The 72,089-nt window shown below is 42.1% G+C and overlaps 1 protein-coding gene and 2 long non-coding RNA genes across 3 annotated transcripts; all 3 read left to right on the top strand.

The window, feature by feature from the left end:
• On the top strand, positions 50,161–50,601 carry LOC8058184. The gene is made up of 3 exons (XR_002455591.1): positions 50,161–50,260; positions 50,351–50,461; positions 50,554–50,601. It is a non-coding gene; the product is annotated as an uncharacterized LOC8058184 (long non-coding RNA).
• On the top strand, positions 50,601–50,985 carry LOC110437675. Its single transcript, XR_002455589.1, has 3 exons — positions 50,601–50,638; positions 50,724–50,816; positions 50,927–50,985. It is a non-coding gene; the product is annotated as an uncharacterized LOC110437675 (long non-coding RNA).
• On the top strand, positions 56,442–58,036 carry LOC8086122 (protein TsetseEP). The gene has a single exon (XM_002443041.2). It carries the CDS (start codon positions 56,595–56,597, stop codon positions 57,210–57,212), a length of 618 nt encoding a protein of 205 aa, XP_002443086.1. The 5' UTR covers positions 56,442–56,594; the 3' UTR covers positions 57,213–58,036.

Raw genomic sequence — 72,089 nt, 5'->3', positions numbered from 1 at the left:
CAAAATGTGAACAGTGTGGACAGTGTGGCATGTTTATTTTTTCGTCTCGCGAATTACATATATACAAACTGTGTAATTAGTTATTTTTTTACCTATATTTAATACTTTATGCATGTGCCGCAAGATTCGATGTGATAGGGAATTTGAAATATTTTCCAAAATATTTGGGGAAGTAAACAAGGCCTTAGTCCCAATTTAAAGGCACAATCGTCGTACTTTCGTTTGTTTGATAAATATTGGTAAGCGAAGTTACAAATTGTTATGATAAAGGCACAAATCATATAATTGCTTGAGAAATAAATACTATTAACTTGGTTAAATTTGAATTAGTTTCATCGACACAAATCACATAATTGCATTCTTTTATGGACGAAGAGAGTATATTATATTATATTATATATTTATAATATATTCTCAAAATTGATATACATAAAGTCTTTTGCCAAAAATAATATATTCTCAAAATTGATATACATAAAGTCTTTTGCCAAAAATAATAAAATGGACGAAGAGATGTATAATTTCTATTTTATAATTTATCTTTTGTATTATATAATTTATATGATATAATTTATCCTGTGTTGTAATTAGTTAGTAGGGATAGATATTGAGATGAGATGTATAATTTCTATTTTATAATTTATCTTTTGTATTATATAATTTATATGATATAATTTATCCTGTGTTGTAATTAGTTAGTAGGGATAGATATTGAGATGAGATGTATAATTTTTATTTTATAATTTATCTTTTGTATTATATAATTTATATGATATAATTTATCCTATGTTGTAATTAGTTAGTAGAGATAGATATTGAGATGAGATGTATAATTTCTATTTTATAATTTATCTTTTGTATTATATAATTTATATGATATAATTTATCCTATGTTGTAATTAGTTAGTAGGGATATATATTGAGATGAGATGTATAATTTCTATTTTATAATTTATCTTTTGTATTATATAATTTATATGATATAATTTATCCTGTGTTGTAATTAGTTAGTAGGGATAGATATTGAGATGAGATGTATAATTTCTATTTTATAATTTATCTTTTGTATTATATAATTTATATGATATAATTTATCATATGTTGTAATTAGTTAGTAGGGATAGATATTGAGATGAGATGTATAATTTCTATTTTATAATTTATCTTTTGTATTATATAATTTATATGATATAATTTATAATTTATATGATATAATCGAATATTGTCTAAGTTTAGCCTATCCAAATAATTTTTGTTGATCGCGTCAAAAACTTTTAAATTTACAGAAATGGTCAATCCGAATGACAACATGGATGATGCATTGATGGACCTAATTAACAGCGGCGCCAATCCACATCCCCAAGGCGAAGATGATGGGAGTCAGTACTTTGTTGATTATGAAGAACTTGTGGGAGACAATCCTGATGAGGTCTATCTACAATCTAGTATATATGTATATATATAAAATTAAAATAAATGACATTTATACTAATATATTTATACCTGTTTGTGTAGCCCTCTAAATCGGCGACAACTTCTAAGAAGAGAAGAAAAGTACGCGGCCCGAAGAAGCCGTTGGAGGGTCGGTACATTCTGTCGGAATTCGATGAGGGTACAGGACAAGTATTTGGGGCTAATTCTAAAAACTTTGTTGCGCACTATGGCTACTTTGTAAGGGACAGGCTCCCGGTCAGTGCTCGTGAATGGAGGCAACGGAAAGATAACCCTAATATTAGTTTTGTCTCAGATCGTGACAAAGAATTGATTTGGCAAGATATCCTTCAACATTTCACGCTCGATACACAGGATGAAGCTTTGAAGGAGAAGGTTAAAATCTGGGCTATGCAAAAGATGGCCAAACAATTTCAGGCTTGGAAGAAGACATTATAGAAGTCTTTTGTTGCACAAGGCCGGACACCAGATTTCACCAACAAGGCCTACGTCAAGTTGAGGCCATTTTGGGATGAGTTCGTAGAGTTTAAGAACTCAGAAGAGGGTCAGGCACGGATGATCAAGAATCAAGAAAATGCAAACAAAAGCAATACCACCATCACTTGGGTTCAGGTGGCTACAGGACTGCTATTCCTAAGTAGCAAAAGCTGGAACAGGAGATTCTTGGGAGAGGGATCGAACCAGAATCAATGCACTGGCCCGAGCGCGCCAAGTATTGGTTCTTTGGTCACGGGGGAACCATAGACCTAGAGACCGGAAAGATAGTGTACGGCGAAAAGCTCGAGAGAGTAGGACAGAGAATGGCCTATGCTAGAGGATTAGTTAAAAGCGGCATCTAGAAGCCAAATAGAGAAAAGGATGAGCTGACATACGCCCTGGAGACTGCTGAATACGGTGGGCGAACCAGAGGCTATGGGGAGGTATCATGGGAGCGTGGCTTATAGAAGCCGCCAATGAAAGAAGGAAGAGGAAGCAGAGCGGTTGCATAGGTTGGAGGCAATGGTGATGGAGTCACGCGAAGCGGCTCGTGAAGCGATAGCGCGAGAGAAAGCGCTTGAAGAGAGAATGAACGAGAAGATCAAAAGACAAGTGCAGATTGCAGTAAGTTCTATACAAGGGCAAACTGCATCAGAGCCTAGAGTCAACATTAGCCCCCGGTCAGTTGAAAAGTTGTTGCGCTTCCACAGAGATGCCAACTATTCAAGACGACGTGGGGCTGCACTTTCCGGTGGATGACATCACTGAACCTCTGACAACATGTGAGCTACACATTCCACAGGGGACTGCCACAGTCATGGTTTCTGTCGCTGTTGTAACTCCTGTCGACCCTACGAGGACACCAAGAATCCATAGGGCGATAGTTCCATCTGGATATGGTAGTGTCTCGGTGGATAGAGTTGTCAAAGGCTTCAGTAATGTGCAGCTTGAGATAGAAGGAGGTGGTAGAGAGAAGACTCTAGGAGAAGCAGAGAAGACTTTTATTTGTTGGCGCAAGCGCTACATCATTATTCCTGGGGCATCACCTAGTAGTCTACCACCACCTCCTCGTCATGAATCTAATCCTAGGTGCAGATGAAAATTGACTATACATTTGTTCATTAAATTTATTTTGCATTCTCTTAGTTAGCGGTTTACTCATATACCTTTTGTTTTCATAGGTGGTCACCAACATGTCATAGTGCTGCGGGTGATGACGAGGGAGTGCAAGACACGGCTGCAACGCCTCGGTCTCCAACACCACCACCTAGGACTCCAACACTGCCACCTCGGGCTCCAACACCGCCACCTCAGGCTCCAACACCGCCACTTAGGGCTCCAACGCTGCCTCCTCGGGCTCCAACACCGCCACCGGCTGCCCCATCGCCTCCACATGTGGCTCCAGCACGAAAGAAGAGGCCGGCCACACAATCAAATGTGTCGGCCGCTCCGCCGCCAAAAAAGAAAGCCTCCGAAAACAAACAAGCTATCATTCCTAAGAAGCTGTCCTACGAGAAGACTGATGCAGAACTAAATGCTTCAGTAAAGTCAGACGTGGATAGTTTCTTCAAGAAACTTAAGACTGAAAGAGAAGCCAAGCAAAACCCTGAGAAGCCGTACCTCTTACTACGGCCAGAAGATCTACGACAAAGGGTTGAGGCTGAACAAAAAAAGAGGGGTGAAGCTCAGAAAGAATCATCATCTTTATTGGACTATGATCGCACTTTAAGGAAATCCATAGAAGAAGAGAAGAAGAAAGAGAAAGAGCACGCAATGGTGTAGCACAGCTTGGGGAACAATCAAAGCAATCAGTGCCCGCTAGTCATTGGAAATGAATATGGTTCAAACATTGACGTGCTAGACCAGTAGATACCGGCAGATTTAAAATTTGATGAGCTTGAAATTTTTTTTGCGGAAACTGGTCTTAGCTTAGCCCAAATGATAGCGGAGGCACCAATTGAAAGTGCTCCACAAATTGATCATTGGCAGAAGGAATATACATATGGCAAGAGTTTATACAACCCTGCGGCCCTCAGCAAGCTTGGAACGCAAATGTACATGCTAAACAAATGGTACATGGCTGCGTGTGTCAGAAAAGCAGATGACTATCTTTGTGTCCGAATTAGAAACTATCGTTACTTCCGTGGTGATGATATTATTTATGTTCAATTTAATGAGCTACACCAACTATGCCACATGGACGCTCTTGACAAATCTCTAATGAGTTGCTTCTGTCTGTAAGTGATTCTTCCTTTCAATAATGTCTCTGTAACTTATCACGTATATATATAACTAATTATAGAAACCCGCTATACATATGCAGAAACATGATGAGGGACCCCAGAGTTAGAAATGACAAGAAGATTGGATTTGTGGATCCAAATATTGTATTCAAAGACCACAAGACCTCGTATGTCTTATGGAGAACTCAAACGGAGAGAAATCTACGGAGGTTCTTGATCAACCAAAAAGATAAAAGATATATACTCTTTCCCTACAACTTTAAGTAAGTGTCGTTATCGTGTGTACATTCTATTTAACTAATTAATCAGATCAATATGAAGATATATACTAATTTTTCCTACATATGCACACAAATGCAGCTTTCATTGGATACTAATTGTCATTGATCTCTGGCAATGTCAATTGGTAATCTATGACTCATTGAGAAAATCATAGGACGATTACCAAGAAATGATAGATATTATCCAAGGGTAACTCCGATCTCTATATATTAAATTCTACTCTTTTAACTTGGTAATGGATAATTAATAATGATCGTTTTATTGCTAGGATTTGGACTGGGTTCGTGCAGAAACACCGTCCAGAGTTGAATGCAGCACTTTCGAAGCCCATCTTACTTCAGTGGGTTCTACGGCAGACACCGAGCAACAATTTGTGTGGCTACTATGTGTGCGAGTTTATGACGGTGTATGCCAAAAGAACTAATCTTGAGCACCTAAAAGTATGTAACATGTATATATAATAAGTTTATTTCATTTATTTGTTGCTATTTAATAAATCCTATTCATACCTCTAACTTTTTTCTTTAATGTCTATTAAAGGAGATGTGGCTGAAGGAGCAGGTGTTGGATGCGGTGCGTCTAAAAAGAATTTAGGAGACAATCGCAGGATTTCTTAACGACCAAGTCCTGAATCCCGGCGGCGAGTGCTACTTCAACCATCAGGAGCCAATAAAACCAAATAACGATGATCATTTGTACGATGCTTGAGTGGCGGAGATAAATTGTGTTGTAAATAATTTGTCCGTGAAGCATATGTGTAAATATTATATTATGGATCTAAAGATACATATTATTTATAAATATATATAGTGTTTTATAGTATATTTCTATGTAATGCTTTAAATTATATAAATTATAGGTGCGCGTTCCATAAACTACCAGCAAACAATACGCATTCGAAAATAACAATAACATAATTGTAAACCCTAAATGGAAAACCAAATGAAAAGAAAAAGAAAAAAAAAGTCTTTAGTCCCGGTTGGTAGCAACAACCGGGACTAAAAGTGGAGGCCAGGTGGCACACCCTGGCTCACCTTTTAGTCCCGGTTGCTGTAACCAACCGGGACTAAAGGTGGACCTTTAGTCCCGGTCCTCGAAACCGGAACTAAAGGTGTGGGACATTTAGTCCCAAAACCTTAGCCCCGGTTCCGTTGCCAGGACTAAAGGCCCTTACGGCCCGGAGCTAAAGCCCTTCCCTGTAACGCATGGGGCACATGATGATGGCTTTTCCACGCCAAGTCCTTTGTTGACGTCATCACCGTGCCTTGCATTTGGGAGTGCGTTGATGCATCTCACCCTGTGAAGCTCTGGATCAGACCGAGGGAAAGTGGGAAGTATATATCACAAAGATGGTTGCTTTCGCAGGGCTTTGTTTCTTCCGTTTTGTTTACGACCGAACGTACCCCCGTACGTTGCTAGTGGATCCACATTATTGCCGCCACATCAACTACATCTCCATGGAGCCAAGCTTTGGCTCAGATCGATGAAGGAATATAATCTGGGTAATGCTATTTGAGCAGCGCTAGATAGCAATCATGCATGCCGGACGCATTGTTGCATAGCATAGTAGCGTGGCACGGCACGACCGGGATCGGGCACCACAAGGCAATAATGGTCCTGATGACGATATATCATATCTGTGTGGGAGAAGACCAACGGAAGCAGGCAAAGAAATTGGCCACAACACTCCCAATACAAAATCATCATAGTTTCTATAATCATTAATTGTAGTGTCACCTAAACATTTTACTAATATGGCAAGTTAGTTATTGAAGAGAGAACAAAAAAAACATAGAAACCGGGTTTTAAGTTAGAAACCATGTCTACACGAGATCTAAAACATGAAGTGATATAACTGGTTGAGAATGGAGAGATAATATATGTGATGTACGTATAAACTATGCATTAGGACTATAATTTTTATATGTAGTATCTATAGAAATTAATAAGTATAGAAATTACATATAGTTTCTAGCATTGGTACTGCCCTGCCCTTGTATGCAGAGTTGCAGACGCCGCTTGTGTGGTGAAAGATTACCGCCGAGAATTAATGACGACTCTTCAGTTTCTATAGATCAGGAAATTAACAAGGTTGCTTGCTTGTTTGGCCACACATGCAGCTAGCTAGAGAGGTGTAGCAGTGAATCTCGACACAGTTTCTTGTTATCAAGGCACTGAAAGGAAGATCGAAGCAGACATATAATTAATTTTTTTAAGTGACATGCACTGAATGTTGCATTGATCCTTTGTAATCGTGTCAAATGAACACGTATCAGCATGTTGATGCATTGGCTCTTTTATTTAGAAACAAAATCATGTTTAGTTGGCATAGAATCGTGGGTCGGTTGGAGACTGCCCAGTGTCATGGCCGCCTTGTCAGGGCCTCCCGCCGCAGCGTGCATGTCGTGCATGTCGCATAGGTCATTCCGAAAATCAGGGCGCACCGTGCAGCTTTAGGTTGCGGCGGGGGGATGTGGATCAAGCCCGAAATATAAGAACAAAAAGTGCATCTAGAAAAGCTACGACCATTGCAGCGAACATCGCGTGCCAACTCTCATTCTCTCTCGTTCTAGTTTCCTGGTGACCGTGCTCCGGGCATCGCCGGAGCCGGCAAGCTTCTAGCGCCGGCATGCCGCCGGTCCTAACACATGGTATCAAAGCGAGGAGAGAGGTATCCGGTGGATCCAGAGGTCCATCGAGAGAGTTATCGCCGAAGAGAGAGATCGCCAGCCGCGCCGCCAACCACCGACGGCCGCCATGGGCGACACGTCCACCAAGTCTGCTGTGAAGGAGAGTTCCATCGTGTGACCAATGCTCACGAGCGACAACTACACCAAGTGGTCCATGTTGATGCAGTGCAACTATGAAGCCCAGGTGAAAGCCCGAAGCATGCACAAGATCGACAGGCCATGAGTGCGACGCTCGGTCCCGAAGGAGATGTGGCAGACATTGGGGAGGAAGAAGACAGTGAAGGAGGCGTGGGATGCAGTGAAGACGATGCGAGTGGGAGCAGATCATGTGAAGAAGTGAATGCCCAGAAACTCTTGAAGGATTTCGAGAACATCTAGTTCAAGGAGGGGGAGTCCATAGATGATTTTGGTATGAGAATAACCAATCTCGTTGGAAATCTCAAGACTCTGGGCGAGACGATCGAAGATGTACGAGTCGTCAAGAAGTTCCTGCACGTGCTTCCACCTCGGTTCACGTAGATTGTGGTCTCCATCGAGATGTTCGTCGACCTCAAGACGCTGACAGTTGAAGAACTGATCGGGCGACTGCGGGCGGTAGATGAGAGTCTTGATGACAAGACCGAGCAGATCATGGATAAAGTTGGGCGCCTCATGCTCGCTAAAGAAGATTGGATGGAGAAGCACAAGCATCGTTTCTACGCCGGTAACAAGGCTGGGGGAACGGTGGTGGTGGCGTCTCCTCAAAGGGCAAGGCGGCGGCGCAGCCAGGCGGTGCCATGGGGCTGGTCAAACTGATCTCCATGGGCACGCCAAGGAGAAAAGGCTAGTGCCGCAACTGCGGCATCTACGGTCATTGGGTGGAGGATTGCAAGCGCCCACCAAAGAAGGAGAAGGAGGTGGCGCAGCCGGAGGCCAACGTGGTCATCGGCGCTGCTAACCATTCTGGTGTGATGATGTTGGCAACGTGGGACATCGAGCGTGTATCATCGCAAATCCATCTGACTGTAAAGGTAACACCTATGCTAGTTCCCGATGGTGTTTGGGTTTTGGATACCGGGGCTAGTAATCACATGACAGGGAACAGATCGGTGTTGTCACGGCTAGATGAGGGTGTTAGAGGTTTAGTGAGGTTTGGAGATGGATCCCATGTCAGTAATCAGGGCAAGGGTTCAGTGGTGATTCAGGATCATGCAAAGGGTCACAAAGTCCTCACTAATGTGTATTTTATTCCTAAACTGAAAAGTAATATTGTTAGTTTGGGGCAACTTGAAGAAAAGGGGTTCAAATATGTTGGGGAGAATGGGAAACTGTGTGTGTATGATCAGGAGAGAACACTGTTAATCTCTACACCTAGAGTTGGAAACAGATTATATCTAGCTAAGTTTGGGTTAGACTCACCAGTTTGTCTGTGAAATCAAGCTAATGATGTTTCCTAGAGATGGCATGCTAGATTTGAGCATTTGCATTTCAAAGCCCTGAGTGGTCTAAAATCCAAGAATATGGTCACTGGTTGCCAACAGTAACAAGGGTAGAGAGAGTTTGTGATGGATGTGCTCTTGGAAAACTACATGTTGGGTATTCTTAACATCACTTCCAAAAGTAGACTTAGTTTTCTAATTCTGATAACGGTGCCAAAAATGCCAAACCTATCCCTCATACCACTTAAGCCAAGTTGTCATCCCCAGCATGATATGAGAGACGCGGTATTGAAATATGCAATTGCTCATCTAAATAAATAATCAAATGGGATCTGGAAGCACACAGATTAATACCGATGTAGCATTTTAACCGGGAAGTATTCCAGGTATCGTTATTTATATTTTTACCACTGGAAAGGGATTAGTAACCATCAATGTTGATTATAGAATGGAATATAAGATTGAGTATCTATCATTGTATGTATAATTGACAACATTTATCTAACTCTTTCATACAGTGTCACATAAAAGATATATAATGTAATGAATAGTGACAAAGATAATTAATCTGATCAGCATAACTTAGCCACATATAAATATGATAAGCACCTCAATTAGATATTCTAGCAAGTCATTAGCATGGAATTAGAACGAACTACAAGAATATTTCTTAAGTTATTCTTAACTATACAGTCTAGCATATCATAGTTAGTGCAATTGTACTTAGCAATCATTGTGAGACAAGATTATGCCCATCCATAGTGATATTATCAAGGTAAACGAGAAACATAGCCATCACTCTCCTGTAATAATGTTGCTCTGCCAGCCCAATACACGAGAGGGGGACTATATAAGAATCAATGAAGCTGTCACTATCACGAACTACCCCGCGATCTGGCATATTCGGTACAATCGCAGATAAATACGGTATAAGCACCACGTCTACACAATATCTATCATTTACCCATGGATCCGATGGATAAACGCTATACGATCCTAAACATGTATATAATTCCAATCTAACTAAGCCAAGTATATAACTATGATAAACTAAGAACAATATAATTGCGAATAAAAACAAGTAGAGCAAAGTCATAATCAATATATTGAAGTAGAGCAAAGTCATATTTATAATATTGAAGAACAAAGATGAACAATTAGAAGAACAATTAGAGAATTACTAAGAATCCTCTTGACAGATCCGGAAACCAATCGAAGATTGACTCCTTCTAGTTCTAATCCTATGTAGCTATGCTAATCTAGATGTCTAATTGATGTGGTGGCTCTAGGCTTGATCAGAGGCTTCTTCTCCCTTGATGAATAATGAATTAGGGTTGAGAGGCTCTCTCCTCCCGGGGCCAGGGGGTCTGGTTTTATAGTCGTCCCTACAAGTGAATATGGGCTGTCGGATCAAACCGACATTGATTGAACGGTTATCCTTGATCCTTTAGGTCGGTGGAGCGTAATCCTGAAAGAGTGTTCTGATTGGACTCCAGCAGGGGGCGGGCGCCCTGGTCTCCTGGGCGGGCGCCCTGGGCCAGGCTCCGATTCGCCTCCACTTCGTTCTCGTGGCTTCTGGAGTCTTCTAGATGTAAGATAATTGCACGACACGTTAATATCTCTATGTAGTCCCGACATGTGGGCCTTTCTTCCGTATTTCCTAATAACCCCCTGCAGAAATAGACAAACACCAAAACTCGTGGAATTCTGTCAGATAAAACCCTAAGTCTAGATGTTGATTTCATTTAGATCCTTTTCTTTGTTTATTTGACAATTAAATTTGATACTTAAGGACCGTCAAGAAACTCCCCCAAGCTTACCTCTTGCTCGTCCCTGAGCAAGGATAATCTCAGCGATGGATCACAAGTCGTTGTAATGCCTTTAAAAATTGACGGTACACATGCTTTTAAATAAGATCTCATCTCTGAATTAGAGTAAACTGTCAAGACTTAAAACTTATTCATTTTACCTTTCACCATGGGACTTGTAACCGTCACTTCTGTCTTGAGTAGTTAACAGATAGAACGGTCTAGTCAAGTGCCATGTCTCTTATTCTTGATCAGCTATAGCTCTGGAGTTTTTGCAGAATTTCAAATAGAACTCAGAGATTCCTTGTATGACTCTCTCAAATCTCTCTTTTGTGGTATTTCTGGATCCTTACCAAGGCAGTGATGGTATATGTTTTCTCTCAAAATATGTGGTATTTGTGGTATAAGGCATAGTGACATTGCCTTCTCTCTCACCCTACTCTAATAAGGCTTTAATATCTGGAGCTTCATAGGTGGGAGATAAAATATACATACTTACAAGACATTTATTGCATAGCCAAACCATGGATCCAAAGAAACAAGTCAATAAGTCAAATCAAGATGTGCATGTGTGGCGAATGAATGGTGTATGGTGATGATGGTGATAGCAATGGTGAAAGTCTAAATCTACTTTTGCTCTTTTGAGGGGATACATACCTTTCTTGCTCTTTTGAAACTTTTTGAGGAGAATGCGATGCTCTATATTTTCTTTTTCTTTCCTCTCAGGTGGGTATCTTGTACCCCTAATTTTACTGTCGAACACTTGTCCATTTTTACCTCTCGTCTTACTTTTTCTTTTCTTTCGAGGTTCCCGGGCACTTGCTCCTTTTTATTTCCTCGTATCTCTTTTTTTAGAGCACTCATCTCATGAGATAATGTAGCAAGTGGTAGTAACCAAGATAACTTGAGCATTTATTTCATAGGGGAAAACAGAAATGTTTTTGGCTATTCCTTCCCGGATTAGGAGTAGAATATTTTTGGGTGGTTCTAGAGATGGAAATGGGTGGATATATGTGGATGCGTACTTCCGGAGTAGAAAGCAGCATGTGTGAATGAATGTGTAAGTGAATCTTGATTTAACCACATGACAAGCTCCTAAGGGTCTACACAGCTTGACCACACTCAATGCTCATAAGCAGTAAAAAAATAAATGTGTGGCTCAAAGTCTAGCAAGCATGTATATATGGCTGTGGTGGGAATTTAAACTCTCATCATACAGGAACTCATCATGTGTTATTTTCAAAGATAAAATTCTCCAGAATTCTAGCATCTCTAGGAACAGATAAACAGCAGCTCAACCTTCTCATATCGTATCCGTTAACAACTTAGACTTTAGATCAAGTTTTCTTCCCACAAGTTTAGGTTTTAGAGTAAGCTTTAAATTATAACAGTTATGTCTAAACTAGAGAGAAAACTTAAATTTGAAAATTAGCCAGAGCAACTATTCATCACATCCATGCTAGAGCTTTATTACTAAGATTTAGCTTAGCATAGCCACTTTATTTATTTATTAAACACACTAAGCAAAAGACATATATTTATATATAAGCACAAAATCTTTATTTGGTTTCTCATAGTTATGTGTATTTATATTTTAATATAGTATAAGTATAAAGATAGATAGAAATACTTAGCGGGATAAATGAGGGTGCTCTCCCTCCATCTGAATTTTGACGTAATTTCTTCTGATGTAGCTAGCAGGTAGCAGAGGTGTATTTGAAAGTCGGCAGTATCCTGACAGCGATTAGAATGTCCTCCGTCTCCTAGTCTTTTTGATTATTAAATTCTGTGGAGCTCAAATAGACAACAAAGCTTTGTAGAACTGATTAAGTGTTAGCATAAATATCTAGCCTTTATCATGTTGAGCCTCCTCAATAGATGTTACTTTGTATTTTTATATTTTTCATTTTATAAAGCAGAAAAAATATTTATTTTATTTTTATGCCACCACAGTGAATGTACTTATGGGTTTTATGCCACTCGTATACTCACATGGGGCTTACTATTTTTTTAACATTTTTATTTTCTTTTTAGAATAGTATGAACATGATTAACTAAGAGGAAAAAGATAACTACCAAGTTTATCTCTTGGCAAGGCGTTCGGTGTTTTTAAGTCCTACGAACGGGACTCTCCGTCTTCTCAGTTGTCCTGGGATTCGTTGAGTGGCGCAGTCGGTGCTTCCAGTGGCGCCTCCTCTTCATGTATTGTTATCTTCTCTCTCCACACCTGACTCGGTGCTACGGTCTCCTCAGGATAATTCTGTTTAAACTGTATGTCTTCTGACCTTATTACTTCTCCTTCATAGTCTGCCTGTCCGTCTTTGATGATTTCCCTCCTCTGGTTGCGGTTGCGTCGTCTTCTTCTTGTCCTGACCTAGAGTCTTCAACGATATAGTTAGGGTCAGTAAAATAACGGCGTACCTTCTCTGAGGGTAAGTACATATGGACTTCTCTAGTTCCAATGTAGATGATTGCTTTAACGGTGCTAAGGAACGGTCTTCCAAGGATGATGGCTGGATCGTATTCGTCTTCTCGCATATCAATAACCTGAAAGTCTGTGTAGATAAAATGATCGTCTATTTTGATAGGGACATCAGTTACTGTACCTTTAACCTCTCGAAATGTCTGATCTGCCATCTGGAGCTGAATGTATATTGGTTTTAGGGGCATGGTTCCGAACAAGAGCCGATAGGTGACTGCGGCCATTATGTTGACGCCCGATCCGGTGTCGCAAAACGTCTTGTAGAAGTTGTATCCATTTATGGAGCAATAGATGCTTGGCATTCCTGGGTCGTCCTTCTTGGTCAGAAGAAACGGTGACTTAAGTCGATGATCTTGACCTTCATGAACTGCAATGACCATCTTAGCTGATTCGGTCCACACTTGCTTGTTCCTGTTCCTTCTATTGGTCCTCTTCCTTGGTTCATGTCGGGATTGCTCTGGGATTTGTGTAGTCTTGTTCTTGAAGGAAAACGTCTCCTTCCTCCCTTTGATATAGAAACTAATCTTGGCAGCACTAGCGTAGATGACAGCTCCCGAGGTGTTTAAGAATGGCCTCCCTAAGATGATGGGTGCCCTCTCATCATTACCGGTCTCTATCACCACGAAGTCTGCTGGGGCGTACAAGGTACCAACTCGGACGCAGAGGTTCCTCAATATTCCCTTTGGGAAACTTAACGCCTGATCTGCTAACTGCAAACACATGGTTGTTTCTAATAAAGGATATGTAAAGAATTTTTCATAGAGTACCCTGGGCATAATGTTGACGCTGGAGCCAAAGTCGCAGAGTGCTTCTGGGAAGTCTACCATGCCGATGGAGATCGGGATGACGGGGCGTCCTGTATCGCCTCTCTTGACCGGCAGAAGGTCAGTAGTAACTTCAGTGATGGGGTTACTCCAGTAGTTACCTGCATCAAACATGTCTGAGTAGTTAGGCCTCTGTTGATGCCAACCTTGATTTTCTTGAGGACGGTTGTAGTAGTAGTTGTTGTTGTTGTTGATGTAGTTCACACCCTTAAGCATCTCAGGGCAGTGATTGCCTGAGTGTCCAGTATCTCCACACTCCTCACAAGTCATGTGAGAGTCGTAGATGTGCATAACTTCTTTCTTATCTCTAGCTCTATCGTCGAGCTTCTTCATGAGCAGGTCTAGCTTTGCAGACCGCATGTCTACCTCCTTGAGCTGATGCATACCTCCACCTTTCTTGCGTGTCTGGGTCCTTTCTTCATTCCAGCCTTGGTTGGACGTCATCTTCTCCACAAGAGCTGTGGCTTGAGATATGGTAAGTGATAAGAATGCTCCTCCAGCTGCAGCATCCATGGTCTCTCGGGCACTGTTGCCGAGCCCATGATAAAACGTCTGCATCGGTAGCCAGCTCTCCATTCCATGATGGGGACATTCTAGGATGTAGTCTTGGAAGCGCTCCCATGCTTCTGGAACGGATTCGTCATGTTGTTGCTGAAAACTTGCAATCTTCCCACGAGAGCATTGGTCTTGCCCATGGGAAAGAACTTAGCTAGAAAGTTCGTGGAGCAGAGTGCCCACGTAGTATTCTTCTCCTTTGTAGCGTAGAACCACTGCTTCGCTCTCCCTAACAGTGAGAATGGGAAGAGGCGAAGTAGTATAGCATCTCTGGGGACTCCTGATATGGTGAATGTGCTGCAAATCTCCAGAAAGTGTTGGAGATGAGCACTAGCATCTTCATGTGCCTTCCCACAGAACTAGTTGGATTGCACCATGTTGATAAGTCCAGGCTTGAGCTCAAAGTTGTCGTCGATCTCTGCAGCAGGTCCAGTGCGGATGTTGTCCGTAGTGGGAGCTGAGAACTCACGGATCAATTTGTTCGCCATGACTTCGAACTCTGAAGACAAGTTCCGGTGATCTTCTTGATTGGATGAAGCTTCTTGCTCAAGTGTTGATGATCTCTTCTTGAGCTTGGCTCTTGTTTTCCTGAATAACGCTTTGGGATTGTCAACAAAATTTCCTGGAAGATATCTTCTATTCATACATTACCCTACATAAGATAAAATAGAAAAATATCAAGGTAAAACTGTATGAGAGAATTGATAAGCTCAATCATATTAGTGATGCGAATGATGACTCAAAATTCTATATCCATTCCTGATTAGTAATCAACCTTCCCCGGCAACGGCGCCAAAAATGCTTGTTGGGTATTCTTAACATCACTACCAAAAGTAGACTTAGTTTTCTAATTCTGATAACGGTGCTAAAAATGCCAAACCTATCCCTCATACCACTTGAGCCAAGTTGTCATCCCCAGCATGATATGAGAGACGCGGTATTGAAATATGCAATTGCTCATCTAAATAAATAATCAAATGGGATCTGGAAGCACACAGATTAATACCGATGTAGCATTTTAACCGGGAAGTATTCCAGGTATCGTTATTTATATTTTTACCACTGGAAAGGGATTAGTAACCATCAATGTTGATTATAGAATGGAATATAAGATTGAGTATCTATCATTGTATGTATAATTGACAACATTTATCTAACTCTTTCATACAGTGTCACATAAAAGATATATAATGTAATGAATAGTGACAAAGATAATTAATCTGATCAGCATAACTTAGCCACATATAAATATGATAAGCACCTCAATTAGATATTCTAGCAAGTCATTAGCATGGAATTAGAACGAACTACAAGAATATTTCTTAAGTTATTCTTAACTATACAGTCTAGCATATCATAGTTAGTGCAATTATACTTAGCAATCATTGTGAGACAAGTTTACGCCCATCCATACTGATATTATCAAGGTAAACGAGAAACATAGCAATCACTCCCCTGTAATAATGTTGCTCTGCCAGCCCAATACACGAGAGGGGGACTATATAAGAATCAATGAAGCTGTCACTATCACGAACTACCCCGCGATCTGGCATATTCGGTACAATCGCAGATAAATACGGTATAAGCACCACGTCTACACAATATCTATCATTTACCCATGGATCCGATGGATAAACGCTATACGATCCTAAACATGTATATAATTCCTATCTAACTAAGCCAAGTATATAACTATGATAAACTAAGAACAATATAATTGCGAATATAAACAAGTAGAGCAAAGTCATAATCAATATATTGAAGTAGAGCAAAGTCATATTCATAATATTGAAGAACAAAGATGAACAATTAGAAGAACAATTAGAGAATTACCAAGAATCCTCTTGACAGATCCGGAAACCAATCGAAGATTGACTCCTTCTAGTTCTAATCCTATGTAGCTATGCTAATCTAGATGTCTAATTGATGTGGTGGCTCTAGGCTTGATCAGAGGCTTCTTCTCCCTTGATGAATAATGAATTAGGGTTGAGAGGCTCTCTCCTCCCGGGGCCAGGGGGTCTGGTTTTATAGTCGTCCCTACAAGTGAATATGGGCTGTCGGATCAAACCGACATTGATTGAACGGTTATCCTTGATCCTTTAGGTCGGTGGAGCGTAATCCCGAAAGAGTGTTCTGATTGGACTCCAGCAGGGGGCGGGCGCCCTGGACTCCTAGGCGGGCGCCCTGGGCTAGGCTCCGATTCGCCTCCACTTCGTTCTCGTGGCTTCTGGAGTCTTCTAGATGTAAGGTAATTGCGCGGCACGTTAATATCTCTATGTAATCCCGACATGTGGGCCTTTCTTCCGTATTTCCTAATAACCCCCTGCAGAAATAGACAAACACCAAAACTCATGGAATTCTGTCAGATAAAACCCTAAGTCTGGATGTTGATTTCATTTGGATCCTTTTCTTTGTTTATTTGATAATTAAATTTGATACTTAAGGACCGTCAACACTACACAGATCTCCATTTCCAAAAGTGTCTAGCTATAGGGCAGGAAAAGGCTTAGAACTTGTGCATGCAGACTTGTGTGGGCATATCTCTCCAAAGTCTTTGGTGGGGGAGCATCCTATTTTTTTGCTGGTGGTTGATGACCATAGCAGATATATGTGGGTGGAGTTGCTGAAAAGCAAGGATCAGGCTCTGGAATGTTTCAAAAAAATAAAGAATAGGCCTGAGGTGGAGTGCAATGGGAAGTTGATGGCATTGAGAACATATCGGGGGGAGAGTTCAATTCCAATATGTTTTCAGTTTTCTGCAGTGAAGGTGGGATTAAAAATTACACTACTGCTCCCTATACTCCTCAACAGAATGGGGTGGTAGAAAGGAGGAATCAAAGTGTAGTTGAAATGGCTAGATGTTTGTTGAAGACAATGGCACACTACCTTCTGATTTTTGCGGTGAAGCAGTATGTATTGCAGTTTATGTGCTGAACAGGTGTGCTACAAAGAGCTTGAATAGCATGACCCCATATGAAGCGTGGCATGGAAGAAAACCCAATGTAAAGCACATGAGGACATTTGGTTGTGTTGCATATGTGAAGTTGGTTGGTCCTGGTCTAACAAAGTTGTCTGACAGATTTGCAAAAATGATTTCCATTGGCTATGAAAGTGGAATAAAGGGTTATAGATTCTACAATCCTGCTTCTGGTAAGCTAGTTGCGGGAAGAGATGCCATATTTGATGAAAATGTGTCACGGGATTGGACCAATGCAACAGACAACACATATCAACTGATAGAAGACTTTGTGGTTCACTATGAAGACTCTGACAGAAATCCGACAACAGAAATTCATGAATCTACAGAACAATTAGCTGAAGATGCAGCTTCAGGGGATCAAGGGAGTGTTGGTCATCCCGATCAAGTAGCACCATGAACACCTGATACACCATAGTCAAGTGTTGCACAAGGGTATGGGTGGGCCACTCCACCAAGCCAAGATTCAGCATTTTCTGGACAGCCACTATACAGGCTGATAACTGAATTGCTGGATTCAACTGAGGAAGTGCAGAACTTTGAGTACAGTGGTATGTGCTTGCTGGCAGCAGATGAACCAGTCAGTGTGGAAGCTGCCCTTGAAGATAAATGCTGGAGAGATGCCATGAAGGCAGAGCTGTAATCTATTGAGCAGAACAAGACCTGGGTTCATGCAGATTAACCCAAGGAACATAAGGCCATAGGCCTCAAATGGGTGTTTAAGGTGAAGAGAGACCCAACTGGCAATGTGGTGAAACACAAAGCTAGCTGGTGGTAAAAGGTTATGCACAAGTTCAAGGAATTGACTATGATGAAGTTTTTGCCCTAGTTGCAAGGATGGAGACTATCAGGTTGCTGTTGGCTCTTGCTGCATAGGGTGAGTGGGAAGTACACCACATGGATGTCAAGTCAGCCTTCTTGAATGGAAACTTGAATGAGGAAGTTTATGTGCAACAGCCACCAGGTTTCTCTGATCCAAAATACTCTGGAAAAGCTCTAAGACTCAAGAAAGCCTTGTATGAGCTCAAACAGGCTCCAAGGGCCTGGAATGCTAGACTTGATCAAGAGTTGAAAGTTTTGGGGTTCAACAGGAGTGTTGAAGAACATGATGTGTATAGAAGAGGTACAGGCAGTTCACTGATCCTGGTTGGAGTCTATGTTGATGATCTTATCATCTGTGGGCCAGACAGCAAAGGCATTGTTGCATTCAAGCAACAGATGAAAAATAGTTTTGACATGAGTGACCTTGGGCTGTTGACATACTATCTAGGTTTGGAGGTGAAGCAAAAGCCAAGGGAAATCACTGTATGTCAAAGTGCTTATGCTGGGAAAATTGTTGAAATCTCAGGAATGAAGGGATGTAATCCAGTTGACACACCAATGGAGCAGCACATCAAGCTATTGCCAGGCAAGCCAGAGTTGGTGGCTAATGCAACAAAGTTCAGAAGCCTAGTGGGTAGCTTGAGGTATTTGGTGAACTCATGGCCTCATCTTGCCTACTCAGTGGGCATGATTAGCAGATTCATGGAGACACCAAACTCAGAGCACTGGGGAGCTATGAAGAGGATCATCAGATGTGCTGCAGGAACAACCAAGCTTAGGTGTAGGTATGTAAAAGGGACACATTCAAAACTAGTTGGGTTTACAAACAGAGATCATGTAGGTGATCTAGAGAAGAGAAAAAGCACCTCTGGTGTGCTGTTCTTCTATGGTGGCAACATGGTTTCTTGGAGTTCATAGAAACAAAAGGTGGTCTCGTTATCATCCTGTGAATCTGAGTACATAGCAGCAGCCATAGGCCACAGGAGCCTGTCAGGGAGTTTGGCTTAGCAAATTAGTGGCAAACATAACCTGCTATCAAGTGAAGAAGTTTAGATTGTTTATTGATAACAGGTCTACAGAAGAGCTGAGCAAGAACCCAGTCTTTCACGAGAGAACCAAGCATATTGTAATACCCGATTTAAAGGACAAAACCAGATATACACTATATGTGAGTCTTAGAAGTCAAATCTCACATATAGCTACAAAAAAGGGGTAATATCAATAGACAATGCACAAATATATAACGTACTTAGTATAAAAGAGATAACCTTTGATAGCAAACAGCGGATAGATAACTCCAAACTTCGGGTATTAACTTCACTCTACAGGATCCAACTGACTGGTTGATCATAAGCCTAATACTCCTCCTGAAGTATGGGGAAATAGCAAGAGTGAGTCCATGTCGAATTCCACAAGTATAGCAACTAGATTATATAGATCCCACAATCTCATGATCAATGTGACATAAATAATGTAGAGCATTAAACAATAAACAATGAGTATATTTAACACAGAAATCATCACCCTTAATTAATGTAGATGTCCCCAAGGCCGCTCCTGGCCATGAGCTCAGCTAGTATACTAGTTTTTAACACTTTGCAGAGGTTGTACATCTTTACCCATGAGTCATGATTTACACTTTCGCCCGAGGTGGTCAGCCTCTTAACCCATTACCAAGGAGGGTCGCCAGGGATCACTATGAAGTCTTTCAAAGGTTCGTCTAACAAGTTAGGGCCGCTTGGATTCATTAGACAGTCCGTGTGATCCACCCATAGGAATCCACAGTCTTGGCGAAAAGTGCATTTGAAAAAAGTGCATCTGAAAAAGTTGTGGCCATTGCAGTGAACATCGCGTGCCAACTCTCATTCTAGTTTCCTGGTGAGCGCGCTCCGGGCATCGCTGGATCCGGCAAGCTTCTAGCGCCGGCGTGCCGCCGGTCCTAACATGAAGCGGCCATGGTGGATATGGGACAATCACGACACGACTTTTGCAAGCGAATCTTTCAATATATATCAATTTTTTAAGTGACATACATGAATATAAGTATTTCCTTGGTACCTATAAAGAAAATTATTTTGAAAAAAAATTGGATCAAACATTGAGAATATAAATCTTGAATAACTTTTAAGTCGTTGAGTTTCAAAATATAAAAACCATATGAATAGATTTGTTTTGAAAAATATTTTTATAAAAATATATATATACCACTTTTTGATAAATATTTTTATAAAACAAAGAATTAAAGTTAGACTTTGAATCCGTGTCATTATCGTAAACAACTTTCTATACATGTATGGAAGGAGTATATAGATTTCTCTCCACTCTCTCAACAGCCAACTGGCTAACGAATGTATACTCCATAGGAGGACATAGGGGTAACATATATAATTTCAGTCGCTCTAGTGTACTCCCTGCCTCCTCCAAAGAATGCAATTCTAGGTTTTTAGAAAACTGAAGTTTTTCAATCTTTTTTAAAAATATTAATATTTATGTTTTTAATTAAGTTTACTATAAAATATATTTTCTTCGCTCGATCTAATGGTATTTATTCAGTATTATAAATATTCACTACTATGCACGGGCTTTTCAGGGCGTCTGTAGACTCTATAACCTTGAGTCCAAACCATCATTAATTTGTGCACCTCATGGTGCATTGTTGACAGGTGTATAAGTAACCAAATCCGACGACTAGCACAATCTATATCACCTAAGTCCCTGCATATTGTCCTTGGCTCCTAAATTTCAGGCTCCACGCATGTTTCCTGGTGTCCGTGTGATATTATGTACTGTCACGTGTTATTTATCTACCATTAGTCGGGTTTATCAGCTGTGGTATAGTATTTTTCTCTTACAACAAATCGGCAAAATATTTTTTACCCTGGCTTATCAGCAAAACAAATACCACAGGGATGCACAGGTGATGTTTGGACCTAGGCTCCACCGAATTTAATTCCCTTTATGCGGGCGGTCGGATCAGCCGCCCCTACCATCCGTTTCTAAATAAGTTAGGATACAAATTTAGGAATCATAAATCTAAGCCTAAAGATAGTAAAAATAAACATCAATCCATCACAAGCCACAATTTTTCATGTGAAAAATGCGTTGTGCAAGTATCAGTGCTTGAACCCATGATCTCTGCCTTCACATATTTCTCCCTTAAACATCACACCCATAAGACAGCTACCACGTGTCGGGGATGTACACATGAATACAAGATGTTTGGACCTAGGGTCCACTGAATTTAATTCCCTTTTTAGAGGCCGTTGGACCAGCTGCCCCTACCATTCGTCTCTAAATAAGTTGTCCTTATAAATCATTGTTATGAATCATAAATCTGAGCCTAAAATAGTAAAATAAAAATTAATCCATCATAAACCACACAATTTTTTCTGTCTCTAAATAAGTCATCCCTACAAATCGTTGTTTGGAATCATAAATCTGAGCATAAAAATAGTAAAAAAAAAGGTCCAATCCATCACAAGTCACGCAAAAAACATGTTGTGCAACTATCGATGCTTGAACCCATGAGCTCTGGCCTCACTTGTTAACCAGCCCATAAGATACCTGTGTCAATTTGAGATATTCGTTCTTTCTATTTTGTATTCATCCTATTTTAATATGAGTATTTAAAATCCTAAACAAATTCAAATGAAAAGGTTGTCAGCTACTCCTTCAGTTTCAAATTATAAGTTGCTTTGACTTTGACTTTTTTGGTGCATACCAAAAAAAGTCAAGTGACTTATAATTTGGAATGGAGGGAGTACAAAGTTTTATAGCTTTTTTAAAGTCTACAACTTTGGTTTTGGTTGTTTCTCATCTGAGGTCATTTGAAAATTTTAAATTTCAAATATGAGAAAGTAAAACATAATTGTTCATTGATAGATGATTTCAAATGAAAATGTTGTCAACTATAAAGTTGTATAACGTTTTGAGATATACAACTTTTATTTTGGTCATTTCTCCATTCGAGGTTGTTTAAAAATTCAAATATAAGAAAATTGAAAAATAATTTTTCTGGGATACATGATTTCAAATAAAAATAAGTTGTCAACTATAAAGTTGAATAACATTTTGAGATATACAAATTTCACTTTGATTGTTTCTTCATCCGATGTTGTTTGAAAAAAGTTGAAGTTCAAATGCGAGAAATTCAAATGTAATTTCATTAGATAGATAATTTTAAATGAAAATATTGTTAACTATAAAGTTGTGTAATTTTTCTAATAGGGCCCTAGACCCGCCACGACCACTGACATGTACAACTACTATATCCATTATTTTATATGTGGTGCTCAGCTTGTTCTTTTCAATACAGGAGGCAGCTCTCTCCTTCTTCATTTCTTTCGGAAAAGAAGCAATTCTTCTTGCTTTGATGCCCGTACCTCTGTAGGGATCTTACTGATTACTCTCCGGCCTTCCAAACCATTTTAGACCACGACGGGAAAATATTGCTTTGCCGACTGCTAAAAGTCTTTGCCGTTTCATAGAATGTAAATTTTAGAAAGACTAGTAGAGATGTTCTGCCTTTGCAGTTTGCATGTTGCATAGTCAAAGGCAGAACATCTCTAGCAGTTTTTCTAAAATTTACATTCTAAATCATTATTTAAAGAGTAATTTGAGTAAAAGTTGCTTTCTATATCCTTGTATCCTCTAATAACTTTTGATGTCTTATCCTTACTCTAGAGAGCTATTCTTACTCTTCATCTTTGGTTAACGAGAGATCCAAAATAGAGATGATGTTTATTTATATTTGGAGAATAATTAAAGAAGTTGTTGGAGAGCTTTTTTTTCACTAAAACCTCCGTTCCTGTAAATTATATTACGAAGGGTATAAAGAGTCTTTTGGAGTTGATTAGAGGTTCTGGAAGCAATTTTACTACTGTCTCACTTCCAAATTATAAATCGCTTTGACTTTCGAGGTTTTCATGTATCTAGACATATTATTTATCTAGATGCATAGCCCTCAAGCGATTGTGGAGAGATGGAACCTCTTACCCTGAGACTTAACATATCCCTATACTTTCTAGAGACCTTCTAGATCCAAGATTTATTAACTAGCAGTGAAGATCTAACAATCACTGTTGGCTCAGTGACAGAATGTTCTGGGTTGCATAATACTAATCGAAAGTCGGAAACATAGATCACATGATCATGGCTTTGCCATGACTTTTTGGCTCAGTCCTTTGTTCTCGTCGCCGTGTGCCTTGCATTTGGGAGTGTGCGTACGTTGATGCATATTGGACCCACAAATGCATCTCCTCACCCCGTGAAGCTTTGGATCAGATCGAGGGGAAGTGGGAAGTATATATCACAAAATGGTTGCTTTCGCAGGTCTTGTTTCCGCGTTGTTTCTTGCATTGTCACCGTACCCCCGTATGGTGCGGTGCATGGTGCACTACGTGAAAAAACTTGCTAAGAGAGCGCCTCCCACACTGTAGGGGCGGCTAACATTTGAACCGCCCTTGCAGTGGGTGGGCAGCCAACCAAGGAGTGAGCCGCCCTTGCAGTGTTCTAGGGGCGGCTTATAAGTGGCCAGCCCACCCTTCTTCCTCCCCGAGCCACTCACTTCCACTCGCAAAAAAAGGTTTGGGAGGCCTTGGACACCTCCCTAAAATCACTCTAGGAAGAGGGGAGGTTTTGAACTTTTGGTGGGGAGCTTGTTTAAGGTAAGAAAATGCTATTCCCACCCTCTAATCCAAGTTTTATTGGTTGGTTAGTGAGCAATTTACATTTTGTTTTTCTCTCTCTTTTATGGAGCTTGAGCTTTGTGTTGACCAAATTAGAACTTATCTACTATGCTATTAGTGTAGAATAGATAGAGACACCACCTTGCACCATCAATTAGGTGATATAGCTTGATTTTATTGAAGATTAATTGTAGTTTTATGTATGGAGAGAAAAGGCATTCTAGATCTAGGGTTTTCTTTTTTTGTTTTTGTTTCATGAATTTGGAATGTGGTTGGCATGAATAGTTATTGGTCCACTATTAGTTGTTGTTAATATTAATTGTTTCTAATAATGGTAGATAATAATTGGTAATATTAATTATGTCTAATAATCGTTTCTAACACAATTATTACTAATAATGATAGCTAATAATTGTTGCTAATAATGGTAGATAATAATTGTTATTTATTAATTGTTGTTAATAATGGTAGATAATAATTGGTACTATTAATTATGACTAATAATCGTTTCTAACACAATTACTACTAATAATGATAGCTAATAATAGTTGCTAATAATGGTAGATAATAATTGTTACTTATTAATTGTTGCTAATAATGGTAGATAATAATTGGTACTATTAATTATGTCTAATAATCATTTCTAACACAATTATTGCTAATAATGATAGCTACTAATTGTTGCTAATAATGGTAGATAATAATTGTTACTTATTAATTGTTGCTAATAATTATTCTCAACTAATTAATTTTTTTTATTTATGTAAAGATGGAGAATAGGGCTACTTGGATGTATGGTTTGCCAAGGTACTCACAAGCCTATGCTGATGAGGTGGACAAATTTATTACAATCGCGGTGAATCATGCAAAGACGTTGTCAGCAGGAAATAATTGTTCAGTTATTTGTCCCTGTAAAGATTGCAAGAACCACCTAGCAACTTATGATGTGGAAATCATCAGATCACATCTAATTAGGCGAGGATTTGTCCCGAACTACACAGTATGGCTTCATCATGGTGAAGTAATGTTTCTTGATGGCAACGATGATGACCAAGAAGATGATGCTGAAGAAGGCCAATTGTTGTCCCAATACGCAGACATGTTTGAAGCACAAATGCAACATGATTCAGCAAATGAACAAGCACGTGGTGATGATACCGATGGTGTCGACAATAATGATGGGGATGTTGGCGGTGTTGACAATAATGATGTTGGAGCATGTGAGGAGGATGCAGAAAACTTTGACAACTTAGAGGAAATGCTTCGGACCATTGGACCAGAAATACTACAACAGAAGAAGGGTCTAGAAAATCTAGAGCGGGTGAAAACAGCGTCAAAGGAGACTGTGTATGGTGTTGAGAAGGGTTGTCCAACACATTGGACACTGCTCCATTTTGTGCTTGAGCTACTCATCCTGAAGGCTAAGTACGACTGGTGAGACTGTAGTTTTGATGATCTATTGCATCTTCTGTCATCTATGCTGCCACTGCCAAACTTAGTTCCCTCCAACACATACCATGCTAAGAAGGTCATAAGTCCATTGACAATGGGTGTTGAAAAGATCCATGCATGCCCCAACCATTGTATCCTTTTCGTGGTGAAACGTTCGAAGGTCTGGATAAATGTCCTCGTTGTGGGGCAAGTCGGTACAAGGACAATGACCTTTACAGTGGCGGAGAAGCCTCCACCGGGAACAAGAGGAGTAAGAAGGGTTCCAAAAAGGTGGTACAAGAATCTCGACCTCCAGAGGACACCTGTAATACCCGATTTTAAGAACAAAACCAGATATGCACCATATGTGAGTCTTAGAAGCCAAATCTCACATATAGCTACAAATAAGGGGTAATATCAAAAGACAATGCAAAAATTATATAACGTACATAATATAAAAGAGATAACCTTTGATAGCAAACAACGGATAGACAACTCCAAACTCCGGGTATTAACTTCTCTCTACAGGATCCAACTGACTGGTTGATCACAAGCCTAAACTCCTCCTGAAGTTTGGGAGAAATAGCAAGAGTGAGTCCATGTCGAACTCCACAAGTATAGCAACTAGATTGTATAGCTCCCACAATCTCATGATCAATGTGACATAAGTAATGTAAAGCATTAAACAATAAACAATGAGTATATTTAACACACAAGAATCATCACCCTTAATGTAGATGTCCCCAAGGCCGCTCCTGACCGTGAGCTCGGCTAGTATACTAGTTTTTAACCCTCTGCAGAGGTTGCACATCTTTACCCATGAGTCATGATTTACCCTTTCGCCCGAGGTGATCAGCCTCTTAACCCACTTCCAAGGAAGGTCGGCAGGGATCACTATGAAGCCTTTCAAAAGTTCGTCTAACATGTTAGGGCCGCAAGGTTTCCTTTGCGCGCAGATATAGAGCCCCTCTTCCGATGGCACAATGACTCGCAGCCTATACACATACAGACAGAGGCCACACTATACCCAAAACGGTTCAGCCCCTCCGCCCTTTCGGGTAACCTCTAACAAGCTAGAAAAGGTCTTCATACTGAGCTAAAGCCAAAGCCATTATAGCCCTCATGGTTGCACTGTTGTCCCGGGTGATCACGTACAGACAAATCATCAAGTTGCTAAAAAGTCATTTTTATCGTTTATTACTTAACATTAATCTAGTCACAGGATCATGGTCACAGAAATAAAATCCAAATACTATACTTGCCTTAATCCAATTGCTCTTGCTTATCCTTTTGCTTCAGCTGGTCTTACTTGTTGCCAAAGCTCTTATCTTGATCACCAAAAACTGCTCTCCGACTAAACTCGATCATCGATCACACAAACAATCGAAGAAAACATACACGAAGCAAACAAGGCTACAATTAGAACAGTACACCAATCAATAAAAAGGTCTGAAAACAAATATACGCAGCCCCAATCATGCAGACACGAAAAGCACACTAATCGGAGTTACGATGAATAAGAAACGACTACCGAGACTTTTATATTATATTAAAAAGACTATATATACTTGATTTATTATTTTAATTGAGCAAAACTATGTAAAAAGTTATTTAGGTTAGGTTAAAAAAATAATTTAATCCAAAAACTAACCTAAAACTACTCATATTTTATTTATAAACTGTGTCATATAATTTAATCAAATTAAACGTTATTTTTGCAAAAGAAAAAAACATATATGAAAGCAACTAATTGAGTTATCACATATGCAACGTATTTAAACTAAGCAAACTTAGAAATATATTTAAGTTTATTGTTAATAGCATTTATTAATAAAAAGCCACGGTGTAAACCCATGTTTGTTTTAAATTGCAAAAGAAGTTCCTATACTTTAATTAAATTAATATTTAATTATGATAAATATATAAACATATGGCATGGCAAACATCTCTACTAACTTATAGATCATGTGGTCATAAATACAACACAAAAGAACAAACCGAAAAGAGTCAAAAGGATGAAACGCATAGACGCTAGGAGTACGACTGTAACATCTATTATTGTAATCAAGAGTTATTTAATAGATCAGCAGGACATAACTATATGGAATTAACATAACAGGGTTGATTAACCGAAAGCAACATGGCATAGAAGATAGGACCTGCCCTAGCACGTCTTGAAGCTTCGCTCGTTCCTAGTAGAAGCTTCTCTCCAGGTGGGCATCAACCAACAGAAACAACGGCAAGGTGACAGGCAGCAGCATCGGCATCGCAGGGGCTGGTGCACCACGTCGACGTCGTAGGAGTGTTGGGCACGTACAGGAGCCGGAAATAAGGTGGACTGCATTGGCTTGGTTGGAGCTTAGAGAGGATGACCACCACAGCGGGGGCGGCCGGGGAAGATGTACTGCACGTCTCGGCAACGAAGTATGAAGCAGAGAGACAAAATATTATTTACTACTTTAAGAGATTTCCAAACTAGACTCTCTTTATGTAGTTTTGGTGTAATTTGACCAAGGGGTTAGTACATATATATAGGGAGAGAAACTCCCCACCTCCGCGTCAACTAGCGATATGGTACTAATTGATTTGCAACCTTTATTTTTACTAATAGGCCTAACTAATTATTAAGCCCATTAGTAAAGAAAACATTTGGCCTTTGAATCATGATGACGTTGGCCTAGGGTAAAATGAAGGATTTATTATTTTCGAGATTAATTATTTTCATGGATAAAATAATTCTAGAAAAGTCCAGAATTAGTAGTTAAGCCACGAAAAATACTTCAAAAGCTCCGAAAATTTGGGAAAAATTCTCAGAAACAATATGAAACATGAAGAACCCAAATAAAGTATCTGGGGCTCATGATAAGATAATTTGGAGCATCTAAAATTTAGATTATGCTCCACGGAAAAGGCCAGAAAAATTCCCGAGAAGTTTATAGAGATTGGTTGATGGACCATGAACTAAAAGAAGTGCTTTGAGTGACAAAGAAAAGATTTTAGGAAGGTCCTAATCAAAATTTGAGCTTAGAAACAAGGAATTTGGTTGTAGATAAAAGATAAATACGTGCCAAATAAGGAAGATCGATCTACTAAACGTATTTTAAATATTTTTCTTACTATCAACACATAAAGGAGCAACAAGCATCACTTCAAAACATATGCACCAGCATGTATGCATAATAATATTGCTATGCCTTATAATAAATTTTAATTTAATAAAAAATATTATTTTTCCTATATTTTCATGAGCACAAAAATACAAAATTAAATAATTTTATCTATATTTCAAAAGGAATAAATTTTAGGGTGTTACAATTCTACCCCCCTTAAGATGAATCTCGTCCTCGAGATTCGAAAGATGGTGATCAAAGAAACATGGACACTCCACTTTTGAACCTTATTCACTTCCTCTAGTAGCTCCTTAGTAGCCATTCCATTGCTTTCGTCACTCCGAACATCTCCCTCAATTGTTTCCAAGAGTTCAGTAGTGCACATTGTATAGATAAGGTTTTTTTTTACTCATAGCTCAAACAAGGGTAATACCTACACATGATATTGACTTCTCATCCAGAGGCATAAAAGATACTTCCAACTAAGGCACTAGAACGCATGGAACCTTCATTTAGCAACCTTCTTATCTAGGCTACCCCCTTAAGATGAGATTGATTGGGGAGACATTAGGGACTAGTCCTCATAACCTTTTTAAATGCTACACATCATATAGTCTTTAAAATTTGTTGTACCGAGTCTCTTGATCCAAGGTTGGCTTCATGACTAAGTTCCAATTGTTAGTACCTTTATCACAGTTTATCACAGTTAAGTTGCTTCACTCTCACTTTGTACATAAAGCTTTGTAGAACTTGGTGTCATCTGATCTTCATACGCAATTCTTAGTCTGTGAGTATCAGTAATGACATAAACCTCCAATTATATAATCCAAGTGGGTTGATACCTTGGAACAAAACCAAATTCACCAAACATTTGTGATCCTAACATATGATCCAACATTAACCAATCATTCTCCTTGTAACTTCTTTAACTAGGCTACCCCCCTTATGAAAAGTCAACTAGGGCAGAAGAAAGGTAGCTTGCATGTTTTTCAGACAAGTTAACTAACATTGAGAACTCCTGACATCCCAAAGAACTTAGGTGCAAGAGAACAAACAGGTATCCTGAAATCTTCTCGTGATATGAAAACACCAGCGTAGTAAAACAAGTATAACTCTTATTATGTTAATCCAATAGAGTTGTAGCTTATACCGTTAGAAAACTTATGAAATTCTCTACCACTTTCATGTGGAAGACCTCCTTAGGTTCTGTCTTTAAGCTTAGGTAAAACAACCAAACATAATCTCCTTCCTGATAATGTCTCAGCAAAGGTGCAGTAACTTCCAGAAGTTATATCTAGAGCTCCTTAACTCATCTGGAGATGATCCTTACATTTTTGAAAAGGTTGGGAAATTCTCTACAAGTTTCGTATACCTCGTTTTCCCAGATTCTGTCTTTAACTTGGCTGAAAAATTAGAAATACCAGATCTGTCCAGATTTTGAAGCAGAACAGAAACATCCGAGTATAAATATCATAATCTCAAGTTCTACTTATCCAAATAAGTTCCAGCTTATACCGTTGGAAAGAATAGAAAATTGTCTACAAATTTTCTATAGAATACTTTTCCAAATTCTATAGTTATATATGTCTAAAACAGTAAGCAACCGAAACTGGTACAGATTCTTGACAGCGCAGCTGCATCAACTTGTGATTTTCATAACTCCATTTCCAAAAATAGATATGGGGGTGATTCTTGCGGTCAGAGAAAGATCTTGAAGTCTAGTTGTTCCCAGAAAAAGTTGATATACTTTGCACGATCAAAACTTGAGGTACACCAGAATCATCGCAGACTGCTCCAGAAATCAGCAAGGGATAGGAACAAGAGATAGCCAAACCCAACTACTTATTTCATTAATCCTTATGCCTTAGGTCTATAAACTAATGAAATTGTGGAGAAATCCCACAAGATCATTGCAATCATTACAAAGATCCAAATCAAGCATAAGCATAATAACAAACCAACTAAGCACAATTCACTCAATTTGCGATACTATCGTTCTCTTCATAGTAAGGGTAGATATCTTAAAACACCTATTCCAACGATGCCCGAAGGTGGTAAGAAAAAGTTCTAAAAGCATATCAAGCAAGGAGTGGGGATGAGAACAAGTCTTTAAAATAAGCAACAGGGTGGAGACAAATAGCAAGGATAGGGATATAATATGGATGAAAATACCAAGGTTTATCGAGCAAGGATTTTATGACAATTCCAAAACCTTAAGACGACAAATTTCTAACTAGGCTTGCGTCCTACAGTCAGCATTGCTTTGATACCACTTTGTAATACCCGATTTTAAGAACAAAACCAGATATGCACCATATGTGAGTCTTAGAAGCCAAATCTCACATATAGCTACAAATAAGGGGTAATATCAAAAGACAATGCAAAAATTATATAACGTACATAATATAAAAGAGATAACCTTTGATAGCAAACAACGGATAGACAACTCCAAACTCCGGGTATTAACTTCTCTCTACAGGATCCAACTGACTGGTTGATCACAAGCCTAAACTCCTCCTGAAGTTTGGGGGAAATAGCAAGAGTGAGTCCATGTCGAACTCCACAAGTATAGCAACTAGATTGTATATCTCCCACAATCTCATGATCAATGTGACATAAGTAATGTAAAGCATTAAACAATAAACAATGAGTATATTTAACACACAAGAATCATCACCCTTAATGTAGATGTCCCCAAGGCCGCTCCTGACCGTGAGCTCGGCTAGTATACTAGTTTTTAACCCTCTGCAGAGGTTGCACATCTTTACCCATGAGTCATGATTTACCCTTTCGCCCGAGGTGATCAGCCTCTTAACCCACTTCCAAGGAAGGTCGGCAGGGATCACTATGAAGCCTTTCAAAAGTTCGTCTAACATGTTAGGGCCGCAAGGTTTCCTTTGCGCGCAGATATAGAGCCCCTCTTCCGATGGCACAATGACTCGCAGCCTATACACATACAGACAGAGGCCACACTATACCCAAAACGGTTCAGCCCCTCCGCCCTTTCGGGTAACCTCTAACAAGCTAGAAAAGGTCTTCATACTGAGCTAAAGCCAAAGCCATTATAGCCCTCATGGTTGCACTGTTGTCCCGGGTGATCACGTACAGACAAATCATCAAGTTGCTAAAAAGTCATTTTTATCGTTTATTACTTAACATTAATCTAGTCACAGGATCATGGTCACAGAAATAAAATCCAAATACTATACTTGCCTTAATCCAATTGCTCTTGCTTATCCTTTTGCTTCAGCTGGTCTTACTTGTTGCCAAAGCTCTTATCTTGATCACCAAAAACTGCTCTCCGACTAAACTCGATCATCGATCACACAAACAATCGAAGAAAACATACACGAAGCAAACAAGGCTACAATTAGAACAGTACACCAATCAATAAAAAGGTCTGAAAACAAATATACGCAGCCCCAATCATGCAGACACGAAAAGCACACTAATCGGAGTTACGATGAATAAGAAACGACTACCGAGACTTTTATATTATATTAAAAAGACTATATATACTTGATTTATTATTTTAATTGAGCAAAACTATGTAAAAAGTTATTTAGGTTAGGTTAAAAAAATAATTTAATCCAAAAACTAACCTAAAACTACTCATATTTTATTTATAAACTGTGTCATATAATTTAATCAAATTAAACGTTATTTTTGCAAAAGAAAAAAAACATATATGAAAGCAACTAATTGAGTTATCACATATGCAACGTATTTAAACTAAGCAAACTTAGAAATATATTTAAGTTTATTGTTAATAGCATTTATTAATAAAAAGCCACGGTGTAAACCCATGTTTGTTTTAAATTGCAAAAGAAATTCCTATACTTTAATTAAATTAATATTTAATTATGATAAATATATAAACATATGGCATGGCAAACATCTCTACTAACTTATAGATCATGTGGTCATAAATACAACACAAAAGAACAAACCGAAAAGAGTCAAAAGGATGAAACGCATAGACGCTAGGAGTACGACTGTAACATCTATTATTGTAATCAAGAGTTATTTAATAGATCAGCAGGACATAACTATATGGAATTAACATAACAGGGTTGATTAACCGAAAGCAACATGGCATAGAAGATAGGACCTGCCCTAGCACGTCTTGAAGCTTCGCTCGTTCCTAGTAGAAGCTTCTCTCCAGGTGGGCATCAACCAACAGAAACAACGGCAAGGTGACAGGCAGCAGCATCGGCATCGCAGGGGCTGGTGCACCACGTCGACGTCGTAGGAGTGTTGGGCACGTACAGGAGCCGGAAATAAGGTGGACTGCATTGGCTTGGTTGGAGCTTAGAGAGGATGACCACCACAGCGGGGGCGGCCGGGGAAGATGTACTGCACGTCTCGGCAACGAAGTATGAAGCAGAGAGACAAAATATTATTTACTACTTTAAGAGATTTCCAAACTAGACTCTCTTTATGTAGTTTTGGTGTAATTTGACCAAGGGGTTAGTACATATATATAGGGAGAGAAACTCCCCACCTCCGCGTCAACTAGCGATATGGTACTAATTAATTTGCAACCTTTATTTTTACTAATAGGCCTAACTAATTATTAAGCCCATTAGTAAAGAAAACATTTGGCCTTTGAATCATGATGACGTTGGCCTAGGGTAAAATGAAGGATTTATTATTTTCGAGATTAATTATTTTCATGGATAAAATAATTCTAGAAAAGTCCAGAATTAGTAGTTAAGCCACGAAAAATACTTCAAAAGCTCCGAAAATTTGGGAGAAATTCTCAGAAACAATATGAAACATGAAGAACCCAAATAAAGTATCTGGGGCTCATGATAAGATAATTTGGAGCATCTAAAATTTAGATTATGCTCCACGGAAAAGGCCAGAAAAATTCCCGAGAAGTTTATAGAGATTGGTTGATGGACCAGGAACTAAAAGAAGTGCTTTGAGTGACAAAGAAAAGATTTTAGGAAGGTCCTAATCAAAATTTGAGCTTAGAAACAAGGAATTTGGTTGTAGATAAAAGATAAATAAGGAAGATCGATCTACTAAACGTATTTTAAATATTTTTCTTACTATCAACACATAAAGGAGCAACAAGCATCACTTCAAAACATATGCACCAGCATGTATGCATAATAATATTGCTATGCCTTATAATAAATTTTAATTTAATAAAAAATATTATTTTTCCTATATTTTCATGAGCACAAAAATACAAAATTAAATAATTTTATCTATATTTCAAAAGGAATAAATTTTAGGGTGTTACAACACCCCATTAGGCAACGACGCAAAGAAGAGAAAAATTCCTGCCTTGGTAATGTGGTATCTGCCAGTGACCGACCGCTTGAGGCGTATTTTCCTGAACCCTAAGGAAGCCGCGCTCATGACATGGTGGGACGATGAGCGCAAGGTCGATGACGATGTAATTGTACACCCGGCCGATGGCAGTCAGTGGCAGGACTTCGATAATAAAAACCCACTGTTCAGTTCGGACCCAAGGAATGTACGGTTTGCCTTGAGCACCGATGGAATGAATCCCTTCAACGAGAGGACGAGCAACCATAGCACTTGGCCAGTGATCTTGACCATGTACAACATCCCAACGTGGTTGTGTCAGAAGAGAAAGTATCTTTTCCTCACTATTCTTGTTTCTGGCCCTCAGCAACCAGGCTTTGATATGGACGTGTTCCTCGAGCCTGTGATGGAAGAATTCGAGAAACTATGGAGGACAGGGGAGCTGATGTATGATGCTTTCCAAAAGGAGACCTTCACATTAAGAGCAATAATATTTGTGACTATCAACGACCTCCCTGCATTGTTTGCCTTGTCTGGACAAATCAAAGGCAAGACAGGATGCTTAGTCTGTCAGGATGATACTAAATGGGTGTACCTAGATGGATCTAAGAAGACTGTTTACATCAGGAATCGTCGCTTTTTAAAGCAAGGTCACAAGTACCGCAGCAAACTGTACTTAAAGTATTTTGGCAACATCCCAGAGGATGAAGATCGACCTCCGGAGAGACGTCATGATGGACAATATGTGTTCCAAATGGTGAAAAATATAAGCGTCATCTACGGAAAGAAGAAAATGGATGGAAGACCTAGAGATAGAAGCACACCTCCTATTGAAGGCGTGCCTTTTAAGAAAAAGTCAATCTTCTTTCAGTATCTTGAATATTGGCCACAATTGGAGGTCCCCCATGCCATTGATGCTATGCATGTGCAGAAGAATGTCTTTGAGAGTCTCATCGCTACCTTGATGGACACACCAAAGTCAAAGGATAGTCTCAAAGCAAGGAGAGACATGGAGCAGCTACATGTGATGCCAGAGCTTCACCCGGTACTTGAGACAAAAATTGGAAAATACACCCTACCCGCGGCTAGCTACAACCTGGACCTAGAAGAGAGGAGAGGTTTATGCACTTCTGTGAAGGGGATCAAAGTCCCGACTGGGTTTTCGGCAAACCCGAAGAAGCTAGTGTCGATGAAGGACCTATCATTTCCACACTGCAAGGCTCATGATTGTCATATGATGCTGACGGTGTTCCTACCAGTCGCAATAAGGGCTATCAAGCCAGAGTTTTTGAAGATGGCTATCACCCGCATGTGCTACTTCTGGTCAAAGATCTCACAGAAGAAGATTAGCAAGACAGAGCTGAGTGACCTACATGATTTTGTCGTAGAGACCCAAAACCAACTAGAGATGTGTTTACCTCCCGCTTTCTTCCACCCTATGGTACATCTCATGATTCACATGGTTCATCAGATACAGGCGTTGGGCCCTTGCTACTTGCATGAAATGTGGTCGTATGAGCGGTTCATGTCGGTTCTAAGTCGATATGTGCATAATCTTGCATACCCAGAGGGCTCTATGATAGAGGGCTACAGTAGTGAAGAAGTCATCGAGTGCTGTCAAGAGTTCCTAAAAGTACAGAGAAGGATTGGTATTCCCGATTCTCACTACAAGGGTAGGCTGGCCGGGAAGGGCACAAATGGTAGAAAAATCTTCATCGACAATGAATACACTGAAGTGAGTCGGGCGCACTACGCTGTCTTGGTGAGCACAAAACTGATGGAACCATATATTGATGAACACATGGAGATCATCCAATCAGAGAGAAATGGTCGTACAGGTGATTGGGTCATGAAACAACACAAGCAACGCCTAACTTCATGGTTGAAGGACCAAAACATACAGCCTGGAGAAACCATAGATTCTATTACCATCAGTAAGTTGGCAGCGGGGCCATCAAGACAGGTGACATCTTGGAGTTCTTATGAGATCAATGGGTACACATACTATACCCACGCAAAGGATAGTAAATGTGTGAACCAAAACAGTGGTGTTCGAGCAGTGGCTATCGGCCCAGGGGGACAAAAGATCGACTACCTTGGCATAATTGAAGATATATGGGAACTTGACTATGGAACTGAGGCACTAAATGTGGCCCTATTTTGATGTCGCTGGATCAAGCAACATGAATTCAATGAAATCGGATTGAGGGTCGTGGACCTTCACAACATAGGCTACCAGGATGATCCATGGGTCCTTGCTTCACATGTTACACATGTTTTCTATATGACCGACCCGCTCAGCATTGTCCCCCCAAAGAAGAAACCTAAGCATGTGGTTATCCCTGGAAAACAACACATTATCGGAGTTGATGGCGTTGATGATGTTGAAGCCTAAGTGCGATCAGATGCCGCTATTCACAGACTTTATTAACAAGATCGGTGTTGTGGAAAAAAACCTACCCAAAGACGTATTGCCATGGGAACGAAAAGGTGTAGTGCAAATGGGTTTTCTCTTAACCTATTACTAACTGTCATATAAGTCTATGATCTATGATCACCACAGAGCAGCGGATGGCTCTATAAAGCAGCAACCCACTAATTTGAGGGCACATGAGTTTCTTCTTCTTTTACTACTACTACTACCGATTACTAATTTGTCTCCTTTGTCTGTTCTCTCTCCTATCTGCTAGCTGCTGCTCTACTCTAGTACTCTACTAGTACTACACTACAGTTGGGGCTTACTTTCATTTTAATTTGTGGCTTACTGTAATCCTACTACTACTACTACTGCTACTACTACTACTACTACTACTACTACTACTACTACTACTACTACTACTACTACTACTACTACTACTACTATAGCACTGCTGCTGCTACTACTACTAAAGCACAGCTGCTACTACTAAAGCACTGCTGCTCTCTCTTTTCCTCTCTTCAACCTACTACTACTACTACTAAAGCATTGCTGGTCTCTCTTCTCCTCTCTTCAACCTACTACTACTACTACTAAAGCACTACTGCTACTACTACTAAAGCGCTGCTGCTGCTGCTTCTGCTACTACTACTACTACTACTACTACTACTAAAGCACACTTTATTCCTTTCATCTGTTAGAACAGATCACGAAATGACACGGACAACAAGCAATGCAGCCCGATCCAACGAACATGAAGAGCACCCTAGCCCTAGAGAGCAAGAAATACATGATCAGTTTTCTCAGGAACAGTTTGATGAAGAAGTGGGCAATGGTGTAGCATTTATGCTTACTCAGGAGGAGTCTGGCGAGGAGCAAGGGGGAGAAGCGGGAAGAGGAGAGACTGATGAAGGATCTAGCAAGGAGATGACTCAACCTCGGGATATGAAAGTCCTGAGGATCCACACCCATGTGAACCTAGACGAAAGCCAGCGACGGATGAGTTAGACAAGGACTTTGACCCAAACGAGGAGGTAGGGATATGAAGGTCACTTAGTAAATCATAAATTTTGGTAACGATATGGCTATGTTACCTCTACTAACACTTTGACCTGTTGTTTATACAGGTCCCTCCTAAACCTCCAAAAAGACCATCTCGGCGTCCGGCACGTTTCGCCGGACATGACGGGGCAAGGGAAAGGAGGGCAGAGGCAACAGGCATAAAGACTACCATTGTGGCCTCTGCTCCGCAACCTGAAGGCACAACCTCGGCCTCGACTACCAAAGTGAAAAGGAAAGGAGGGGTCAGAAAGCAAAACCACTATCCAAATGCAAAAATTGTTTATGTGATTGATGAGGTTGGGGAAGAAGGGCAGATCCTTAAGCCAAAGGAGTTCCAATCAAAATTCCGCAATGCAATTGGGGCCCTAGTCAGAGACAAGTTGAACCCATCAATCCGTAATTGGCACGACTATCCAGAGGACATAAAGGATGACCTATGGAAAAATCGTCTATTGGTCAATTTTCATTTTAGGATTCTGGCAGAGAAGCTACCCCTAGTAAGACGAGGTGCTATGAAGATGATGGGAGAATCCTTCCGACGTTGGAGGAATGAGCTGAACACCGAGTACATCAAAAAGGGGTTAACTCCGTACCATAAGTATGGACACATCACTCCTGCTATCTGGGCGTTGCTCGTGGCTGAGAAGACTGCACCAGAATCTTTGGCCTTAAGTGAAAAGAACAGCTTGCAGGCGAAGAAGAACATCCACCACCCTCGTCTAGGCCCCGGTGGCTACGAGGGCAAGGAAGAGATGTTTAGAAAGATGGAAGAGGAGGCCGTAGCTGCTGGGAATACAAAAGTAATGAAATTGAAGCCACGCACCAAGCGTTGGGTCTTTGCAAGGAATCTTGAAGAATTAGGCAGCAGTCTGAAATTTGCCAAGCCAGAGACCGAGGAGGCAGTGTCAAGGATAATGAAATATTCTGAAGACATCGAGAAGGGCTCATTCACTCCTTCTAGAGAGAAGGACGAGCTTAGCCTTGGCTTGGGAAACCCCGAGCACCCAGGCCGTGTCAGGGGGTTAGGGAAACATAAGACCTGGAAGGAAGGATTTCGAGAGGATGTGGAGATGTACAAGAAACATGGTAGAAACCGGGAGGAGAGTCTTGCCACCCTAGTGAAGACCCTAGTTGCCAAGAAACTACAGGAGCAAGGACTGTCTACTGAGCGACGGTCACAAATGGAGCCACCTAGGGATTTGGTTCTAGTTGGTAGCCCTCCAAATGTTCAAAGCAGCCAAGGTGCCAATGCAACCTCCGCCTCAGTCGATCACATACGGGTGCCAACTCGTTGCATCCTGTTGATTCCCATCGATAGGGCACAGGAGATGGCTGAGGTGGCAACGGGTCTGGCACATCTGAAAGCCCTAGTTTGGTTTTCGACAATTGATGAAACCCTAGTACTAACCTCTATGCTAAGTATGTGTAGACTTAATGAGGTTGGTCCATGCCAAGTGATGGAGCAAGTGATGATCATGGTGATGATGGTGATGACCACAAGATGATCAAGTGCTCAACTTGGAAAATAAGAAAGAGAAAAACAAAACCCTATGAAGATCAAGGCAAAGGTATTGCTTAGGGTTTTGGTTTTGGTGATCAAGACACCATAGAGGGTGTGATCACATTTAGGATAGATAGCCGTACTATAAAGAGGGGAATTCTTTGGCTAAGCGGTTATCAAGTGCCACTAGGTGTCAGTGTTCATGTGCATGCATTTAGAACCTAGTGAGCTAACTTAACTCCTTCAAAGAAAATGTTTGTGAAAGTGCTAACACATGTGCACTTGTTGGTACACATGTTGTGGTGTTGGCACACTTTGAGAAGGAGGTGGAGTTTCAAAGGTAGAGAGAGGATGGGTTCCTCTCTCCCTCGGCGCTTTTGAGAAAATGAAGTGCATATTTTTCTATTGCGCCGGTGGGAGTTTTGGAGAAGTTGCGGGAGTGTTTCTCGCTGAGGAACACTCACCGGACGCTGGCTTCTGGAGCACCGGACGCTGCGTCTGAGCGTCCGGTGCAGACAGTGCCTGTCCCAGCTAGGGTAAGGCACCGGACGATAGGCACCGGACGCTGGCTTGAGCGTCCGGTGGTTAGTGTCCGGTGTGAGGGCGTTTTGCAACCCTCTCTACGCATGAGTCCGGTGAGCACCGGACGCTCAGGGTGCGTCCGGTGGCTTGCGTCCGGTGACCGTGCGAGTTTGCGGAGCTCTCTGCGCATGAGTCCGGTGTGCACCGGACGCGTCCGGTGCTAACTTGCTCAGCGTCCGGTGCTCTGCAGGTTACCGTTAGACTCTGACACGCGGCTGACGTTAGAGCACCGGACGCTGGTGTTGAGCGTCCGGTGCCCCTTTAAGAGCGTCCGGTGACCCCGTTTTTCGCCCAGTGAAAGAGCCAACGGCTCTATTTGTTTGAAGGGTTATAAATACGTGTTTGGCCGGCTTGGGGCTCACTCTCTTGGCATTCTTGACTACTAGACATCCTTGTGAGCCTAAGCAAACACCTCCCACTCATCTCCTTCATAGATTATACATCTTTGTGAGATTGGGAGTGATTCCAAGTGCATTTGGTTGAGTGATTGCATCTAGTGGCACTTGGGGATCGTTCTAGCTGCGGTTTTCTTGTTACTCTTGGTGGTTGCCGCCACCTAGACGGCTTGGAGCAGCGGAGGAGGATTGGCACGAGTTGGTGATTGTTCGTGGCCATCTCCCGGTGATTGTGAGAGGTTTGTGCCTACCTCAGCGGAGAGCCAAAGGCAACATTAGTGGATTGCTCATGTCATTGAGCTACCTCACTTGTGGGTAGGTTCTTGTGGTGTCCTAGTGAGGACGAGGTTCGTGCTACACCTCTTAGCCACCGAACCACCAAGTGTTGGTCGACACAACGGGGACGTAGCGTGCCGGCAAGCACGTGAACCTCGGGAGAAAAATTGCTTGTCTCCATTGTGTTTGTTCATTGGATTTCTCCCGGTGATTGGACTTCATTTTATTGATTGGTTCATCCCCTCTACGCGGTGGTATAAAGATCAAACCTTCTCTCTTACATTCCCGCAAACTAGAGTAGCTTACTTACTTATATAGAAACTTTAGGTAGCTCTCTAGTGTAAGTAGTGACATAGCTCTTGCGTGCCTAGTGATCTTAACAACTAGAATTGTTGGATAGGTGGCTTGCAAACACCCCTTTTAGCGCTAGAGCAAAAAGCTTCGCTTTGTTATTTACTAACCTCTTGCTCTAGTGAGTTTGTAGAATTTTTAAATAGGCTATTCACCCCCCCTCTAGCCATATTAGGACCTTTCAAGTGGTATCAGAGCCGTGGTCACCGTTTGTGAAGGCTTAACAACCTCGGTGCTCAAATTATGGCTCAAATAGTGTTCAACCATGTTGGGGGCAAACCACCATTCTTTGATGGCACAAGTTCCTTTGACTATTGGAAGAGAAAAATGAAGATGTACCTTGGATCAATCAATGATAGAGTGTGGGAAGTCACGGAGAATGACTTTGTGATCCTTGACCCCGCTAACCCCACCCACAATGAGAGAGCAAACAAGCAATGCAATACTATGGCTCTCAACACAATATACAATGGCATTGATTCAAAGGTGTTTGAGCAAGTCAAAGATCTTGAGAAGGCTAGTGAAGTGTGGACAAGGCTTGAAGAAACATATGAGGGCACTACAACGGTAAAAAGTGCCAAGTTGTACATGCTCAAGGACAAGCTTTCAAACTTCAAGATGAAGGATGATGAGTCAATCCCGGAGATGTTCTATAGGCTCCAAGTCATCATCAATGATCTCAAGGGCCTTGGTGAGAAAGTGAAGGATGAGGACTTCATTCACAAGTTCTTGATGTGCTTGCCCAAGAGGTTCAAGACATTGAGAACAATCATCTTTAGAGGTGGATTGACCGGTGTATCTCTAAATGAGGTACTTGGAGATGTCATGACCGAAGATCAATACAATGACAATGATGATGATGAGGTCATGAAGAAGGATGATGATGACAAGAAGAAAAAGAGTGTAGCATTCAAAGCTAGCTCTTCATCCAAGAGCAAGAACAAGGGCAAGGCCAAGAAGGAAGAATCAAGTGATGAGGAGTGCTCCAATGATGATAGTGATGATGAAGCACTAGCACTCTTCGTCCGCAAGTTTGGAAAGATGATGAAGAAGAAGGGCTATCACACAAGAAAGAGAAGAGATCACTTCAAGAACAAGGAGCATGTGAGGCTATGCTATAAGTGCAAGAGCCCCGATCATATTGTGGCGGATTGTCCTTACAATAGTGACAATGATGAGCATGATAAGAAGAACAAGAAAGAGAAGAAAGAAAAGAAAGAGAAGAAGATGGTCTTCAAGAAGAAGAAGGGTGGATCCTATGTTGTGACATGGGATAGTGATGCTTCTTCGGATGATGATTCTAGTGATGATGACAAGTCATCCAAGAAGAAGGCGCTTGCAAGCATTGCTATCAACAACAAGCCATCACTCTTCGACACTCCTTCGTGCTTCATGGCCAAGGGCCACAAGGTACAATATGATGAGAGTGAAAGTGAAAGTGAACATGAACATGATAGTGATAGTGATGATGAAAATGAATTCACTAATGAACAACTCATGGATATGTTAGAACAAGCCGATTCACTTATTCAATCTAAAAACAAGAAGTGCAAAGAATTGGCCAAGAAGTTAAAAGCTCTTGAACAATCCTTTGATGAGCTCAATGCTAATCATGAGAGGCTAGTGGAAGCCCATGAGAAGCTTGGCAAGGCTCACACCAAGCTTGAGAAAGCTCACTCCTTGTTGTTAGAAGAGAACAAGGAAAAGGTTGTTGTATCATGTGATGTGGGCACAACATGTGACTTAATTAAAGAATCACCCAACCTACCTATTGTTGTTGCCACTAACTCTTCTTGTAGGTCTTCATCCACCACCACCAACTCTACCTCTACTTTTAGTGTTGGTATCGCTTGTGATGCTTCACTAAAGGTTGAGAATGAGACTCTCAAGAGAGAGGTGGATGAGCTCACTCACGCCCTAGGCAAGGCCTATGGTGGTGAGGCCCGCTTGCTAAAGTGCTTGGGTAGCCAAAGGTTTTCTCTCAACAAAGAGGGATTAGGCTATACCCCCAAGAAGGGCAAGAAAGCTTTTGCAACTCACAAGCCTAGCTTTGTGAAGAGCAATGGTCGATATTGCAACAAATGCAAGCAAGTTGGGCACCTAGAGCTTAATTGCAATAAAATGAACAAGAACAAGAAAATTGCTAATGTGCCTTACATTCCTTTTGATTCTTGTTATGTGCTTACCAAGGGTGAGAAGGGTGTGCATGCTAAGTTTGTTGGTACACCAATTGTGGGTCCAAAGAAGAAGGCCATTTGGGTACCAAAAAGCTTAGTCACTAACCTCCAAGGACCCAAACAAGTATGGGTACCTAAGAAACATTGATTTGTTTTGTAGGTAAACTATAAAGCCGGAGGAAGGCATTGGGTGCTTGATAGTGGGTGCACACAACACATGACCGGTGATTCAAGAATGTTCAATTCAATCAATCCAAATGATGACAATGGTGTTGATAGTATCACATTTGGTGACAATGGCAAAGGCAAGGTCAAAGGGCTTGGTAAAATTGCTATATCCAATGACTTGAGCATTTCCAATGTGCTACTAGTAGAGAGCTTGAACTTCAACTTGCTATCCATAGCTCAACTTTGTGATCTTGGTTTCAAATGCATATTTGGAGTTGATGATGTAGAGATCATAAGTGTAGATATGAGAATCTATACTTAGTTGATTTCAATGCTAGTGAAGCTCAATTATCAACATGCTTGCTCACTAAATCTAGCATGGGTTGGTTATGGCATAGAAGGCTTGGTCATGTTGGAATGAAACAATTAAACAAATTAGTCAAGCATGATCTTGTTAGAGGCTTGAAAGATGTCAGATTTGAGAAAGACAAGCTTTGTAGTGCATGTCAAGCCGGAAAACAAGTAGGCAACACTCATCCAAAGAAGAGCATCATGAGCACATGCAAGGCATTTGAGTTGTTGCACGTGGACTTATTTGGACCAACCACATACACAAGCATTGGTGGAAATAAATATGGATTTGTGATAGTGGATGATTTCACAAGATACACATGGGTATTCTTTCTTAGTGACAAGAGTGATGCTTTTGCAACCTTCAAATCATTTGTCAAGAGAATACACAATGAGTTTGAAACAACCATCAAGAAAGTGTGAAGTGACAATGGAAGTGAATTCAAGAATACAAGAGTTGATGAGCTTTGTGATGAATTTGGCATTAGGCATCAATTCTCGGCCAAGTACACTCCACAATCAAATGGTCTTGTTGAGAGGAAGAATAGAACCTTGATTGACATGGCAAGATCAATGTTGAGTGAGTACAATGTGAGTCATTCTTTTTGGGCCGAAGCAATCAACACGGCTTGCTACTATAGCAACCGACTCTATTGTCACCCAATGATGGAGAAGACACCATATGAGCTCTTGAATGGAAGAAAACCCAACATTGCATATTTTCGGGTATTTGGTTGCAAATGCTATATATTGAAGAAAGGCACTAGATTGAGTAAATTTGAAAAGAAATGTGATGAAGGTTTCTTGCTTGGTTACTCCACTACTAGCAAAGCTTATAGGGTGTGGAATTTGGCTAGTGGAACTCTTGAAGAGGTACATGATGTTGAGTTTGATGAAACCAATGGCTCTCAAGAGGAAGATGAGAATCTAGATGATGTGAGAGGCACTCAATTGGCCGATGCAATGAAAAATATGGATATTGGTGATTTGAGGCCTAGAGAGGTGATTGATGTTGAAGATGACAAAGATCAAGTGCTTCCTACCTCTAATGTGCAAACTAGTGGTTCTCATGATCAAAATCAAGCTAGTACAAGTGGTACTCAAGTGCAAGATCAACAAGCTAGTACATCATCTCATGATCAACCAAGTGCAAGCAATCAAGTGCAAATACTCCAACCAACAAATATTGCAAGAGATCATCCATTGGATCATATCATAGGTGATATTCAAAGAGGAGTGCAAACTAGATCAAGACTAGCATCATTTTGTGAACATTTCTCCTTTGTGTCTCACATTGAGCCAAAGAAGATTGATGAAGCATTGAGAGATGTTGATTGGGTTAATGCTATGCATGAAGAGCTTAACAATTTCAAGAGAAATCAAGTATGGGAATTAGTTGAAAGGCCTAGTGATCACAATGTCATTGGTACTAGATGGGTCTTTCGCAACAAGCAAGATCAAGATGGGATAGTTGTAAGTAACAAAGCAAGATTGGTAGCACAAGGCTATACTCAAGTTGAAGGTCTTGACTTTGGTGAAACATATGCCCCGGTTGCAAGATTGGAAGCAATTAGGATCTTGTTGGCCTATGCTTGTGCTCATAACATCAAGCTCTACCAAATGGATGTGAAGAGTGCATTTCTCAATGGCTATATCAATGAAGAAGTCTATGTTGAGCAACCTCCCAGTTTTGAAGATGACAAGAAACCCAACCATGTTTACAAGCTAAGAAAGGCATTGTATGGTTTGAAGCAAGCACCTAGAGCATGGTATGAGAGATTGAGAGATTTCTTACTCTCTAAAGGTTTCAAGATGGGCAAGGTTGACACCACTCTCTTCACCAAGAAGATTGGCAAAGACTTGTTTGTGTTGCAAACTATGTTGATGATATCATATTTGGATCAACCAATCAAGAATTTTGTGAGGAGTTTGGCAACATGATGGCTAATGAGTTTGAGATGTCAATGATTGGAGAACTTAGTTACTTCCTTGGTCTTCAAATCAAGCAATTGAAAAATGGCACATTTGTGAGTCAAGGCAAGTACATAAAAGACATGCTCAAGAAGTTTGGTATGGATGATGCAAAATCAATTAGCACACCAATGGGAACAAATGGAAGCCTAGACAGTGATACAAGTGGAAATATGGTGGATCAAAAGTTGTATCGGTCCATGATTGGAAGCCAACTCTATGTGACCGCATCAAGACCGGATGTCATGTTTAGTGTATGCATGTGTGCAAGATTTCAAACCTCACCAAGAGAAAGTCATTTGAAAGCAACAAAGAGAATATTGAGGTACTTGAAGCATACACAAAATGTTGGTTTATGGTATCCCAAAGGTGCAAAGTTTGAACTTGTTGGATATTCCGACTCGGACTATGCGGGATGCAAAGTTGAAAGAAGAAGCACATCGGGCACATGTCAACTATTGGGAAGATCACTTGTCTCATGGTCATCCAAGAAGCAAAATACTGTTGCACTATCAACCGCCGAAGCGGAGTACATTGCGGCCGGTAGTTGTTGTGCACAAATCCTATGGATGAAGGCAACATTGAAGGACTTTGGAATCAATTTCAAAGAAGTGCCATTGCTATGTGACAATGAAAGTGCCGTGAAGCTCACCAACAATCCGGTTCAACACTCAAGAACAAAGCACATAGATGTCCGCCATCACTTCATAAGAGATCACCAACAAAAAGGGGACATTTGCATTGAAAGTATAGGCACCGATGATCAACTTGCCGATATATTCACCAAGCCACTTGATGAGAAGAGGTTTTGCAAGCTAAGGAATGAATTGAACATACTTGACTTCTCAAATATGTGTTGATGCACCCCCACTATATGACGTGCCTCTCCTTCGAGCAAAGCAAGGTGAAATTGTTTGACATGTCATCCATCTTTGCTAAGGACTTGTTTAGTGCATCTAGTCATTCCTTACATGTCTTAGGATCATTCATGAAAATCAAATGAATTTGATGCTTATATGGTACCACTATTGTTTCTATGCTTGACTTGATCTAGTGGTAGCATATGACATGTTTGTGGGCTTGCAATCCTAGTGTTTGATCTAGAATATGAGCTATAAGTGTTTAAGTCAACATGGTGCAAGATAACCCTTATTTGGAGGTGTGAAGAAGCTTGTCCGTGGATCAAACCGAGTTAAATATCTTAGGCAAGTAATCTAGATTGAACTAATTTGTAAAATGATCTCACTTCACGTGGTTTCACACTAACCTATCTAAAATTTGAGCTCACCTTTTGTGGTCTTTGATGACAAAGGGGGAGAGAATTTCCCAAAGATTTAAGATAGGGGAGTAACATGATAAAAGAATGAGATCAATTAAAAATTTTGAAGCACACAAGTACGGGGAGCAAGCTCATAAACTTGTATGTTGCATTTGTATGTACATCACATATGTTTGCTTGCATTTGCATTAGCTTTAGAAGGTTTCTCTCCAATGCCTTGCTTGTGTGGTGTATGCTAGTTGTAGGCTTGATTGATGAAATGAAGAACTAGCATGCATAGGTAGTGTAACTAGACTTTTAGTTACTTCACAAGTGGTACTAGAACTTTGTTTATAATGTTGATCTCACGAGGTGTTCTAGTTTTGTGAAGAACTAGCATGCATAGGTAGTGTAACTAGACTTTTAGTTATTTCACAAGTGGTACTAGAACTTTGTTTATAATGTTGATCTCACGAGGTGTTCTAGTTTTGTGAAAGTCTAGTTACTAATGGTGCTAAGGATGGTGTACATTGGCAACTCCGATTGGTATCATGCTTCAAAGGTCCATTCTTTACATCTTAGCATCATTTGGTAGAAATTGACTCCTATATTTCCTATTCAAGCATATGTGCAAGCTTTCAATCCAAACTCTTAGCACATATGTAGGGGAGCAATTGCTACCAATTTGGGTTCATGAAACTTGTCCATAACCTTTGCACATGGTAAAATGCTTGGGCAAGCAACATGAATCCAAGAAAATTTTATTGAAAATCTTTGTAAAAAGGGTTGTCATCAATTACCAAAAAGGGGGAGATTGAAAGCCCTAGTTTGGTTTTGGATAATTGATGAAACCCTAGTACTAACCTCTATGCTAAGTATGTGTAGACTTAATGAGGTTGGTCCATGCCAAGTGATGGAGCAAGTGATGATCATGGTGATGATGGTGATGACCACAAGATGATCAAGTGCTCAACTTGGAAAATAAGAAAGAGAAAAACAAAACCCTATGAAGATCAAGGCAAAGGTATTGCTTAGGGTTTTGGTTTTGGTGATCAAGACACCATAGAGGGTGTGATCACATTTAGGATAGATAGCCGTACTATAAAGAGGGGAATTCTTTGGCTAAGCGGTTATCAAGTGCCACTAGGTGTCAGTGTTCATGTGCATGCATTTAGAACCTAGTGAGCTAACTTAACTCCTTCAAAGAAAATGTTTGTGAAAGTGCTAACACATGTGCACTTGTTGGTACACATGTTGTGGTGTTGGCACACTTTGAGAAGGAGGTGGAGTTTCAAAGGTAGAGAGAGGATGGGTTCCTCTCTCCCTCGGCGCTTTTGAGAAAATGAAGTGCATATTTTTCTATTGCGCCGGTGGGAGTTTTGGAGAAGTTGCGGGAGTGTTTCTCGCTGAGGAACACTCACCGGACGCTGGCTTCTGGAGCACCGGACGCTGCGTCTGAGCGTCCGGTGCAGACAGTGCCTGTCCCAGCTAGGGTAAGGCACCGGACGCTGGCTTGAGCGTCCGGTGGTTAGTGTCCGGTGTGAGGGCATTTTGCAACCCTCTCTGCGCATGAGTCCGGTGAGCACCGGACGCTCAGGGTGCGTCCGGTGGCTTGCGTCCGGTGACCGTGCGAGTTTGCGGAGCTCTCTGCGCATGAGTCCGGTGTGCACTGGACGCGTCCAGTGCTAACTTGCTCAGCGTCCGGTGCTCTGCAGGTTACCGTTAGACTCTGACACGCGGCTGACGTTGGAGCACCGGATGCTGGTGTTGAGCGTACGGTGCCCCTTTAAGAGCGTCCGGTGACCCCGTTTTTCGCCCAGTGAAAGAGCCAACGGCTCTATTTGTTTGAAGGGTTATAAATACGTGTTTGGCCGGCTTGGGGCTCACTCTCTTGGCATTCTTGACTACTAGACATCCTTGTGAGCCTAAGCAAACACCTCCCACTCATCTCCTTCATAGATTATACATCTTTGTGAGATTGGGAGTGATTCCAAGTGCATTTGGTTGAGTGATTGCATCTAGTGGCACTTGGGGATCGTTCTAGCTGCGGTTTTCTTGTTACTCTTGGTGGTTGCCGCCACCTAGACGGCTTGGAGCAGCGGAGGAGGATTGGCACGAGTTGGTGATTGTTCGTGGCCATCTCCCGGTGATTGTGAGAGGTTTGTGCCTACCTCAGCGGAGAGCCAAAGGCAACATTAGTGGATTGCTCATGTCATTGAGCTACCTCACTTGTGGGTAGGTTCTTGTGGTGTCCTAGTGAGGACGAGGTTCGTGCTACACCTCTTAGCCACCGAACCACCAAGTGTTGGTCGACACAACGGGGACGTAGCGTGCCGGCAAGCACGTGAACCTCGGGAGAAAAATTGCTTGTCTCCATTGTGTTTGTTCATTGGATTTCTCCCGGTGATTGGACTTCATTTTATTGATTGGTTCATCCCCTCTACGCGGTGGTATAAAGATCAAACCTTCTCTCTTACATTCCCGCAAACTAGAGTAGCTTACTTACTTATATAGAAACTTTAGGTAGCTCTCTAGTGTAAGTAGTGACATAGCTCTTGTGTGCCTAGTGATCTTAACAACTAGAATTGTTGGATAGGTGGCTTGCAAACACCCCTTTTAGAGCTAGAGCAAAAAGCTTTGCTTTGTTATTTACTAACCTCTTGCTCTAGTGAGTTTGTAGAATTTTTAAATAGGCTATTCACCCCCCCCCCCCTCTAGCCATATTAGGACCTTTCAACATCCTCCAATTCCAGGCGACATCTGGCACCATAAACCGGTCCCGACCGACTATAGTAAGGTTGAGGTGCATATCGTGAATCCCGAGTACGCGAAGCATAAGATTGAACACCCAACTAGCGAGGGGATTCTTGAGCTTAGACTACTCATGAAACAGTTCATCCTCTGGTACAAAAAGGATATTGTGTTGAATGTTTCCTCGCCAACTCCAAGTGATGTACACCTGGAGAGAGTCCACCTTGAGGATGGAGAGGTGTATTCACCGTCTCATGAGGACCACTTGATGCATGAGAGGGTACCAGCTTCTCCAACCGTTGGCGAGCAAGGGGTCGAGCCAGGGCATGATGAGACACCACTTGAGCCTCAAATAGATGAACCTTCTGTAGCTCGTGCGGAGCCAGAGCATGAGACGCCACATGTGCCTCAGAGCTCGCAACCTTCTACAGCTCGTGCCGAGCCAAAGCGTGACGAGACACCACATGTGCCTCATAGCCCAAAACCTTCTACAGCTCGTGCCGAGTCAGAGCATGACGAGACACCACATGTGCCTCCTAAGCCACAACCTTATCCAGCTCGCCCCGAGCAAGGCCATGATGAGATGGCACAGACTTTTCAACAAGCACCGCCGACACATGAAGAACTACTCCCTCTAGTATGTGAAGCTCGTGAAAAGATCCCCATCATGATAAGGTTGACAGGGTCAAAATCTTTTGTGGATATGAACATCTCGGGTATGTACAAGTGGTATGCTCATGACCAGTTCAAGCCTGAGAACCAAGGCCCGAACAAATTTGCCTACAGGATGCCCACTGACACCTCAGACTACACAACGATAACAAAGTATCCAGATGTTGAAACCATCAAGTGGTCAAAGGATTGCCCGAAAGAATATGTAAAAGGCAAACGTTTCCTACCAAACCGGATCTTGTGTAAGATGCCATATGGAATGAGAAGGATCCATGATTGGTACTACTTGCATGTTTCACGTACAGAACTGAATGTGTTGGAAGCAGTAATACCTGCTCGCATATTTGGACGCCCTGCTTCGGGTATTGCCTTTGACTTCAGCGACATCCAATCATGCTTTCACCTTAGTTCAATGTCGATGAATCTGATTCGCACTTGGTGCCTGTAAGTCCTCTTCCTCTTGATATGATCTGAAAGTAACCTAGTTTGATTTTGCTAAAACTAACTTCCGTCATGATTTTTAGAATGCAAGCAAACTTTATGAAATCTACACGCTCAACGAAAGCCTGGTATGTAGACCCTATGCCTATAGCACAAATAAATTTTAATTACCCATCGAGATGGGACTTGGATGCGCCACAGCTAGCTGCTGGAGGGACGTTGGCGGAGAAAGAAAAGATCCGTGCGGCCAAAATAAGAGAAGAGTCTCTTAAGGTTGCGGCGTGGATTGCCGTATGTTTAAAGAATCTCCAACACTTCGAAACAATATGGATTCCATACCACTTCAAGTAAGTTCGATTAATTGTATACTTAACGATTGTTCGGTTTATCTTATTTTGATGCAAAGGTACTTATGTGTTTATTTAAAATTGTTGTAGCAATCACTGGATAGTCATAGGTGTCGATGTCGGGATGAACATGGCATGGATTTGTGATTCTGCAGATTTTGACCCTCACACATATAAAGACTTCATGTCAATTCTCATTACGTAAGCAAATTTATAATCCTAGTAACCTTATATGATTCACTTTAATATCGACTTCTGCATACTATAAGTCACATCGATTCTCATTCAAACAGGGCATTCAGGGCCTATGTCAAGAATCACAAACGAAGGCATGATCCAGGTTTGGGGAGCCACTTGCGTTTCAAATCTCTATGTTCGGTAAGTGCGACTTAGTTTGGCATAAAATTACTAATTTTTTCAGTACTTATACTTGACACATCTCCATTTGCAAATTGAAACAAAGTTTCCCAAGCAAAGGCCAGGAAGTCTGCATTGTGGATACTATGTATGTGCTTTCATCAGTAACACAAAAGGCTACAGGAGACACCCTGAATTGGTAAGTTTGAATCTCTTAGTGGGTTGTAGTATGAAAATATAGTATTTGTCACTTAGCTTTGCAATCTCTTCTTTACACTAGACCTAAACTTGTCTTTTACGATCTTGTAGTGGAAAGAAGAAAAAGGACTAAAAAGGGATGTCTATAGGGATGATGACCTCTTAGAGATTGTCGGTGACCTTTGCAACTTTATAATGGACCATGTTGTTTATTACAAAGGTGATTACCATAACCCACAGTCCAACTTAGGTAGCAATCCTCTTTACTAGCACCTCCGTCAGTGGGATAGGCTCTTGATTACATATGAACTTGTTGGAATGGACTGTGATCGATTTGTATTAGTACTTGAAAAATTTCGGACTCTTTTGGATGGATTTGTAATGGACTTGGAAACATTTTGGACTTGAAATGTGTTGGACTATAAATGTGGTGCTTTGTATATGTATGGATATTTATGTTGTGAATATGTGATGTTGAGAATCTGATTATATATGTATATATGTATGTGGTGTTGTGCTGTGCTGTCAACTCGATTATTGTAATTTTTATTTTTTTCTGAAAAATAACTGTAGGGACGGTTCTAGATTGAGCCGCCGTTGCAAATGCAGACAATAGAGGCGGCTGAGACACAAGCCGCCCTTACTAATGCTCACTATAAGGGCGGCTGGAAGCACCAGCCGCTCTTACAGTGGTCACTAGTAAGGGCGGTTGTTGTTTCCAACCACCCTTACAGTGGGCCACTGTAAGAGCGGCTGGTGTTGAACCGCCCTTACAGTGAATTCCACTGTAAGAGCGTTTGCATAAGAGCGGCTGGGCCAGCCGCTCTTACAGAGCTTATTTAGCCGCCCCTGTTGTACCTGACTGTAGTAGTGGTGGATCCAGATTATTTGCCGCCCCATCAACTACATCTCCATGGGAATATAATCAGCAACGCCATCGTTCTACTGGAGCAGCGCTAGCTAGCAATGCAATAATGCATGCCGGACGCATAGTAGTGTGGCACAGCACGGCCGGGCACCGCAAGTCCACAAGGAAATGGTCCTGATGATATCCATATCTGTGATGGAGAAGACCAATGCAAGGCAAAGAAATTGGTGACACAATACTATATTGCATGCAGACGCTTGTGTGGTGAAAGATAAGAGCCGACAATGATAACCCTTCAATTTCTATAGATATGCGTCGGATAGCAAAGGTTGCCAACAACGGGACAACCGTGGCCATTCAAGCAGCTAGAGAGGTGTTACATACTCGGTGAATCTTGGAAACAGTTTCTTGTTATCAAGGCATTGAAAGACAGAAGCCGACATATAATTAATTTTGACACGAAAAGAAAGTATAGCCTTGACTAAACTGCACACGCGTATATACATGTTATTAAGGCATACGTAACTGCTTCACGTGACGATCGACGGGACCATCCCCGGCCCGTGGCCATGGTGGATATCGGACTAAAATTTAGCACCCCAATTTAGCTATGATGAATCTAAATAGGTCATGACAAAACTTAGCTAAAGGCCTCCCAACTAATGGGGATCAACTAATCTCATTAGTTGTTCCAACCCAACTAATGGTAGCTATAAAACTAGATAATTACCAATTTATTTCTGCATCAACGTCCGCACCACCCGCTCAGCGCCGGCCCTAGGATTTTGAGGGACGGAGTTCGTCGCGACGGGTTCTCTAGTCTATAATAGAAAAAAGTCCAAATAACTCTCTAAACTAACATCTGGTTCTATTTACTCCCTCCAATTATTTAAGTTGGTCCAACTAATACCTTAAAAAGTTTTTTCTTTTTTGTTTCTCTATGCACAAATTATATTTTAGTTTCAAATTTTGTGAGGTGATAGAGGACTTTGAATTTTGTGTTAGAAAAATCCAATATAATTTTTTCGTCATTATATTTTTTATGATATTGTATCTCTACTGTTAATTTATTTTTAAATTTCCTAAGCTATCAAAAATTTGGTAAAAAGTTAAGATATATTTTTTCTAACATAACTTATAATGTTCTCCAATATATCACAAAACTTGATATTAAAACTCAACTTATATGTGGAAAAACACAAATAACAAATCATGTTAAGGGGTAAACTAGACCAATTAAAATGGTTGGAGGAAGAAAACTGAATCAAATGTAAGTTTAGGGGGTAATCTGAACGTAGGACAAACTTGAGAGGAGTAATTTAGACTTTTTCCTCTATAATATATAGGCTAATTTTACTTATAAAGGAAAACTAAATGCAATAATATATTTAAAATTAAACATGTTTGATAATTATCAAGATCGAGAAACAATGTAGATTAAAAAATAATATATTTGTACTTATAGAACTAATATGATTACCTTAAAAAAGAACAGAACTCCATCATACTCATTGCTTTTTATATAAATATACTTTTTCGGGCATTTCTTGATGCAAAATCATCAAGGATGGTATTGAGATCAATCGTGTCTAAGATATCTCTTTCGATAGTGCACATAGACAAAAATTGAACAAGAGAAAAAAAAACCTAGAACCTACACAATTTGGCACGATCTTATAATAGAAAATACAAAACTAAATTAATTAATCAAATAATAAGAACCTGATTGGTAATTGCCTAAAGCCCCTAAACGCAGCGACAGGTGTTGGCGTGTGTTGGCGGCGGCCGCTCGGCTGATCGGCTCGTGTGGCTTCGTCCTGCGCTGCCTCCTGGAACAAAAACCAATGACTTAGCCCTTAACCTATACGTATACTAGAATATACATACCTAGGGTTAGACCCCCAAGTCGCTAGGGCCCATGGCCTGCGCACCTGCTGCCCCTCCCATAGGGCCAGCACTGCACCCGCTTCTTCCCTTCTGCGTGTCTGGATCTGTGCACTGTGGATACTGGATCCGCCACCAGGGCTTCTCGTGCGCCATCGCAGGGAGGGCGGCCCCACCATAGAGATAGGCGCCACCAGCGGGGGAAGGTGCCATCGGATCTACCGTAGGACGTCAAGGGTACAGTAGATCCACCACCGCCAGTGTGGAGGGGAGCCGCTGCAGTCACTATGGGGGTGGAGGGGGCCACCACCATCGCTGTCAGGGTAGGAGAGGACGACCACAACTACCGTCAGGTGTGGGAGGAGGCGATGTTGCGGGAGTGAGGCGTCACCGCATGCTGCCGCACTAGCCATCGTGGGTGAAGGAGAGAGGGAGCGCCGGGATGTGTTGTAGCTGGTGTATGGAGGGGAACGGGGACGCCGTCGTCACCGATGGAATTAAGGGTGCTCCACCGCTGCCATATCTACATGTCTGGTGCTCCGGATGTGCTGCTCGGGCTGCCCGTGCGCCACCATTAGGTGGGGAAGAACCGCCCCGACCACTATGGGAGGAAGATGCGCCGGAGTAGCCACCAGGATGAGGGAAGGGGCGAGGATCTCGCCATCTATTGAGGAGGCCGGGAGGGGTACTGCCGTTGCCAAGATAGGAGAGAGAAAATAGCTAGAGAGAAATGAAAGACGACTAGGGTTAATGAGGGGTAGCATGGTCCATTGTTTTGAAATAGCTGGTGTATCCCAACACACTACCAGCTAAAGTTAGCTGTAACAATTAGCTAGCTATATTTTAGCTAAGACATGGCATGCCCTGACTATCTAACAGCCTTTTGCGATTCCTTTGATTTGGTGTATATATCATTTTTTGTAGAGTGACATGCATGAGTATAACTAAGAGGACACATGGATAATAACATATATATAATTTCAGCCACTCCGGTGTAGTATACAAGTGTAGAAGCGTGCGTCGTTTTATATTTGAAAAACAAAAAATGCGCAGTATTGAGGAACAACGACGACCTAGGAGCAAATTAATGCACAACAGTGTCTCTTAATGAAGAGACGGGATAGCTTGGTACGAGATTGGTACTGAGAGCGTTGTGGATGCATATGTTAATTAGCAGTAGCTACACAGGCACACAGCCCGCTTGCAGTGGTTGGGACGTCAGTGTCATCAATGTCGGGTCGGTGGCAGGAGAGGATGGCGAAAACATCCAAGCAGAAAAGGACATCGCCGTTGGAACAAGGGACGAGTGCACCGCTCCGGCAAGCCGTACCGTACGCCTCCGACCCTGACCCCGCCACGGCGCGTTCGCTAGCTGCTGACTGTGAGCCTGACGCCTGAGCCTCAACACGGTCGGGTCGCCACCACACTGTGCATCATCCGTTCATCCACGACTGTGCTTATTGCACAGCCACACACAACACTGCCCAGCCTATAGGGCAGCGACGTATGTACGTGTCCCTTTTAACCTAGCTATAGTGATAAAACTGTGAATTTTCTAGCTAGATGAACTTTTGGGATGGTTTTTCAACCACGCACCGACGCAAGCTATGCGTAATTCAACAAGTTAAAGGTCTGTAGGATACTATTATTTACTTACAGGTCTGATTGACTGGTTTACCATCACCTTGGACCTGCAGGCAAAAGCACGATGTCGACAACTGCCGTGTCGGTCACGCAGGAAATCCAAAGTTCTACGACGTGTATACGTACGGCGTGCGTAGCGTCACTCTCATACTCTCACTCACTACACAATCTGATGTCCTGCAGTGGCCTGCAATGTAACCATGCATCGCCAATCATGTGTCTCACAGTGCCGGTCCTGTGTGTCCTCTCCCTTTGGCGATGAGCTTCACGAGCTGATGCAGTGCCCCGCTTCCATGCATAGGTCTTGTTTAGTTGCAAAAAATTTTGCAAAATTTTTTAGATTCTTCATCACATCAAATCTTTAGACGCATGCATGAAGTATTAAATATAGACGAAAATAAAAACTAATTGCACAGTTTGGTCGAAATTGACGAGACGAATCTTTTGAGTCTAGTTAGTACATGATTGAATAATATTTGTCAAATACAAACGAAAGTGATACTATTCCTATTTTGCAAAAATTTTTGGAACTAAACAAGGCCATACATGATGTCCACCGGTAGACATGCATGGCACACCAATCAGCTCGCCGTAGTACTATAGGATGATGATCTGAGAGTTCCAGGACCATGCATGTGCTTGTGCAGCAGCGCGCGACAGGTGAAGATGCATGACGATGGCTAGCTAGCTCTTTGTCATGCATCCATCGTCCACACACCATAAAAATATCTTTGCTACCTCTCAAAGCAAGATGTTCACTGTCCTGGGGATGAATCTTCACACATACAGTATACATAGCTGGCTCGCTGGTCAACAGCGCGCGCGCGGCAGTTTGCGTCGTCAACCACAAGCTAACAAATACCTACCTGTCGTCCCGTGTATCATCAAAAAAGTTAGCAGCAAACGTACACGTCGTCGGGTGTGTGATATGCGCGCGGTGACTCGCATGGCAGGCAGCAGCGTGTATAGAGAGACTAGAGAGTATGTTGGAACAAGAAATGGATGGAAGAATCCATGAGAAAGTAAAAGTGAAAGTTTTTCCTAAAAAAAAAATTAAAAGTACTGAAAGTTACGTGCTACTGCTATCCGTTGAATAACATTAACACGGGGCTTACCTGTTACCTACCCGTTGATACGGCGGAGGGCAAACGTGTTATTAGCTGGGCAGACAGCCCATCCACGCGTCAAAACTTGGTTGGCTCTCGCGCGCTATAAATCCGACCCATGACCACACCCCGTCATCCACACCACAGACACACAACAGAGACTGCACTCAGGCACTACCAACAGCTGCTCCAGAAAGAGAAACAGAGAGAGCAACACAGAGCAGCAGAGAGCTAGCTAGCAGGCGAGCTTGCTTGTTGCAGGAGCAGCGAAGCAGCCATGGCGGCGACGCGTCGCCTCTCTTCATGCTGCCTTCTCCTCGCCGTGCTTCTGGGAGCCGTGGCGGCCACTGCCACCGCCTTCTTCGTCGACGAAGCGGCGGCTGCCGGCGTCGGGCTTGGCCATGGCGGCCGCTTCGCGCGCAAGCATGGACGTGCTGCCGCCGAGCTGCCGCAGCCGGAGCCACAACCCAAACCGGAACCCCAGCCTCAGCCGCAGCCCCTGCCACAGCCAGAGCCCAAACCTGAACCTAAACCAGAGCCCAAGCCACGTCCAGAGCCAAAAACTGAGCCTCATCCAGAGCCTTCGCCGAAACCTGAACCTAAACCTGAGCCTCAACCTAAACCCATAACGAAGCCAGAGCCAAAGCCCAAACCCGAACCGATGCCCAAGCCTATGCCTGAACCAAAGCCAAAGCCAAAAAAGCCTGAGCCAAAGCCAAAACCTGAGCCTAAGCCTGAACCAAAACCCGAGCCTGAGCCCAAGCCTGAACCACTGCCAAAACCGGAGCCCAAGCCAGAACCAAAACCTAAGCCTGAGCCTAAGCCGGAGCCTAAGCCTGAACCAAAACCTGAGCCCATGCCAAAACCAAAACCTGAGCCTAAGCCTGAGCCCTAGCCAGAACCAAAGCCCGAACCGATGCCGATACCGGAGCCTAAGCCTGAGCCCAAGCACGATACCCAAAGCACCGAGCACTAAGCCTGAACCCAAGCACAGAACCCATACCCGAACCACTGCAACCTAAGCATGAGCCCAAGCCGGAACCAAAGCCCGAGCCTAAGCCTGAACCCAAGCCGGAACCAAAACCTGAACCACTACCAAAACCAGAGCCTAAGCCTGAGCCCAAGCCGGAACCAAAGCCCAAACCATTGCCAAAACCAGAGCCAAAGCCAGAGCCACTGCCCAAACCAGAGCCTAAGCCCGAGCCCAAGCCAGAACCAAAACCAGAACCACTACCCAAACCAGAGCCTAAGCCCGAGCCCAAACCAAAACCCGAGCCTAAGCCTGAGCCGAAGCCGGAACCAAAACCCGAACCACTACCTAAGCCTGAGCCTAAGCCTAAACCTGAACCAAAGCCCGAGCCCAAGCCGAAACCAGAACCCAAACCGGAGCCTAAGCCTGAACCAAAACCAAAGCCTGAACCCAAGCCGGAGCCCAAACCAAAGCCTAACCCGCCGCACATCCCACCAGCAGCAGACAACTGAATGATCGATGAAGAGTCTCCATTAGCCATTATAGGGTATATGAATAAAGCCTCCCATGAGGACGAAGTTGTAGCATGCATTTGTAGGTGCTAGCTGCTACTTGCTGTACACCTATTCTTTTTTTTTTTTTTTGCTTTGCGTCATTTTTTATGTAATGCTGATTACATGATTTTAGTGCAGTTTAGTTTGTTCCCTCTATATGAGCTTATGCACTCGATCTTGTTTTTTTTTGCTACATGTTCATTGTTATGTATGTATGTTTGTTCGTTGTTTTTGGGGGCAGCTGACTGACAGAACCCATTGTGGTGGTACGCAAATTACAAATTTCATTCTGCTTAAGAGTACACAAAAGCAAAAAGGTGAAAAAAAGCAACAAACGAAATGCGTGCTTCATAAAGAGCCTGGCAGCCCTTGCTATCTCTTAGCTAAGGATAAAAATGGACCAAAAACTCTACAGTTTCTGTTTTTATATTTTTTTTGACAAAAACAGAAATGGGAGCAAAACAACCGGAAGTGAAAATGATAGCGAAATAAACAGTAATACGAAAACAGGTAAATCTGAAAATAGACGGAAATGAATGGTACGAGGACACTTAAGCCAGAATTGCATGCGCATCTGACATACTTCTCTGTTTAACGAGATTTTGTTCTAAAATTCTCAATTGTATGCATATATTTATGTGTGCAATCAGGAATTTAATATGTGATGAAAATGTTGCTTGTGCTTTTGCTAAGTGCGTGAGAAGAAGCTAATACGTAAGTATACATACACGTCAATACGTGTGTGTGTGCAAGCGTACGTGGTGTATATATAGCTGGTAATCACTAATAACGTATAGCTGAATTAGTTAGTAATGTAATTACTAATAGTCCACCCAACAGTGCCATACACGCATGGCGTCAAGGTATGTATATACAAACTAATATACGTGGCGTCCATAAATATAAAATATATTAATATGGCACTGGCACTAAAAAACTGGGATTGATCGTACATGCTGACAAAGGAGAAAAATGCTGGCTGCTGCTTGGGCTTCTTCACGTATATGAGACAAGTCACAGGTGCGTTTACCTTACCAAGCAGAGGGTTTGTGGCCGTCTTGGGCCAAATTGGGCCTCTATATGGATGTTCTGAGCGAGCCTATCCCGGATTGAAATAAAAACAGGCCTGGTAGAAAACAGAACATTGGAAATACTATAGGAAGAATTAGGTGTATGGCTCTCGAAAAAACTTATCTTAGGTATACGGTTCTTTTTTTTTCGAATTTGGCTCTATGGTCTAAAAAAAATTTTATTTGGCTCTATTCTATCAATTTCGGGTAGCTAACAATGTTTAGTCAGGAGTAGAAAGACCATTTTACCCCTACTGAACAAAATAGAAAACGAGTAGGTAGATGTTTCTGTCCTTTCGTTTTTGTGGGCTTGTTTTCTAATTCCCTTTGTCCCCCTTGTACTGGCTGTCATTTTAATAAATTCCTGCAGGGACTTCGGTCCCTCCAACTTCCTTAAAAAAACCCATATAGTACTCGTTGGAATGTAATCAGTTTGGCGGGCGCATCATAAACCAAATGGATCATATTTGCTTTTATTTCACCATGAAATAAAGCAGGAGACCTTTTTGTTTAAACAGAAAAGAAGATAAAATATAAAGCCAAATAAAAGCTTTAGTTGGTAGAAGACTTGCAAAACTTAGCTAGATCAATATGGACCGATTGATAACACAATACTATACAAATGATTTTTTAGAAGCATGTATATTTTTCTTAGAGATGGTTTAATTGAGCTGGGCCATTGAAAGTACTAAGGTAGCCCCAACCATGCGCATGGTCATTGAAAATAGGTTCCTAGTGACAATCTCCTTAAGCAAACCACCACTAGAAATGGCCCAGTTTTAGTGATGGTTGGCATAAAAAAACTAAATGATGGGTGTAAATGGGTGGTTGCAAGATCACCCCTATGAACGGTCAATTTTATACAATTGATGAATATGTTTAGCGATCTAGACAAGCTCCAAATGTATTATTTCCAAAAGCACACCATATAACAACTAGTAGTTAAAACAGCTCTATCCCATCCAAACATGTAGACTAATGGTGAACCAATTTCTAGTCCACATGCATGACACATCCTGTCAAATTTGTGTGCCCCTTGCTCGAAGGTACAACCGTACAAGCTAAGGTCATCAAGAGCCAAAGTCGGTGGAGGTGAAGAGGTCAAGGGGGGAAACGAGGAGGGGAGATATGTGGGAGAGAAGTCTAGGATTATGAGAGATGTATGGGGAAACATATTTGATGGTTGTGGGAGAGATTATATGCGTTAGGATTTAGAATGAGCCAAATCTTTATTTTTATCGGTGGCCTGTTTAGTTGTCTACATCGAAAAATGCTAGCACATTTAGAAAGGCTAAGATGTTTGTGTTGGTCTCCGAAAATAGAAGGTTATTTCTTAAAATTAATTTTGCAGTAGCATTTGCTTTGTAATATTTCTCTACCGGTCCAACAAAACTACATACTCCTTTATTAAGCAAAAATCTATTCATGAAGGGGCACATTAGATTGATCTGTTCATTTATTTCTTGGATCATATAGCACAGAAACAATCTATTGTGCAATGAAGTAGGTTCATCATCCTTTTTAGTTACCTCTCGAAACACAATATTTTCATTTTTTTTGATTTGTTATATAAATTTTTTGGTGAACCAGTTCTACATTTAAGTACAATAGGCAATGATTTTTCTCCCAAAATGTTGATTTTTTCTTTTACGAAGTGTGGAACTAGTATTTCTAAATGAGGAATGAAAGACGTGTAAAATCATAAAACTTACGTGATAGTTTCTCAAGGATTAGAACATATACAAAAAACGAAAGAACGAAAAATACATACGCAAATCAATATATGTGGGCCAAGCCTCCGATCCTATCGCTGGAAGTTCCCGGGCCTCTCCTCCCTGCGTTAGCTTTTAGATTATTTGATTGATGGGCTGCGACAGCTGGGCTCGGGCCGGGGCCTTGCCGACGGGAAAGCATCTTTCGCATGTTTTTCAACTGTACCTAGCAGCATCATATCTGTGTATTCCTCATCAATCAACAGAATAAAGTACAAATGTTACGATGATGGAGAAGTTTTGAAATGGTAAACCATAGTATATGTCGATCTCTGAATAAAGTACAAAGGGAGAGTTATCTTGAGGTGGATGTATAGAAAGGATGCAATGCCATCTTAAGTTTGACTAATATTTATCATATCATTAAACATGTATCATTAGATTTATCATGAAATATATTTTCAATGTATATTATTAATATTTTCTATACATTATTTTTTCACTGAATTTAAATAGACTAGATATAAAATTACATTTTCTCTTGGTGGCGGTGGTGGTGGTGTGTGTGTGTGTGGGGGGTGGGGTGGGGGGATCGGGGATGTTAGCTTAAAGATCTGTCAACACCTAGGAGCTCTCAACTCGTAATTAAGCCTTCGTGCAACACCTAGAACCTACCCATACTATACTAAGGGAAGGAGGAGTTGACAGATCTTTAGGCCTGTCATGCTTCTATCATGCGCATCAAACATGAAAAGGCCGCGACTAGCACCTTCATCACGAAATTCAAAAACTATTCAAGATTCGTCGTCACATCAAATCTTGTAGCATATGAATGAAGCACTAAATATAGAAAAAAATAAAAACTAATTGCACAGTTTGTCTTTTGAGCCTAGTTAGTTTATGATTGGATAATATTTACCACAAACAAACGAAAATGCTACAGTACCAAAATCCGAAATCTTTTTAGAACTAAACAAGGCCCTAGCAATGCCTTTCTTTGTTCATGCACACAACTTTGATACTTTTTGTTGACGACAATGGCCACTGATTAATTTTTAAAAACCTTCGTGCCTCTCCAGCTGTTATTTCCAATCAGCTACCAAAAGAATGGCGGTGCACGTGGTTAATTTGCTCTGACAGGCCAGAGGTATATCAATAGTTGGGTAGGTTCTAAAAGTTAAAATTTAAAAGGCCAGAGATATCGACAGATAGACTGAATCTTATGCAGTAAGTAGTCCATATCTTATATTCACTGAATCACACCTTCATACTCCACTGATGACGGCGCACTTTCTTTCTGTTAACCATATCACGTACTGTTCTTTTAAGCAGCACAAGGTGTCAAACTTTAATTGATGGCAACATCATTTTTCTCCATACTTCCTCCATCATTAGGGCGTATTTTAAAAGTACATGAATCTTACATTCACTGAATCATACGTTCATACTGCACTGATGACGAAGCATTTTTCTTTCTATCAACCGTATCACTATTCTTTTAAGCAGCATAAGGTGTCTACTTCCATTTGACGGCAACATCATTTTTGACAGCAACATCAAATTTGTTCTTCTTATCTACGGTACCTAAATAAAGTTTGATTAGTTTAGTTAATTAAATTTCTGAATTATTCCAACGCATGACGACATTATTTTCATGTAATAAGTAATTTTTTTCTAGATACTGAAAAGTTAATTCCCTTTTCCAGGGTCATATTTCTCCTCCTGACATAGGTTCTAGTCATATACTCACATTATTTGCATAGCAGGAAATTGATCCAGGAAAGTGGACACAGTTAGATGTATTTTGTTTCTTGAATGCTTTAGTTATTCTATATTGTGCACGTAGCTAAGAAATTCATTGACATTGGATCGTATTTATTGGTGGTAACATAGTTAGAGCGAATTAGAGGGTTGCATTTTTCTTGTGGATTGATGCATATACGGTAGAATGTTGATAAAATCACTATTTTTTATTTTTTTAGGGATGCATTTGCACTCCCTAAGTATATATAACATACCTCCACCCCTGTTTACTGGGGAAAAGCTATTCATTAAGGGACATATTGCCTTAATCTATACATATACTTTCAGAATCATTGCATCGAAAAAAAACTGATCATAATAATGTCAAAATATAATAGTTGTTACTTAGTTTTTTTAGTAACATATAAATGGATCCTCTCTCAAGTACACTTGAGAACCTTTAATTTCTTCACGAGAAATCATACTTTGACAGTTAGGTGTAGGAACCCCGACCATATCTGTGTGTATTTCTAGATGGTCAGGGCATCAATCTTACTGAGGATGACATGTGACTTAAGTAATATATAGGTATTGTTCCATGGGAATATATGCAAAATGCCAAGCTGTCTTTAGACGTCATGATACAAGTAACTAATATTGTTAATTCTTCCTACGCATGTGCAACATCTCAAAGCTAAGGTTCATCGGATGCGTCATTTCAATTTCTTGCCGACAACTCAATATATTCTTAGTTGTTTCAATGCACTCGAACACTGATATGAACAAGACGGCTAGCATATTCTTGACGTAGGTCTCATGTGCACTAACTTATGTTCAGTTACAAAGAAAACTATACATGTTCGTTGCTATGTGATACCCTTATCCCTCTGTCTATAAATGCATGAAAAGTTTATTTTTAGATTAATTATCTTGTCACAAACACCATATAATTGAAAAAAGATGAAATCTATATTTATTTTAGCCTTTCCGGAAAGACATTAATTATTGTTTGATGCTATGCTCGATAATTGATTCCATGTATGACTAATTAACAAAGGGATCATGATTACAGCCTCCATAATCATGTATTTTTTTTCATCCTTGGATGTTGTTGGATTTACGTCAACCACATGTTTTGAGGTGGATTGAGATGTAATTTAGTTCAAGTTCTACTCCAATCCACCCTAACACATGTCATGTGGATCAATGGAATCCGATTACATCCAAACAAGGGCTTAATGATATATGGAGGTGATGTTTCTGTGCATTCAGTTCTGAAAAAACGTCAGAACTTTACATAGTAGTTCTATAAAGAGATATTATTCACATAAATTTACTAATTTATTTGTATAATAGAGTTACTAATAACGTTGCCTATTAGAAACGCATATTTATTTTGTAGCCTGCAGAGGCAGGCTGGTTAATTCCACCAGAAAATTTTGTTTACCCACAAAACGTTTACGCACGTGTCTCAATTCCAGGGGAAAAAAAAGGTTATTCTCTAGAAGCTTTACCTATCATGTTGCCATGTTGGTTGCATCCAAAGGCTTGAGCATTCATGTGGGCTCTTCTGCGTTCACATATCTCAATATTTTTTTACTTCCTGGAGTGCATTGCATTTTGTCTGAAAACAAGAACGTGAAATCTAGGTCTTCTGAATTTTCGTAACTGACACATGCAATTTGTCATCGTCATCATGGCCAAGCCAAGCAGGAAGCTGCCAAAGCCAGGGAGCACCAGAAAGCAGTGGAGGATAACATGGTCTTGCTCACCGAGCACATCAGGAAGCTCGAGGCGGACCTTGCTACCTCCAAAGACAGTTACGCCGGGGTGAAGGAGGAGCTGCTCAGCAATGCGATCGCTCGGGACGCCGTGGAGAGGAATGAGAGGAAGGCACACGAGGAGCTCGAGAAGGAGCAGACCCGCTCTCATAGCTTATCTAACGACGTCGTTCGTCTAAAGGGAGCACTACGAGAGAAGGAAGACACCATCCTTTAGTCGGGGAAACTGATCGAGGACTTGCGGGTCGAGAAGATGGAAATGGCCCGCTCATACAAGGAGATCGAGAGGGACAACACTGACTTAGTTGGTGAGAACACGTCTCTCGAGGAGAAGATCCGTGGTAAGCTCTTGCTCTTTTGCACTTGTTTCTCTAATCATATTTACTTTCAGCGAATTAACTCTCACGCTGACTTCTGCAGAGCTTAAGGATGGCCTGCTGGCGGCCTGGACTGCCTCTCAGACCCTTAAGGCCGAGCTCGAGGGGGAGGTCTTGTTGATGGGTCGGCTGAGGACCGCGATCAACGATCTCTCCGCTGCCTGGGAGCTCAAGCCTGCGAATGAGGCAGGGGAGGCGGCTCGGGGCGATGCTCTCGTGGATCAGTTGTGCTTACTAGGCGCCACAGTGAGGGACCGGGTCCGGGATGCCCTCCACACCGGGGTAAAGCGGGCTATGGCGATCGCCTGCTCAGGTTTTTCTTATGATATGGAGGTGGTGTCTCATGGCTTTGTCATGGACATCATCAAGACCGATGTAGAGAACGAGGAGAGGCTCCACGCCTTGATTGATGAAGCTGAGGGTCCTGGAGAGCGACTGGCGGTGTTGTTCGAGCCAGAGGTGCTTCCCCCAGAGACTGGCATGGGCAAAGATGAAGGAGACAAGGATGGAGCCGGTGGAAATGATGACCAAGGCATGTGAGCCTTATCTGGGTATCTAGACCCAATGTAATAAGTTAGTTATTGCTACTTGACGGTGTTATGGCCTAGGTGGCCCTAAAACTTTGTGATTTCTGTAAGCGATTGTTATTTTCATGCTCGAGTTTCTTTTATTTCTTTATTGCCTAAGTTTCCATTCCTCAGTTAAGTTTCTAAAACAGGCTCGATTGCCTCGAGGGTAAGGGAGCGAGTAGAGTTACCGTAGCTCGGAGGCGTAGGGATCCTCAGGCTCGACGTCTCTTGGCCCTAAAGGGGCTCGAGGTGTTTACTGCTTGACTGCGCAGAACTTTTTAGGAACGAAATAATGTTGAGCTTTTGAAAAAAAATGTTCGAGTTTTTTAGAGCTCGTGGGGTTCCACCTTCTAGCCTCCGAGAGAGTTTTGACTATGATGAGTCATGGTTGAGACTTTCTCTATTGTCGAGATTTAATAGTAACATCATGCGTTGTTGAAAAAATACTTTCATTTATTCAAAGTGTTTTGGTGGTACAAAAATGCGAAAAGTACAAAGCTTCAAAGCTCTAGGGATAGAAGCGACGTAGCTGTTCGATGTTCCAAGCGTTGGTGAAGACCGCGCCTTTGTCATATGCGAGTTTGTACGTTCCTGGCTTCAGAACTTCCGCCACCACATATGGACCCTCCCAAGGTGGGTTTAGCTTGTGGCGTCCTTGATTGCTCTACTGCCGGCGTAAGACGAGGTCACCAATGTGCAGGTCCCTCTTATGTACATGCTTGTTGTGGTAGCGTCGAAGCTTCTGCTGGTATCTTGCTGAGTTGAGGAGGGCCAAGTCTCGAGCTTCCTCGAGTTGATCGACCGCGTTCTCTCGGGTTCTCTTGTTTGTTTGCTCGTTGTACGCCTTGAGTCGAGGTGACCCATACTCGAGGTCCGTTGGGAGCACGGCCTCGGAGCCATAGACCATGAAGAATGGAGTAAATTTCGTGGCTTGGCTGGGTGTCGTTCTTAGGCTCCATAGGACCGAAGAAAGCTCCTCGACCCACTTTTTGCCAAACTTCTTCAACTGATTGTAGATTCTAGGCTTGAGCCCTTATAAGATCATGCCGTTAGCACGCTTGACCTGGCCGTTAGTTCAAGGATGGGCGACCGCAGACCAGTTCACACGGATGTGATGCCAATCGCAAAAGTCCAGGAACTTCTTGCATATGAACTGTGTGCTGTTGTCAGTGATGATGACATTGGGCACCCCAAATCGGTGGATTTTGTCGGTGAAGAACATGACGGCTTGCTCAGAGCAGATGTTGGTAATGGGTCGAGCCTCGATCCATGGAGAACTTGTCAATGGCTACCAGCAGGTGCGTGTACCCTCCTGTCGTCCTTTGGAGTGGTCCCACGAGGTCGAGGCCCCAGACTGCGAATGACCAAGTGATGAGGATCATCTACATGGCGTGGGCCAGGAGGTGGGTTTGCTTGGCATAGAATTGGCATCCATGACATGAGTGAACGAGCTCGGTGGCATCGGCGACAGCCATTGGCCAATAGAATCCTTGTCAAAAAGTGCAAACGAGGGTCCTGGGGGCCGCGTGGTGGCCACAAGCCCCTGAGTGCAGATCGTCGAGAAACTTTTGACCTTCCTCGACGGTGATACAGCATTGGAGGATCCCTATCGGGCTCCATCGGGATAGCTCCTTGTCGTCCCCGTAGATTACGTAAGATTTGGCTCGTCGAGTGATGCGGCGGGCTTCAGCCCAGTCTTCTGGTAGCTCACCTTGAATCAGGCAGTCCAGGAAGGGGGTGCACCAATCAAACGATCGGCCTAGCCATCGAGATGACTACTCGACCTCTGTCACGTCTGCGGTTGCCAGAAGAGCTTCGATGGCGTCGGCTGGCTCAGGTATCAGTGCTTCGACACCCGCCCCCACGCCAAGGTCGATGGACGGCTCGAGTAGATCTCTTGAAAATACATCCGGTGGAACAGTACTCGAGTAGACGCTATCTTGGCGAGCTCGTCAGCTGCCTCGTTGTACCGTCAGGCGATGTGGTTCAGCTCGAGGCCGTGGAATTTGTTCTCCAGCTTCCGTACTTCCTTGCAGTGCGCCTCCATTTTGGGGTTGTAGCAGCTCGAGGTCGTCATGACATGGTCGATGACGAGTTGCGAATTGCCTCGAACATTGAGGCGCCGGACCCCGAGCTCGATGGCAATCCTTAGCCCATTTACAAGAGCCTCATACTCTGCGACATTGTTAGAGGCCACAAAATGAATACAAACTATGTACTGCATGTGAACGCCAAGGGGCGAGATGAAGAGCAAGCCCGCACCCGCTCCTGTCTTTATGAGCGACCCGTCGAAGTACAATGTCCAGAGCTCTGCTTGGACTTGTGTTGGGGGAAGCTGGGTGTCGCTCCATTCTACAACAAAATCTGCCAGCACTTGTGACTTGATGGCCTTGCAGGGTGTGTAGGTGGGGGCCTCCCCATGAGCTCGACCGACCACTTGGCGATCCTCCCAGTGGCCTCTCAGTTTTGGATGATCTCGCCTAGGGGAAAGGATGAGATCACTATGATAGGGTGGCCAAGGAAGTAGTGTTGCAGCTTACGTCGAGCGAGGATTACTACATAGATGAACTTCTGTATATGCGGGTATCGTACCTTTGTTTCCAAGAGCACCTCAGTGATGAAGTAGACCGATCATTGTACTGGAAGCGTATGTCCTTCTTCAGGCCTCTCGACGACTACGGCTGCGCTGACAACCTAGGTTGTCGCCGAATATAGAGGAGAAGAGGCTCTGCAGGCTGAGGTGGCACCAGGACTGGAGCGGAGGACAGTATCCTTTTGAGTTTGTCGAGGGCCTCCTCGGCCTCGAGTGTCCATGTGAAGTGCTCGGACTTCTTCAAGAGGCGATACAGCGGCAAGGCCTTCTCTCCTAGTCGAGAGATGAAACGACTAAGTGCTGCTAGGCAACCCATGATTTTCTATACGCCCTTGATGTCTCGAATCGGCCACATTTTGGTGATGGCCGAGAATTTCTCGGAGTTAGCCTCGATGCTGTGCTGAGAGACAATGTATCCCAAGAGCATACCCCGCGGTACACCAAAGACACATTTCTTGGGATTGAGTTTGATACTATTGGCGCGTAGACATTCGGATGTGGTCTCGAGGTCCTGTATGAGATTCCCTACTTTCTTAGAATTGACCACAATATCGTCGACGTAGGCCTCGACAGTCAACTCTATGTGTTTTCCAAAAACGTACAAAATGCATCACTGGTATGTTGCCCCAGTGTTTCAAAGGCCGAAGGGCATGGTGACATAGCAATACATGCCAAAAGGGGTGATAAAGGAAGTCGCGAGCTGATCTGACTCCTTCATCTTTATTTGATGGTAATCGGAATAAGCATCAAGGAAAGAGGGGGTTTCACATCCCGCAGTGGAATCGACAATTTCATCAATACGTGGTAAAGGAAATGGAACTTTTGGACATGCTTTATTTAAACTAGTATAGTCAACACATATCCTCATCTTTCGATTCTTCTTCTTAACTAGTACAAGATTAGCTAACCACTCGGAATGAAGAACCTCCTTGATGAACCTGGCCACCAAAAGCTTATGTACCTCCTCCCCAATGATCCTGTGCTTCTCCTCGTTGAAGTGGCGTAGGCGTTGCTTCACTGGTTTGGAGCTGGCTCGGATCTCTAAGGAGTGCTTGACAACTTCCCTCGGTACGCCAGGCATATTAGAGGGACTCCATGCAAACATGTCGGCATTCGCGTGGAGAAAGTCGACGAGCATGGCTTCCTATTTGGGGTCAAGTTTGGCACTGATTGTCAGCGCCTTGTTGTCAGAATTATCAGGGTTGAACATGATCTTCTTGGTGCCTTCTGCCGGCTCGAAGCTGCCCACATGGTGCTTTGGCTCAGGTGCCTCAGCAGCAAGGGCCTCGAGTCTTGAGGCAAGCTCAGTGGTGTTCTCGACTGCTTCCCCATACTCGAAGCATTTGCCATCACATTTGTAGGCGTGCTCATAGGAGGAGCTGACAGTGATGACCCCCTTTGGTCTGGGCATCTTCAGTTTGAGGTAGGTGTAGTTGGGGATTGCCACGAATTTGGTGTACCCTGGTCGGCCGATGATGGTGTGTTAGGTGCCTCGAAAACCCACCACCTCGAAAGTGAGGGTCTCCTTTCTGAAGTTGGCCGCTGTGCTGAAAAAGACCGGTAGGTCGATCCGACCCACCGGTAGGGCCTTCTTCCCTGGTACGACACCGTGGAAGCCGCCCGCACTAGGTTGGAACTGTGCTCTCTTGATTCCCAGGAGGTCGAGGGTTTCGAGGTAGATGATGTTGAGGCTGCTGTCGCCATCCGTCAGTACCTTGGAGGGTCGAGGGTTGATGATGATAGGGTCGACGATGTGTGGGTAGACACCCGATCAGGATGATCGTCGTGGTCGAAGGTGATGGGGGTACTTGACCAGTTGAGGTACTGCGGCACTGCCATCCTTGCTGCAAAGACCTCCCAACGTTCCCTCTTGCGTTGTTGCAAAGTGAGCTATGTTGCGGGTCTGCCATAGATCATGTAGTAGTCATGGACCGTGGGGAACCTGTCGTCATCCTTGCTTCCTCCCTTGTCATCGCCCATGTCTTTCTGTTGATCGTCCTTCTTCAGCCCTAGGTTGTCGAAGTACTTCTTTAGCATGCGGCAGTCTTCAAGCTTGTGGTTGTCTCCTCCTTTGTGATAAGGGCAGGGCTCCTTAAACATCTTGTCAAAGACAACCCCTTCTGGGGGGCCTCGAGACTTCTTTCATTCGACCATAGCGATGAAATCGTCGTTGACGGCCTCGTGCTTGTTCTGCTGTGCCTTTTTCTTCTTCTTGTTCTTCTTCTTGGGTCCTCTGCTAGGGCCCTCATCGTCGTCTGCCAGCGCCTTACCTTTGTTTCTTTCATGGCTGAAGAATGCGCCAACAACTTCTTCGTCGGCTGTGTAGTTGGCCACTGCATCCATCAACTCGTCGACGGGTGATTACGCACCAACTCCCGTACTAAGTACTTGCAAGTGATGCCGGACACAAATGCCAGGATGATGTCATGGTCGACGTTATGTGGGAGCTCAGTGCGTTGCTTTGAGAAGCGTCGAGCATACTCTCGGAGGGATTCTCTAGCCTTCTGCTTGCATTTGCTGAGGTCCCATGGGTTTCCAAGGTGGATATAGGTTCCTTTGAAGTTTGCCTCGAACACCCTAACTAGGTCAGCCCAGTCATAGATTTGGTTGGTGGGGAGCTCCTCGAGCCACCTGCGAGTAGTGTTAGAGAGGAAGAGGGGGAGGTATCGGATGATGGCTCGATCATCTCCTCGAGCTCCTCCCAACTAGCATGCTAGCCAAAAGTCCGCTAGCCATAGCTCTAGCTTAGTCTCGCCAATGTACTTGGCGATACTAGTTGGGGGTCGAAACGAGTTGGGCAGCAGCATGCTGCAGATCGCTCGACTAAAGACTCGAGGCCCCGACAACTCTAGAGCCATCCGGTCCTTGTCGCTGTCATAGCGTCCACCGCGGTGAGCGCTATAGCCTCGCTCCTTAGCATCCCCGTGCTTACGTCAGTGGTGTTCGTTGATGTCGTGGCGTGGGTTGTTGACACTTGCTAACACCACTTGAATACTAGGTTGTCATCCCCAGCATGGCACTAGAGTGTACTATGGTATTTATACGCACACAGATAATCCGCAAGCGCACGGATACCGTTGAAGCTTTTACCCGGTTAAAGGTTTTATCGTATCCACAGGGAAACGGGAGAACCAACTATGCTCTAACTTAACCAAGATAGATAGATAGGTGTGAATAGGAAAGATGGTAGAATTGAATAAGAACAATATTAAAGGTAAGATAATAGTGAGTGATAATATGGGAATAGAGATTAGAGCAATACTAATATATGGGCGATGGTAGCAGAATATTGAGTATAACTATGGTTTCTCTACTTCAAAGGGGTATGTCTATGTCTAGGACGAACCACGTGATAAGAGTACACCACAAAGGATGCTTATCCTTAGGCCGATAAACCCTACCCGTCCTGCTAACGAGAGGTGGACTATAGAGGACCAACGTAACTGTCACCTACGCGGCCTACCACACGATCCAGCTAGACAGGGGATATCCACAAGTAATCTAGGTCTAAGCACCACGCTTACACCTATACTACAACTCTCACCTATAGCGTCCTATAGATTAGAATACTCAAAAGAGTTGTGAACCAGAACATACATAATTAGTAATTGCATAATGAATTAGAAGTAGATTACCAGAGTCATCCCATGAGCAAGCTTGATTAGAGCTTGATCATGACGAAGTACAACCGGAGGAAGAACCGACAGGCCGGCCTCTCCTCTAATCCTCCTTCGCTCTCCATCTTGCTACTATCTAGATCTACTCTAGTTTAGAGAAGAGAGGAGAGCTCTCATCTCTAAACCCTAGCTTTTGCTCTGTCTATGAATAATGAATAATGATCAAGGGGTGTCTCCTCCAGGGGCCAGGGGGTCTGGTTATATAGTCCCCTCAAGTCAACCTGGGCCGTCGGATTAAACCGACATTGATCGTGTGGTTTTCCTTGAAGTATTAGGTCGGTGGAGCATGATCCGCGAAGTTGAAGCTGATTGGTTACTGTAGCTGGGCGGGCGCCCTGCCCCCGGGCCCGATCGGCCTCCCGTTCGTTCCCGTGGCTTCTGGAGTCTTCTAGATGGTAGAAAATTGCGCGGCACATTAATATCTCTATGTAAACCCGACGTGTGGGCCTTTCTTTCATATTTCCTGATAACCCCCTGCAGAAATAGACAAACACCAAAACTCATGGAATTCTGTCAGATAAAACCCTAAGTCTAGATGTTGATTTCATTTGGATCCTTTTCTTTGTTTATTTGATAATTAAATTTGATACTTAAGGACCGTCAACAAACTCCCCCAAGCTTACCTCTTGCTCGTCCCTGAGCAAGGATAGACTCAGCAATGGATCAGAAGTTGTTGCAATATCTTAAATATTTGATGGTACACATGCTTTTAAATAAGATCTCATC

Source organism: Sorghum bicolor, chromosome 8 (genome assembly GCF_000003195.3).
Source record: "Sorghum bicolor cultivar BTx623 chromosome 8, Sorghum_bicolor_NCBIv3, whole genome shotgun sequence".
Lineage (NCBI taxonomy): Eukaryota > Viridiplantae > Streptophyta > Magnoliopsida > Poales > Poaceae > Sorghum > Sorghum bicolor.
The sequence above is the reverse complement of the archived record's forward strand: the minus strand, read 5'-3'. Positions and strand labels throughout refer to the sequence as shown.

Excerpts from the sequence above, each read along its gene's own strand:
- LOC8086122 (XM_002443041.2), top strand. The coding sequence starts at position 56,595 with ATGGCGGCGACGCGTCGCCTCTCTTCATGCTGCCTTCTCCTCGCCGTG.